The sequence below is a fragment of the Harpia harpyja genome, chromosome 1 (assembly GCF_026419915.1).
Source record: "Harpia harpyja isolate bHarHar1 chromosome 1, bHarHar1 primary haplotype, whole genome shotgun sequence".
NCBI classification, from domain to species: domain Eukaryota; kingdom Metazoa; phylum Chordata; class Aves; order Accipitriformes; family Accipitridae; genus Harpia; species Harpia harpyja.
The window spans coordinates 18,148,782-18,220,870 of NC_068940.1; positions in this window are offsets into that span (position 1 = coordinate 18,148,782).

Below are 72,089 nucleotides of genomic sequence, written 5' to 3' on the forward strand. Positions count from 1 at the left end.
AAATAGCTAATGTTTGAATGAAAAGCAGCTCCATATCTTTTAAAGAACTTGCTGATTCATGTTGTGAGCACACATCTTCAGTGTTAATGTTCCTGTAGATGCTTGTTGAACAGTGAGAATTGTCCATTGCTCATTTATTACAAAGCCCACATTTCTGTTGAGGAAGAAAATTAGACAAATAGAGGAATTTTTGTCTTACTGCTAGAGAAGGCAGAAATAAAACGTAGATTTTTTTAGAGAAATACATTGGAAATCTTACAGGAGGAACTGGATCTTTTACAATTTCATCAGTATTTCTAGACCAAAAAAAATAATCTGGATAAATTATTCAAAGGAAATGCTCGAGCTTTTTTTTTTTTTTTTATTTAAATTGCCCAGCCCTAAGTTAATATCATTTGTGTATCCATATCACAGAGCATTTTTTCTATAGTTTTGGTAGTTCCCTCCTTCCTTACAAAGTGACACAGAATATTAGTTTTGCTTTAGAAGTTAGAGCAGTTAACACTGATCTGGAAGTACATTGCTATATTCCTCTTGAATTAGCAGATTGAAAGCTGAATGAAGATGTATCTAATAGAAGTATTGACAGGGCTTTTTTCTTCTCACAGCACTCTTTCTACAATTTGGCTGGAGTAGAAGTGTTTGCCAAAGAAGGGAGTTCTGATCAGTATATTGAAAATACATAGATAAATTGGGTATATTGTGAGTTCTTGCAAATTAAATGACCTCCTTGCATTTTTCACTTACTGACTTCTGTCAACAACTCATCACTTCTCTTGCTGACCTGGACTTTTTGGCATATGTCAGACCAGTGGAGTACAGCTGTGTCTTTCTGGATGGTGAATACTTGAAAGAGTACCTGATGAGACTGAGCTTTGATACACTCAATATATCAAAATTTTCATATTAGAGACATTCAGTAAATTAGATGTGGAAATGGAGAAGGAACCAGCAAAGAAATCTGAATGCACAGATCAGATTTTCACGTGCACATGAATTAAATGATTTTACAGTATGCCTTTTTTAAAAAAAGATCAAACCAGCTAATACTATATTGTAACTCTTCTCCAGTTGTTTCTGTGTCCCAGAGGATAGTAATAATTGGCTAACATCACATTCTGATCCTCTTAACCCTTTTTTGCCTAACAAATATAACAGGTACCTTGGGAAATTATTGTTTCCATTCCTAGTCACTTTGGTATTCTTTGCATTCTAATACCGTTAGGGCTTCAGATTGTCTGCACCATATGTGTTTGATAAACTCCTCAACTTTTGATTAAATCAAAACAGAATGCTACACCTTCTCTGGACTATTTATAATTTCCTGTTGAAAGAAAAAGTACCTCCTGAATAAACAATAGGCAAGGTTTTGCGCAGCTGAAATCAATACTTTGTTCAGAATTGGATTCAGATGGAACAAAGTTCTCTGCACAGCACTGTCCTGGTTTCAGCTGGGATAGAGTTAACTGTCTTCCTAGTAGCTGGTACAGTGCTATGTTTTGAGTTCAGAGCGAAGAATGTTGATAACACTGATGTTTTCAGTTGTTGCTCAGTAGTGTTTAGACTAATGTCAAGGATTTTTCAGCTTCTCATGCCCAGCCAGTGAGAAAGCTGGAGGGGCACAAGAAGTTGGCACAGGACACAGCCAGGGCACCTGACCCAAACTGGCCAATGGTGTATTCCATACCATGTGACGTCCCATCCAGTATAGGAATGGGGAAGTGGGGGGCAGGGATTCGCCGCTCGGGGACTGGCTGGGTGTCGGTCGGCGGGTGGTGAGCAATTGCACTGCGCATCATTTGTACATTCCAATCCTTTCATTATTGCTGTTGTCATTTTATTAGTGTTATCATTATCATTATTAGTTTCTTCTTTTCTGTTCTATTAAACCGTTCTTATCTCAACCCACGGGTTTTGCTTCTTTTCCCGATTTTCTCCCCCATCCCACTGGGTGGGGGGGAGTGAGTGAGCGGCTGCGTGGTGTTTAGTTGCTGGCTGGGGTTAAACCACGACAAGCACTTGAAAAATATTTGAACATAAAAGATGCAAAATTTCCAGATATAAATAAATAGATGTGGCAAACAAAATCTAATGGAAATACTAAATGGAGCTTGATTCTGTTTTTCATTGGATAGTATGTTGAAGCTATTCACACAGAGAAAACTATTCACAGCATTGTATTAATGTACATTCATTGATGGATGAATAGATCTAACAATTTGTACTCTTTGAGTAGGCGATAAAGCAGTAATTCAGCATCTTGAGGAAAATGCAGCAAAATGTCATTTGCAGTGGAAAAATGTTATTTTAATGAAATGTTTATCTAGTCCTTTTTATGGTGCAGATTTTGGCCCAAAACACAGACTGCTTAGTGATCAGAATAGTTTAATGAATATGTAACGCATCCTTTTGACACATATTCTTTCTATAAAGGGGCAGCTAGGCTGACCATTTCCATCTACATTGTACATGTGGGAAGTTAGATGAGAAAAATTTCACTTTTTGCATCTGAAATTCTTACAGGCGTACCCAAGACTGTGTTATGTAGCAAAGAAGGCAGGCGCAATGTATAGGCTAAATGCTGGCCACAGTATCCAGGGATTCTTCTGTGGGTTAGTAAGCAGGCAAGTAAGCAGTGGGTGATTGCTGAAGACAGTCCTACTGGAATATATGTAGCTCAGTCCCTACAGCCACGATAGCTGGGACAATTCAAAAGGAATATAGTCAGTGTCAGGAACTGAGTTTGTGTTTTGTGTTCTGGTGACTACTGGAGGAGCCCTTGTTTGGCAGAATAAAACAACAGCACCAGTGGTTTTGGTGTTTATACAAAGTGTTTATGGCCACAGCTGCAGTTTTGTTCCATATTAGAACTAAGTTGAAAGATACTGATAATTAGTTTTAGCTGTCACCATATTAAGATCAATAGGTTTTTCAGGGTATTAATAAAGTAAGTCTCTGAATTCTGTATCTTGGTCCTGACGGTACCACCAGCCCTGACTGTCCCTGCCCAGTGCCCACAGCTCCCCCCCACCTGCCCACAGCCCAGGACCCCATGTCAGCCCTCAGGGCCATCAGCCCCTGCCCCAGCAATGCCACAGCAGGGCCAGTCTCCAGCTCCCCACAGCCCTGTCCTGCCTGGCCATGGGCTCCCCAAGCTGGGTTGTCCTGGAGGCCCATGTCCTGGCCTGGTCTCGACCTGTCCCCGTCCCCAGGGAGGTGCCCGATGCCCGGGGCTGGGGCTGCCCCAGTGCCCCCAGCTGCCCTGCTCCTGGCTGGGGTGGTGGGACGGGCTCTGGCTGCCAGGCCCTGCCCTGACCAAGCCAGTGGAGCCCCTGATGCTCATGGCCCCAGGGAGCTGCTGGGCCCCACAGTGCCCTGATGGGATTTCAGTGTCTGTCCACATGCAAATCAACTCGCCATCATTTCTGCCAGCCCCCACAAAGTCTCAATATCCTGTGCTCTCATTTCAGTAATTTCTCACATCAGATATACACCTGTTTGTTTCGCCCCCCCCCATCTTGCTCAAACTATAATGTACACCTGAAGCTTTTAAAAACAAGTGACAAGGGAATGAAAATAAATGCCTTCTTGTCAAATGAGATCCACAATGCCACGTTAGTTTATCTTTCTTAAGGCAATGCATCTAATTGCTGAGCAGTCAGTAAAACATTATTTAAGAATTGTCCTAAGTAATTAAATTAGGCTACTCCAGTTTGTTTAAACACACATTAATCTTTCATAGTGACATCAAATTTGCAAACACCTTAGGGAAAAATTCTGCAGTAAATCATTTGTAAATGTAATAAACATTTAACCTGTAAAATAATAGACAAGATAGAATACTTCAAAGCAGTTCTAGTTGACTGCTTTTCTTTCTTGATTAAAAAAAGGAAATCAGAGCTGATTAATAATTTCATTGTATCATTCATGCACAAAGCCTACTGTATTGTATTTGATTGATGGGAAAAGGGGCAATCTGTATATGTTTTAAACATAAAAAGTTTTTTAAAAGTTCACATTTTAAAAGTTCAAATTATCCTCATGTTATATTCGGTAAAGGGCATAGAAGCTGCCTTGTTTTCCTACTCCAATTTAAAACTGGAAGTGGGAGAAACTTAATTATGATTGAAATAACGGTTATTGGCAAAAGTATATCGACGATAAGCTATAATGCAAGAAATACTACTTTTTGGTGCCATGGCCTGAGACTAGACTTAGAGACATGACCAGTGTTGGAAGGTAATTTCGCAATATCACTTCTAATCTTTGTGTTCAGCCCGAGTTAACCTTGCATGCAGTTTCCTCTCAGTGTGAGGCAAGCAGTGGTATTAGAAAGTTACACAGCAAGTCTCTGCCACTCCTGTTGAAACTTGGCACGGTGGGCTGTACAGTGTGTGAGCTTTCTCCTCCAAGTAGCTTAGCCACAGCCCTTCTTGGAGGAATCAGTAGTAGCTGTGACTGTTCTGTCAGTTGGTGCTCATCATCTCACTGAATTAGATAACACTGTGAGCAAGAGCATCAAAGTGTACCAGAAACTGAAAATGCTACACTGTGTTCTAGAATGAGGTAAGTGGGAAATATATGCTATGGGCATGACCATACACTAAAACGATGTTCACAGTTTGTATCTGTTTGGTCTTCTGTGAACAACCCTATGGAAATCCCTTTTTGTATGCAAGTACTTCATATGAATCCATCTATATTTGTTTCTGTAAATCAAACACACTGTTTTGTCATGTACGTTTTTTGTCACTTACTTGCAGAAGTGATGGTGTGAGAAAGTAAGCCCACAAATAACTGTACCTGTATGCAAACTGAATAGCAGATGTGTACTACAATATCACCTGAGTTTTTTGTTGATCAGGGCATACTCCACATACTCTGCCACCAGCCTAGATGACATTATATCATCCTTTTAACATATGCGAAGATTTCTTCTTTATAAATACCAGGGTGCAATCAGGGCACAAACATGATCTGGAAATGAGAAGAGCTTTTGTGTCCTGCAAGTCTCTGACTGACTACAGTAGCAGACAGTTTGGACAAGCAGAAGTATATTTGTAGCACAAATGCTCATGCTAAGAAACTGATGGCCATGTTGTAGCTGTCTACTATAGAGTGCAAAATCAGATGCTGAGGATCTGCCATGCATGCTATACACATTTCAGACACTTTCTTTGTTTGATTTTATTTTTTCAAGCTTCAAACCAGTTCTAGACTGGTTCCATTAAGAGGCATTAAATGCGCTTTTCAAACACTTTCTGGCTTAAAGCTATCCCTAGAGTGAACCAAAGCCTAGTAAATGGGAATTATCAGAAACTTTGATTCAGAAGCAGTCATGATTTGAACAGCTGTGTTCATGTAGATATATTTGCAGTGAGCGAGTTAGTAATACACAACTGGAAATTAGATTAACATCCCATGAAGAAAATTTCCTTTAAAATTAGGCAATACAATCAGAAGGAGACAATAGAGCTCCTCTTATTGATTTTCAGGTGTATAAAAGTTCAGTATCTAGTTTACATTAAATGTTGAGGCTTCCCATACAGGTAACAGGAACAGAGATCAGTATGGTGAATAAAAAAGGTTGGATGTATCATCGTTGCCTTAGAATGGGTGAAACAATATTTTGGATGTAGCAAACTTCTTTCATTGGCATTAGAGAAGTCTAGAACAATGACAAGATGCCTAGTTTTTAGGCAGCTCAAAGAAGATGGTGCGAGCCCCAATTCTAGTAACATCTTTTAAGAAACAGTGTGAGCTTTAAGTTCTTACTGCTTTTCGGTGATTTTATACTGAAGGTTATATGTATAAAAAAAAAAGTCTGTAGTTTGCAAACAGTGTTGGCAATTTCTGATTTTCAGAAGAAATCATGCCCTTTTGAACTTTGAGGAAAATGGATGAATCAGCCAGTAGTTCAGTTGCTCAGCTGACATGCTAGAGATGTTTGAATGTATTACCATAGTTTCACAAATAACTGAGAGCTAAACTGAGCTTATGGGTAAAGTGCTGTTATTAAACGTTCACACAGAAGTGTTTTGGCACTTTGGATCAGATGGAGGGCCAATTGTGTCAGGTTTCATACAAAATTAATAAAAAACAATAACTCTATAAAAAAAAAGTATAAAGAAAGCCTTTGTCAAAGGAGACTTCCTGGGGCACAGTTTTCCACTTACAACAATGTATAGAGGATTCTGAAGCAGTAGTTCATTTCCTATTGAGCAGAGTTTCTCATTTCAAATGACTGTTAATCAGTCATAGAGGGAACACAGTGCTAGATTTCTGTAGGACTCCTCAAACCAGGTTATTGCACCCATGCTTAAGAATTCAATGATTAATCTTTTCTGCTTCCTTCTGACAAAAACTTTATCAAAACTGGTGTGTCAGAATGTTTCAGCTTCAGCAAAACAGCATTTTTTCCTGTCTGACCGGCTCTATTTATCACATTCATGTCAATGCTAAATTTGCTGATGAAAAATCCAATTTGAACTAGTGTGAAGTTTTCTGAAAAGGCCTGTCCAGAATTTGTAACTTAAGAAAAGCTTTGCTATCTGTAATCCTTCCCATTAGCAAGCAAAACCTGTTTCAGAGATCGGGGAGACTCCAACACTACTCATGGGACTATCTACTCATATGTCCCGTGGGTATCTGTAGTGAGACATTCCCAACATTACTTCAAGATTGAGAGCATGCAAAGAATTTGCAAGAAACAGAAGTAATTCCAAGGGAGCAGTACTGCACCACAAGGGAAGACCAGGAAATATCCTGTATTAGGAACTCTCTTTTGGATGCATAAAGAATTTGCAGGAGGATGCTTATGAGGTTCTTTTTGGCAGTGCTTGTATGTTACTGTATTTTAGGTGTTTTGCTAAGCATCGGCCCTTTCACCTGGCATAAAGAGTTCAGAGCAAGCATAAGAATCCCCTGCTTGCTTTTTATATTCATTTCTAGACTCTGTTGATTGTATTAAAGTCAATAATAGAGCTCCTAGATCAAGATCTGAGTATTTTACTTTCCTATGAATTTTGCTTGAACATAGAATCCAATAAAGGACTCTGCTTTTTTTATATTAGAAGCCATAAGAAAAATTGTTTGCCCAATTAGAAAGAACAGAGAGAAAATGTTCATTTTCATAAATATAACACAATGTTTATTACTCGATGAAACAACATTTTCACTACCATAATAATGCATTTTATACAATTTTATTATCATAAGCATAACAATTTAAGGGAGAGGAAAGCGATTTTCTTCAGCATGGGTCCCACGTGGTCTTGCACTAACATACAATACAATTATATGTCTCAGATGAGGACTTGATAATAATTGTGACAGATGGACGATGGCCTGGTAATAAATGACTATTTCATAACCAAAGTGCATAAGGGAAATTTTGTTCAACTTTAGGAAAAAAAAAATCATCCCAGCCAGATGGTTTAACTTCAAGAGCAATGAGTGGACAGGCTCATAATGAATGTATGCTTTATAAGTTAGTTTCCCTGAGAACAACTCAGCTGTTCAATAATCTTTCCTAATATGCCGAGATTTAATAATCAGGCTATTTGTGGAGTGTGCTTGAGTCTGTTCTTTTGCCTTCATCTGTCTTCCTTTTGCTCCAAAAAAGTAGTAAAAGAAGTTGTGTCTATATCTTTGTTAAAATGTCACTACAGCTCTGTAGCTGATCTACAAGCATGCTGTCTAACTTAATTTGGTTTATGGGCAATGTAGGTCTAGTTACTTTAAGTAAAATTTCTGTATGAAATTCTTTCTTCCTCTTTAATCTTACAGAATATACTTTTGAATGGCTGTATCAAACAGTTCATCCCTAAGGAGAAAGGTTCACTGGAGAAAAGGCCTAAAGATTTAATGGTATATTAGTCTGTTAGCTTTGGGATATGGTTCCCTCAGGTGAGAGTTCAGATCCTTTGAGTCTTTTTGAGTTACTGCTAACAAAAAGTAAATTATTACAGTATCACCTGTACTGCAATGCTATTAAACCTTTTTGACAAGGCATCTGAGGGATTTCATAATACTGCTGTTGAGGGCAAGAGTCTCTTTTTCTGCCCTTATTAATATCCATCTTGCAATGGTTAAGGGGGCAGAGCCTCTGCTTGGGTCAAGCATTGTTCCCTGGAAGAGGCTATATCAAAACCAACACTGAGCATGCTTGGACTTCATTGTGATTTCAAGTGCTGCTGCCTTCAGACAACCTTCTCTTTGTCTGTTACTCTCCTGAGATCCACAGGAGCTCTGTTCTGGCATTTTCCTGGGAGGCAGGAGCACCACAGGCTGTGTGGGGCTAAAATGCAGTCTGCTTCCAACCTTTTCCCCTCCCCAGAAGAGAGGCCAAGCAAGTATCAGTGTTATTGCTGCTGTTTTGGACACAGGTTATGGATACTGGAGCATGACAAAGTAAACTGGAGATGAGAAAGACTAAGTTCAAATGCGCTGGACTGTGCAGAGCAAGACACAGCGCTAGTATTGCTATAAAGTATGCAGCAATGTGGTGGTATCAGCACTTAATATTGATGTCACAGGCATCTAAATTTACAGTGTTATAATGACATAGGTATATTAGCTATTACCAGTGCCATGATGAGATATACCTTTGAAACTGTTAATTTAATCTCTTGGGCTTCTGTTTTATTTGCTCTAGTTCAATTATTTGCTCTTTTAATAGTTAGATCTCCAGCTACACTGCTTGCAATTAGCTCACAAAATCCTGTCTTTCTGACAATTAGATTGTACCATTTTGGTTGCTTACAATAAGGGACAATGAATTTACAAGAAGTACAGGCAGCTTAATGAGCATATCACTACTATATCTCTGGTAGAGATACATTTTACTCTTCATCCTTGTGTGCAGCAAGATATTTGAGCTAGTAACTAAGTATTCTTTTTGGGACACAGTGCACCCTTGTAATCTTGGAATTATCCCTGGTTCTCTCTGCTATTCCATTCAATCTACATGTGAGCTATGCAAGAAGCTTTCCCACTAGCTCCCTAAAAAGCTGTACAAAATTACCCTCACCATCATATATGGCTAGACATAGCAGGGCTGACCCTAGTATCTTATTTCTGGGGAACTGTCTCCTAACTTTTGAAAATCCTTTTCTTTTGTTTTACAGCTGGTAAATCAACAATAGCAAAACAACAAAACAATCCTTCTACCCCAAAAAGCCAACCTTGCAACACCTGAGCAAATGTCAATATTCTGACATTTAGAGTTTATGCTTTTTTTTTTTTCTTTCTAATCTATTGCAGGATTTTCATTTTGTTGCTGAAATTGGACACATAGATAATTATAGCTGTTGGTAGCTCATTAACAGCTCTGCCTTTAAATCAAAACATTTAAATAATGAGTTGGTCTAATTTGATTTCCCTGTTGACTGTCAACAATTGCTTTTCTTCCCTCTCTTAATGAATGATTCTGTTCTTTAATTGGGAAACTAGTTCCTGGGCTAGTCCAAGAGGTAAATCTTTCATAATTGCATATAGTTATGCACTTTTCTTTAGATTTATCATAAATCATTATTTTATGGTATCTTAATTCTTTGTTCCACTGCAAGCATTATGGAACTGAAATTTCTGTCTATACTTATATATTTCCATGGATGTGTGTTCCATATGTTTACTGTGAAATTTATTCCAAATAGAGATAGGGAGGCCTATAGCAACCTTTTAAAACCATACCTGAGGTGAAACATAATAATTAGTTTGCAATATATAGGGGTCACAGCAGGGTTTAATAATCTTTATTTCAGCTGGATACGTAAACTGTATTTTCACAAGCACTGTATTTTTTAAGCTCATCTGAAATCTCTCAAGACCTCTTTTTCTTTGTGAAATATGAAGACGTCCTTTGATACTTATTAGTAAAGTGAGTGAAAAGATGGAGCGACAACTTAGCAGCCCTGCATGTTTAGGTGTTTCAGAATGTTGTGGTACAAATATTTTGAGTTTACCTGTTCTGACTGAGGCTGCCAGAAATATAGACCATGCTCCAGTAAATCTTGCTGCAAGAGTTAGAGATGTTGTGGTTCCCCGTTGTCTGGTCTGCCTCACTTCAAAAAATTATTATGTGTGTCACAGAAGGGGCAAAAAGTTGTGCCTGAGCCATTTCAAGTTGTCTTTTCAGTGTCTAAACTGAAGCCATAGATGATCGTGAGTTTGAACTAAAACAGTAGGCATAGCAGTGGGTAAGATACGATTACCCTTCTGCTGCCTTTGCTAGAAGAGCTGCTACTAGTGATGTGTGGGCAAGCTATAGCTATAGCAGGGAGTGTTGGTGCTTGTCTACCACCGCCAGAACTGATCTCTATTGTTAAGTTCTGCCAAGATGGCAAAGCTGTGGGGAAAGAAAGCATATGCTCTACTTAATGCAACTATGCCTTCAAAACTCTTGGTGTCAGTGCAGCTTTACTGCACTTTAATGCAGAGTGCTTCTGTCGGTTTAATGGTTTGTGCTGTTTCAGGAAGGTGGTATAGTTGAGCTGGCAGGACAACTGGAAGCACGTATTTTCTTTCCACTAGGAGGAACTCCACTGAGAGACCTCTTATAGTCTCCAGTGTAGTCATGTATACTTTCAAGAGGCTGTGGTATGTTCTTCTGTCTGTACGTATCAGAAATGGGATTTATACCAAAATTAAAATTAAAAAGTCAAATGTAAAAGTCCTTGTATTATTTGACAGCAACCTACTCATTTGAGAGAAATCACAGCAGCAAGGAGTAAAATGGAAAAAATATGTAGTCTTTCTCATCTGTTTAGCAGAACTGTGGTTTGGGGAGTTTTGTCTATAGGTGAAATAACTGGTTGAAGGCACCCATTAATGATCTCTATTATGACAATATCTGTTTCTCTATCTATTTCTTAGAGTTGCCTCCTGCCAGTACGAGTTAACAGGTTGACACTTAAATTATTCTCTATGAGAAAGAAGAATAGAGTGAGGAGGAAGACAAGTAATGTAAATGTGGGAAATAAGGAACCGCATGCATCCCTGAGTTGGGATATGGAGAAATGCAGAGGAAAAGGTTGGAGAGATGTGGAACTGAAGAGAGGTCTCATACTACTTCACTGTAGTATGTGAAGGATGGGGGGAGAAACGAAACATGCCACCAACAGAACTGATGTGTATAGTGGCGCTTAGATACACATTCATGACTGGCAATAAAATGGTGGAAGGCACACTAAACTCTTTGTAGAAGACTCCTTGTGATACAGATCCCTGAGAGTAAGGGCCAACAAATCATGATGCAGTGGTTTTTAGCATCAATGTAAGAAGAATTACAAAGACTTTACAAGAAAATAACAACAAAAAACCCCACCTTAATATAATGGTCGGGAAGGGCTTTCAGGAAAATGCTTTGTAACTGAATAAAAGGGAAAGTAAGAGAACAAGTTTTGTTGATGAGCTACCTTTGGATTTGCTTAGACCTGGAGATAGGTTGTAAAAAGACAGCAGGAATCCCACACAGGATATTCTTAATGAAGCACTAGAAACATTTTTTCCAATTTTCTACCAGTGCTAAATGCAACTCGAAGTGATAGGTCTTTCAGGCTTCTCTGGTTCATGCAAAAGAAATACAGTGATAGTTTTACGCTTTGTGCTACCCATTGCCATTCGATGGGTATGCCCAGGCTGTGTAACTTCCAGTGATCCTCACTGGAGCTGCCAAAAATGCGATCATCAAGCCCACCTGCAGCATATAGTGTTGGACAAGCAAAACCTGTGTGAGTTAGAGATAGAATCATAGAATCATTTAGATGCTTTCCTCTGCTATTTCTCTTTGGTTCTTCATCAACTACAGTTCTGCTGAATTTAGTATACAGCTTTAACTACCATGGCTGATATAATTGAAAAATGTCTAATAGTATCAAATTCTTAAAGTGGTTTGCTGTATTTGTGCAGAGTCCTTTATCTTTTTACACTATTTCAGGAAACTTTGGAGGGTGGTTAAATACATGCTATCATATTCCCCTCAGAGACAGCAGAAGCTTTTATTTACATTTCTCAATTCTTAGTGCTTTTGATGGGAGGGAAGGGTTATTTTTCAGTAGCAGCTACTGTAAACCCTTTTGAGACATCAGTTCTTTAACAAGGCATGGGTTCTAACAGGATCTAATGAATAAAGCATTTTGCACTGTTTCCCATGACATGCTGTAGAAGCACATCTGCTGTAGCTTTTGCAGAATTACCTTTTCATAGGTTAGATAAGCAAAACCAGTCAAATGTTACTGGCACATTAAGTTTCACTCCACTATTTCTCTCAAAAACTATGAAGTCTAAACTCTTTGTACATTTCATTAGTTTTATTAACACTGAAAGGTGCAGTGAAATAACTTTGGACAGTATGATCGGGCAGATACAAGTTGGTGCAGAATTGTTTCCAAATGTTCAGTGCTCAGGCTAAAGGGCACTTAACAAAAGCACAATACCTGGAGAATGCAAATGGTCAGAGTATTTTTATTGTTCATATACTATAGTGTTTGCCTTTTTCTGAAAATTCTATATGCAAATACTGAATCGCACTCAGTTAGGTTTGGCCTGGTTTGTACTATGAGTCCTAAATTCTTACTAAAGGGTCTGGTGGAGAGGAAAATGATTATTCCTTATACTTAACTTGTGCAAGATCAAATAAAAGTCAAAAAGGAGGACCTATGTTCTATGGCATGTTCTCCTTCACAAAGGTACAGTTGTTTCACATGAAAAGTAAGAGAGCAAATATTGCTGCCCATGTAATCTGACTTCTGTGCACAAAGCACAATGCCTGAGTGTGATATGAGTAAGCTTTTATAGGGCTAAAAAAAAGGAGAATATAGAGATATAGAAAGACAGAGATACTGTTGTGTCCAGAACCTGACATCCCATCTAAGTATGAGAAAAACTAAGCAGAATTGTTTATGCCTACTGGAGGGTGAAAAAGAGTGAGAGAGACAAAATCTTTAAAAACAAAATAATAATTTGTTCCTCTGTCACGATTAGCAAATAAATATTTCTCTGCTATTAGACTGACCTTTATAATTGTTAACTTCTAATGTAGCTCTTCATTTAGGGATAGTCATTAGAGTGAGAATTAAACATTTTTTTAAAAAAATCAACCCCCAAAAGAAATTATTACCTTTGAGCTCTTTGAGTTCTTTTTATAAGCATGAAATAACAAGGGGGGAAATGTCTGTCCTTCCACAGCTGTTACAGGAAAGATTTTATATTTAACACAGTACTTGTCTTTGTATAGTTACTTCTACTAACGTTCCAGGATAGAGACATAATGGAATTGATACTAAAAGTAAAGTGGGGTGAGAGCAGGGTGAGACAGGAGAGAGTTTTTTCAGATGAACTTGGCTTAGTTCGGAGGGGTGGAGAGTTTTAAATGCTGAGCCCCTTAAAATTCAGTGGACTTGTAAATATTTGTGCAACTCAAAGTCTTGTGCAGAAAATTGCTTGTATCTAATGAGGTCCAGAATGAGTAAAATAAGAGAGGGGCTTCAGGCAATAGCCTGCTAAGAAATAAATGTAGTCTGGTAAATTAATATATTGAGACTGCAGCCTAAAGTCATGCCTGAAAAAAATGCAACCTTTACTTCAACTTTCCTTTCTCTTTGCTCTTTATTATGTTATTTACTGTCATTTGCTGTCTGGACATAGTCCTGTAGGTGGCCTTGCTTGAACAGGTATGTTGGACAAGATGACCTCCAGAGGTCCCTTCCAACCTCAACCGCTCTGTAATTCTGTGCTTTAACCCAATGTCCAATAAAATTTGCCCATGATTACCATTTGTCACCAGAACTCTCCTAGCATAGGTTCAGGTGATGATTAGTCGAGGCTTGTGGTACTCAAAGACATTTTCTGTCTTCTTTTCTCCTTCCAGAGGTGGCTGTTTTCTGCTCTGGGTGGGGTTCTGGAGTTTTCTGCCTCTATTTATTATTTGTTCTCCTCTCTCAATCAGACCAGTTGCCTTGTGTAATAAGTAAGGAAGTGTCAGTCAGTCTGAATACAGTTCACTGAAATGGGTCTTTAGCTTTTTTTTTTACTCCTGTCCTACTTATCTGTATTTTTTCATTGGTTCTTTTTTTATTTTATTTTTAATTTCCTTTCTTTATTCATTTTATATTCTCATCTGTGACTCAGACATTAGAAGACATTGACAATCTTGCTCAGCCTTACTTTGCACATCTCATTTGTTCTGTCCCAACTATTCCAGAGATTTGACATTCACTACTATCTTGCTATTATATCTCTAACTATTGAGGCAAGAGCAGGAGTCTTGGCAGCTGTGCTTGCTGAAAGCAAGCTGAAATAAGAACATGGAGCTGAAAGAGGGAATGGTTGATATGTGAAGAGGTAAGTTTCAGTAGGCCTATTTGTCCAAATTCTAACAACATACAGCGGTCTTGACCTTTGTCTGATTTAATGGAGGGTAAGACTGCTATTTTCCCATCAGGTACTTGCATTGTGATTGAACTCTTCAAACCTGACCTGAAGTTTTAGCCATACAGCATTCATTAATTTTAGTAGGAGTTAACTCCCATAAACTCATCGTATCTCTTTGGCGTTAAATTTTGTCCTCAGTTACATCCATTTAGTGTCACTGTCAAGTTCCTAAAGTATTGTCAAGAAGAAAGAATTGTGTATCCAAGGCCAGATTTTTGTTTAAAGACTGACTCTAGCTGACAAGGGTCCTTAACTGCAAGTGAACTGGTAGTGTACGGTGTAATATCTTTGATTTACTGACAGGGGTAAATTTGCTTAACTGAAAACAGAGATCCAAGTTAAAGTATTTGTGTGTAGTTGCTGTTTAAGACAAGAAAATATATATTAACATACGTTGTTCTTTCTTTTCTGATACAAAGCAGAGGGATCATTTTCCAAAGCAAAAAAAACAATGTACAAACCTGTCTATGCATCACTGTAACAATGTTGCTGTGACTAGGATTTAATTCAGATGCTTTCTAGAGACCTTGCATTTATCTTAACTGTTTAATTTTTCCTAGATGCTTAAGGAAAACAAATTAATGTATAAAAGGATACCATCAAGAAAGAAAGTCTTGATTTGAATTCAATTAAATGTCAGCTTGTCATATATTAAGTAGCACTGTGGGAGGACTGCTTTGTTGTGTAATTAAAATGGCTCGTTGTTAAGAAGAAATATTTACAGAGTTATTGAAATATTAGCTGGGATTTAAACGTGTTTATAAACTGGTCTCTTGATACCTTCTCAAAGTTATTTCCTCCAGCAACTGTATTAATTCCTACAATTTTCATTTAGATTGCTAAAATCAGTATTTTCACAGAAATGTGGATCATCCTGGCCTAAATAAAAATGCGTTTACTTAGTCCAGTTTCAAAATTGGGTTTTCATCTGGCGTTTTATCTATAACATCAGTAACAAAACCACACAGCTTTTCAAACCTTTGGGATATTGGAAACCAGTAAGAATCTCTGGAGTCATCCAAAGTGTTGCCCCAAAATCTGTCTGTAACTAAGACGTGTAACTAGAAAGAGAAATGGAACAAACTCTTAAATCTGTCTGCCACATAAAAGCATACTTATTTGCTCAATTTCTGTGAGCAAATGCAGATACAGACTTCAGTCTTGGGAAAAATAGATGTGGCAAAAAGCAAAACAGACCAGAATGTGTCAGGTCTATTTCCAGTTGTATGCAAGATGACAGTGAGGTCCTGGATGGAGCTTCTGCATATCACAGGAAATACGTTAATATAAAAAGTCATAATCAGTATCACAAGCATGGATAAATGTATCTAATACATGTATAGGAAATATAGACCTTACAATGTTTAAGAAAAGATGTCTAACAAAACCAGGAAATTTGTTCCACTAGACTTTCTGTTGGCAAGCCACCATTATTTCTATTTTCTCAGGCTATATTCTGAGATCATATCCATACCTTAACATTTGACTCTACTTGTTCTTGCAGAAGAAAATCCCTTCACTTAGGTGTGAACATGGCCATGTTATCTTTGCGGAAAATAACTGTTGCGATATTTTTTCTGGCACTGAATGCTGAGTGTGATACTTAGCGCACTGTGGAAGTGCTTCAATGCTTGAGACCGTGTTACTCTTAGACATTACCAAAGGAATTAGGAAATACGTGTAATTAATTTTCAGCTTCTTAAACAAATGCCCTAGTTCATCAGAAAAGACATGTAAGCTTTGTACCTTGATTTGCGCTATGTTGCTTAGAGATATTGTAAAATGTGTCAGGAAAGAAAAGTCCTTGAATTTCTTCTGCTTCAGTTGCAAGTCTATTAATAGAATGGGCAGAGAATTGTAATGCTTCATTGCTTTTGGCTGATGGAGGGGAATACAAGGACCTTCCTACTTTCAAAGTGGCTTTGAAATAGTATTACAAGCAACAAGGCATCAGAGGAGTTCAGCACTCTAAAGTAAAAACGATATTTAAAAAAAATAGGAAAATGCAATTTTCTCCTTACTTTATCAGCAGGAAACTCAGATAACGGTGCTCTGTCACTTCCCTCCTCATCTTCTGCAGCTTTAAATGAATGGAGTCATAAAGATATACTAATAAACATTAAATTTAATAGTAACAGCTTTCCAGTAATCGTCTGATTAAAGTGGACACTGCATGACCCTGTAGAATAATTATGATCAGTTACTAGCCTAGTGACTAGGAATAAACAGCTGATTATATGATTACACAAAGCTTCAAAAATTTCATAGCAGCTGAATCCCCAGTCTATCTGAAATGTTTGGCCTGACCTTGTGTGAGATATTATACAGTGCCATTCCTGTGGGCTGCTAAGGTCCTGCGGTTTTCCATTAAGCTAAATGAGAAAGTCTTGACCATCACAATTTGCACCACTGGGTCCATTATCTTTTGCCCTACAGGTGATTTGCTGTATGCTTTATTACAGAAGACAGAATAGTTGAGAGGGTATTGTCCTGCAGACAGCAATGTCAAAGCTTATCCATTTACGGGTACAATGATACTTTCCAAGTTACACAGTAGAGAGTGTTGTATGACTCCCATTAATTTTGGTAGAAAGTACATAATTTAATATTAAAAAATGAATCTGAAAAGGAGTTAGAATTATTTTATTGATGAAACAAAGCTTAAAGATGCATACGGACATTTTTAGCTGCTTTAACACAATGTCTCTGACCCTAAAAGAAGAAAGCAGGTCTGTTATATAGTCACATAGCTAAAATACACTGGCATGTGCTGGCAGACTAAAATGTTCATGCAAATAGCCAGTATATTAAAATGGCTGCATCTGTATAGAATTCCTCAGAGCAGATCTAAACAGCATTTCAACCGGCATACTTATTTCTTTTCTTCTGACAGGTACTAAGCATCTCAGTATTCACTGATGAACTGCTACCCCGTGAAAAATGTTGACATGTGACTAACCTCCTGTAGCTCTCTTTGACTTAATTCTGTGCATTTGTGTAGCAGCGGCAGGGCTGATACCAGGCAAGGTGAGGAATGTCTGTTAGTTCATCTCCTCAATAGCCAGCAGGGGAAGCTGCTGCATTGGTTTTCAGTGTGACTCACAACTATAAATGCTGGTTATTTTTAAATCCACGGATGAAAAGGTGGAGTTATCTTAAAATGAGAGACACAATATGTATGTTTGCATGAAGGAGTTTTTGTCAGACTATGCTTGGGATGACTAAACTACTCCAGTGAGAAAGCAGGGAATGAGTGGTGCATGATGGAACAAACAGGTGCTATTTAGTGTCTAAGTTTAGTATGTCCTATATATTTACTTAGACTACTAAATACAAGAGACTTCAAAAGCTGGCTTAATATAGATTCAGTGATTTAAGCAATTATTTGGTGACTGTAGTCCTTGCTCTATCTGCATAAGAAAAGTGTTTCTGTAGAAAAGATACTGGACTGGAACAAGCCCGGGTTCTGTTCTCAGGCTCATCATGACAAGTGTCAGAAAGTCATTTGGGCTTCATTCAAAATATTTTTCTTAAGCACATGCTTATGCGCTCCACAGAATTTGGCTTTTAATCCATCTGATGTTTAGTCTTTTGTCTTTAAACAACAACACAATACTTTGCCCTTCCCATCTTTTTCCTCATATTAAAACCAGGTATGTTTTGATGGCCAAAAAGTTATAGTCATCCAACTGGCCTGAAATAAAAACAAAGTCTTAGCACATACTTTATCCTTAAAACATTATTGGGACCTTATGAGACTTCCAAGTTACAAGGACAAATACCATGAAATTGATTATTAAAGAGAGCTGGAGACAAAGGAATTTTTGCCAAATTTGTCAGCTGAATTTGAACTAACTGTGTATATGATCCTAAAACCAATACTTTAACTAGTAGTACATCTTTTCTTCTCAGTTTCTACCAGGACAGGATTTGTATGAGTATTATCACACTGGTAAACTGGCAGTATTCCCTTCATGCCTTATTAATAATAGATGTGTCAGTGTGGTAGAAAAGAGGTTTTAATTGGGCATGTATAGAAGCTCTGCAATTAGAAAGACCATGGTCTAGTATGAACCTTGCCTTGAGGTTATATTAATGACCCATGAAGAAAGTTTTCTCCTGAAATCTAATACTCTTGTTTTTGTCCAAGGTAATGATACAGTCCTAATTCTAATTTAATTCTAATTCTAACCTTTCTATTGGCATAAAAGTCCCTCAGTAGGAACCTGCAAGATTGCTAGACAGCTGAATGAAATTTATTTCATCTACAGGAAATTTACTAGTTTAGGACTGACTCTTTCCTGTCTTTAGTTTCAAACAAATGGATTTTGTTCTTCAAATGGATGTTTGTTTTGAAGGTGCTTATAGATGTATAGTGGGGATTTACTTGTGATTCTGCCCATACTAATGCATTTGTTTAGCAAGTAACAAATTACCATGTACTCAGAGGTTATGATGCCTATGACCATAAATGGCAAATGACTATACATACTTACAAGTTCAGTTCTACCCTGGTAGCAACTGAGGTAATGGCCACAATTTATCCCTTAAGGTGACAGAATCAGTTGGTAACTTACGAGTAGTAAAGGGAAATTCCTACCCCATGTGCAATTATTTTCATGTTACAAGCCCTTATAAGAATAAAGATGATCTGTATTACTCTTTTATCTTCAAGGAGATTAAAATTTACTTTAGAAATTAATTCAACGTATATTTCAGATCTAATAAAGGCTGCATACTTACATTTCCAGAGGAGTCAAGACAACCAGAAGTACTGCTGTAGAAAGCTTAAACATGTAATTTGTCTGTTGGAGAAAGCTTTACCAGGAAGGCTGAAAAACAAACCAGTAAACGTTGAACTGGTACAGATTAAGAGAGTCTACTTGGCACAATTTATTGCATCTGTTAGCTTCTAAGCTGTTTGCTCTCGTTCAAATAGCTAATGCAATGCTGGAAGTAGGGAATTACTAGATGCAGGATGGTGGCAGGGATTTCCCCCCAAGAAAATATGGATACCATTGGTGGAACACTGTGTTATGGGGTAGACTAAATGTCCAGGCTTCACAATTAAAAGCAGCTTTAGAGGAACCATAGTTGTGGGGAAAGTACCTTTATGCAAACTATTTAAGAGAGTCAGCCTCTTTAATACAGAGAAATGATGAAGATCTATGTCTTGATTACAGCCCATAAGCACCTCTAATGGAGGAAAGAGTTTTGACAGCTTATGTCTCCAAATTTAGCAAGCTGTAGCACAAAAGAACTAAACCTGCCATACAAACCTTGATACATTCAGGGTACAATGTTTTAAACTATGTATGCACCCACAAGATAGCACAGTTCCCAGCTCCAACTTGTCCTGTGAACTTCTCAGAATTTTTCTCCCAGTCATTTTTGGTTTTGACAGTAGTGTTATAGATTGGTAGAGCCTAATGTATTTTATACAGAAAATCAGAGAAGTATAGTAATTCATTCTTTCTGTTCTTAAGAGTCTCTAAACATAACAGTATGACTAGCAAAAATACTAGCATTAGCCAAATGATGTTTAGAAAAAGTCCCGTCAATAATTCCCTACAAATATTCCTATTTCCCCATTCTACAACAAAAACTGGTATTCCTTTTCTATCTGCCATATTATAAAATTGCTAATTTCCAGTCTCCCTTCCAGTATTCGTCAACTTTCTATCACCTTTCTTGTGAACTATCTGTCCAACACTTTCAATACACATATGGATGTGTTGGCTCACTATCTTGGATGGTTTCAGAAAAACAACCAGAAGTATTGCTTTGAATTCACTCCTTTTTAACTTCCATCTTATACCATATTTTATTTATAACTACTGTTTGCACTCCAAAGCCAACTACTTATATCCATCTCATATTGCTTACAGGAATATATTAGCCTTTCTTATTTTACCCCAGCATTCATCTGTTTCCTCCATGTGCTTCTTGCTACATCTTTTGTAACTGAAATATCTCCAGCATATAGAAATGTTGAAGTACTCAGGTACCCATTATACTTAGAAAAAAAATGGTTTTCACATAACCTTACATAATTCTTATCCTTTTAATTTATTTTTTTTTACATTTTACTTTTTTTCTAAGTAGTTGAAGCCACTGCTTGTTTTAGAGGAATGCTGAAGGTGGTTTCTAAAACATCATATATGTAGTCAAATTAGGTTAAGTATGCAACCTTTCTTCATATTCTTCAGCAGTTCTCTTCCTACCTTCTGACTTTTTTGACAGGAAGATTTTATTAGAAGAAAATTTTAAACTCCTTTTAAATAAATGGTGAATGGTTCTATTTACAGAGCAAATGTTTAGCCAAAGGCTGAAAGCTTTAAGCAATAAGAAGTTTTCCTTTGGAGCGGGAACACCAAATGTCTCACAGGCAGGAAAAAAATTGTTTAATTTCAGGTAGGATAGTGCTCAGAGGAACTTGAACCTTTCTGCTAAGTTTGAGTATTTCATACCTACAGGTTTCTTTAAAGAGCCTCAAATTCTCACCATTTGACTAACATAATTGATCCCAGCTATGCCTCTGGAATTAGTTCCTATAGACTTGATTTGGATGAATCACATGACTAGAAGCAGGACTGCACCCAAAGTCAGTAAATACCGGATGGTAAAATAGACAAATACGTTTGCCAACAGCTCCCTAGGCTAAATCTCTGCATCAACAGCTGGAAGAGGGTATTCGATATGGTTAGTGTCTTTTTCTGTGTGGATACCAACTGTTACTGGACATTTGCTATGTTTACTGAATACTGGGAAGAACCTTGATGCATATGAGGCTTTATATATATTTTTTAGCTTTTCATACGTGGCAGATGTTGGCTGAAAACAATTAGGCATAAAGCAAGTAGATTAAAAACTTCTTCAATAAATTATAATATAATTTATTGAGAAAATTTACCTTAGACATCTTCTCAGAATAATTATGAAACAATTACCTAATAATGAAGCTTCCAAGCTTTTTCTAACAGATGGTCAAAAGCTGAAATATATTGGATCATAGATAATCAGCAAATTTAATATGCAGGATAAATGCAGCAATCTATCATCCTGCTGTAACCCACTGTACTATAATGTACTTGTTATAACTGCAAGATCAGAGGAACATTCAAGGGTCTCTAATCTAATATAGAGGTGATACAGGGGTTCAGACAGCATTTCAGAAAGTTGTCTAAGCTTGTAGCTTTACAGCAGCTACATTTTTGACTTACCATACACTTAGTTATGTCACCTTAAAACAGTCTTAAGACAACTTCAGGACTCATTATGTTTCACATCCAATTACTGTAGGAGTACAAATTACTTGCTCTATGTTGTCATTCTAGACAATGATAGCTTCTTCTTGTTTTATGTGAATTTTATATTAATTCCTTTACAAAATGCTAAATAAAAAGTAGGAGTATGTATTATGTATTAGCCAAATAAAATATATAATGCCGTATAGGTGTATGTGGTGGGTTGACCCTGGTTGGACTCCAGGTGCCCACCAAAGCCACTCCTTAGCTGGACAGGGGAGAGAAAATATAACAAAAGGCTCACAGGTTGAGATAAGGACAGGGAGAGATCACTCACCAGTTACCGTCACGGGCAAAACAGGCTTGACTTGGGGAAAATGCATTCAATTTGTAACCTATCAAAATCAGAGTAGGATAATGACAAATAAAAACTAAATCTTAAAACACCTTCCCTGCACCCCTCCCTTCTTCCTGGGCTCAACTTCACTCCCAATTTTCTCTACTTCCTCCCCCCAATCGGCACAGGGGGATGGGGAATGGGGTTTGCAGTCAGTTCGTCCCATGTTGTCTCTGCCACTCCTTCGTCTTTGGGGGAGGACTCTCCACACTCTTCCCCTGTTCCACCGTGGGGTCCCTTCCATGGGCTGCAGTTCTCCATGAACTGCTCCAGCATGGGTCCTTCCCATGGGCTGCAGTCCTTCAGGAACAGACTGCTCCAGTGTGGGTCCTCCATGGGGTCACAAGTCCTGCCAGAAAACCTGCTCCAGCGTGGGCTCCTCTGTCCACAGGGCCACAGGTCCTGCCAGAAGCCTGCTCCAGCGCGGGCTTCCCACAGGGTCACAGCCTCCTTTGGGCACATCCCTCTGCTCTGGCGTGGGGTCCTCCCTGCACTGCAGGTGAATATCTGCTCCACCATGGACCTCCCTGGGCTGCAGGGGGACAGCCTGCCTCACCATGGTCTTCCCCACGGGCTCCATGGGAATCTCTGCTCCGGTGCCTGGAGCACCTCCTTCCCCTCTTTCTTCACTGACCTGGGGGTCTGCAGGGTTGTTTCTCTCACATATGCTCACTCCTCTCTTCTGACTGCTGCAGGTGGTGTGCAGGTTTTTCCCCCCCTTCTTAAATACATTCTCCCAGAGGTGCTACCACCGTCGCTGATGGGCTCGGCCTTGGCCAGCAGCGGGTCCATCGTGGAGCCAGATGGCATTGGCTCTATTGGACACAGGGGAAGCTTCTAGCAGCTTCTCACAGAAGCCACCCCTGTAGCCCGCCTGCTACCAAAACTTTGCCACACAAACCCAATACAGGGTATAACAAAGTCATTTTCAGAGTCAACTACTGATCACCTCATACAAATGAGGAGTTCTTGTGCCTTCAGTATGTCTCATGAAAGAACAGGGCATTGCAGAAATGTTTATCTAGAATAGTTACAAATAGTAACTACCTATAAATAAGAATACTTGAGCCAACATCTGTTTCATTTTATAGTCCTAGTGTATACCAAGCTGAAGTTAATGTGGTAGTTTGATTCTTTTACCTTCTGTATGCTAGCGTCTTGATTTGATATAGTTTATACTTGTTACGACTAACAAGCGGTTTGAATTTCCATGTCTGATTCTGCACTTCAAAGCTGATAGTAGTAGTGTGTGAGTGAAGACAGCAATACATTACAACTTAATGAGCAACTGTTCTTACTCTGAATCATGCTAAGAACCACAGAAGGCAGAAGGTAATATGAAGAAAGAGGAAAAACAAAATTAAAAGTAAACAGCTTTTAATTCAGTATCAGTAACATTTCTGAGAGAAATTTAAAAGTACCTTTTTGTTAATTTGAGTTTTATCTTTATGTTTTGGCCATTTTAAATAGATTAGGTTTTCCCAGCTCAGCTATACAGTTTAAGAGTACCTACACAGTGTCATCCAGAAAACCTGAATAGCTTAGTCAAGTGAGCTGACTTGATATTGCTAGAAGGTATGCCATATATTTCAATGGCAGTTTCTGATGCAGAACTGAAACAATCACAACTTTTACAGACAAATTTAAAAGCATTTAAAACCAAACTTAGAAATTCAGTTGAGGTTATAGTTTCAGCACTAAGCTATTAAATATTACAAAAGATCCAATCAAATCAAATCTTGGCCTTACTGTGACAGGATCACATATGGTTGTATTATGGGATCTTCATGAGCAATGGGGACTAATTCTACCTATGAATAAAGTAGAAACAGTGCATACAGGACAACATAACAGTCTATGTAAATCAAGCCTACGTAAAGATGATCTACCATTTCCTAAAGTTTACTTTCATGTAGAACATAGAAATCTCAGCATGATCCTTGATGCATCTTCTGCATATACCAATAAACCTTCAAGCCTACACTTGAGGATCCTCTAAATCAGAAATCAGAATAATACATTACTTAGCAGGAAGAGTAGAGTCAACTTTGCAGGGTGAACATATAGTAGTGTCTATCTGTATTCAGAAAATACTGGGGCTTGATCCCCTTGAACAGGGCAGCAGAGGAGGAAATAAGCAATCTGACTGAGTAGTTGGACGGCAGCACTACTAACTACTATCTTCTGGTTAAGAGCTGCACATAGGAAGTATAAATAGATCAGGACTAAAATCCAATGTTCAGTCGTGGTATGATAAAAGATAAAAATTGTAAATACTTACATTGATTTATTATCAATAAAAATATATTAACAGTTAATTGTGATTTATTAATATTCTAATCATGTAATATTTATAGAATATAAAATTGCACACATCAAAATCTGTCATTTACTGATGGGAATGTAAGTAGTTTTATGCCTTCTGCATTATGCAAGGTGCTATTCTACTCCAGCTGTACAGTCAGATAGTAAAGCCAAAAGGATATTTTAGATTTTTAATTTCCATATTTATTAAAAAAGTGACTCTTAGTAAATCCTTGATTTTATTTTCTTGGTAAATTACACTTATTTCCTATATGGTATTATAATAATTTCTAGCAGGCATTACATCATTGTATTTGAAGGCTTTCTTTATAATATCTTAGGTCTATGAAAAACAGATTCAGAAGTCACACTTCCTGAATGTATTTTTCCATGTATATGTAATGAACAATCAGTGAATAAGATGTTTTATGCACAGAATTATAGATGGCTTCAGAAAGGAGAAGCCACAGTCAAAATAATGATGTGGGTGTCTTAAACAGGACATAGGTTGGCTTTAAGCATGTACATCCAAAAAGCCATCTAAAAAAAGTCCCTTTTACTATATCCCTGCAAGTATCCAAAATTCGAAGGCATGTTATTTTCACCTTTTGTATATTCTCTGGAAGCTAGCAATTTTCTTTGCTTGCCCTGAACTGCCTTGATGTGAGCAATGAGATGCCTTTTCTGATGTTGAACTCCAGGAACCAGGTGGAATGAAGCCTAAGTCTCCTGAGAGCACCTAGTGAATGCATTCAAAGCATAACTAGCACAAGCTATTCAGATAGGGCTCCCTGAAAATGCCATTAGAGCATCTTTATTTTTTCAAGTGAAGGTAGTACATAAGTTCTGTAATGGAGAAATCATGTGGTTCAGGAGGTGTATGAATGGTCTACCTTGCAGTTCAGTAACTAGGACAACTAGTAGATGAGTCCTGGTTTCCCAGGACTATTGTTGCTTTAGCCTGGTAATGCTTTAATAGAAAATGATCATCTGTACATAGGTGAGTATCCCAACCATAATGATACAGAATTACTTTGCTCTCTATCTTTCTGATAGCATAAATATTGCCTTTCTTTCTTAATACTGGCCTAGAAAAGAGAACAATCAATAACATACTTCTGGTGTGTCAGCTGTGTCAGCTTCATGAGCTTCCTTTCACCTCTTCAGAAGGCAAAGATGTATACAGAGAGTGCTGCTTTTCTATCTAAATCCTCAGGCATGAAAGTGTGTGTTCTTAATTTTGAGATGGTGTGTCACTGCTTTTGTATAAGAGCACTACCATCTACACAGCTGCAGGATTGTTTCATGTTACTCCCTCACTTGAGTGATACAGTTGAAAAATATAGTCCAGCTTTTCCGTACACTTTCTGACAGTTTTAAACATGCTGGAGAAACACTGTTGAAGGACCTCTATTCTATATTCTGATGAATGTCACCACTTCAGGCTAATCAGAGCTTTGGAGCTCTTCTTTCCTTGCTCAGCACCCCACAAGGCAGCTAGCTTTTGGCACAGCACTCCTTGCATCCCACAACCTTGCAGCGCCTCTGACAGCTCCTCTTGTAACCACCCCACACTGTATCCCATTCAGCTGCCGGTCACTTCTCTCCTCTGTAATCTGTCAGCACAAAGCGATCCCACGCACAGGTTAGCAATGACCAGTCCTGGGCCTGATCACTTTTTTCACAGTCAGAAATCCATCTGCATCTTGGGCAGAGACCTAAGCCATGCTGGGGCAAAGTCTTCCTACTGGTCATGTAAAGTTTTCCACAGATGTCCTCTTACAGCCATGTGTCAAGGACAAATCCTGATTGCAACCAGTCTGGCACAGTTGGGTAGGATCCAGATGTGCATTTTCATCCTGGAGGTGGGAGGTCTCATGAGTCTGAAGACAGCAGGGGCAGGAGGAGACGCGGGTGAGAGGATTTCAGGAGAGGAAATGTCAGGCCTTCGCCCCCACCACAGGCACACAAACACACCCGGAGGTGCTGCCCTGCGTGCAGAGCAGCAGGCCATGGAGCCAGGAGTGACGCAGCATCCCTGTAGGAGCAGGGAGGGACAGAGGAACCGGCCGAGGAGCAGTCACACGTGCCTCAGGAGATGCTGGGAGCCCCCTGCCCCTGCCGGGGTGCTGGTGCCGGTGCCCACACTGAGGCCTACAGTCCTGTAGGCCCCCCGCAGCAGGAGTTCCCTGATCCCCAGGGACAGCAGCCACCCCCGAGACTGCAAGGACTTGTCCATGGTGCCCGGAGGGAGGGTGTCAGGGCAGCTCCTGGGCTGGCTTCATGCAGGGCCTGTGTGAGGGTTTGCCACCCAGGGATGGGCCTAGCACAGCAGTAACGTCCGGGGAGCACCCAGCCCTGCATGGACCCCCGGCCTCCCTGGTGCCCTCCTCACCCTGTGGCCCCCAGCCCTGATACCACCACTGGCTCCCCATTGCCCTTGTATTAATGACTCTTGATTCATTGTCCATGCGGTAGCAGAGAAATGCCAGTCCCACGTACCACCTTTGCTCCCCATTCCCAGCACCCAGAGCACAGGACCAGGTGCCTTCCTGGTAGGGGTTCAGTGGTGGGCGAGGTGTCTCTCCTCCCTCTGCAGCACCAGCAGCACCAGCAGCGTGCCAGGAGTCCTTCTGCCCTGGGAGTAAGACCTGCCCAAAGGGATGGGCGTGCTCAGGAAGGGTCGAAGTGGCTTCAGTTAGAGAAACGGTCAATAAGAGTGGTAGACTGCCAAGAAGTTTTTACATAAACAGAGACATCCTCAGCTGAGGTCACCTAGCCTAGCTCCTGCACGGTCAATGGAAAGAGGTATTCTGGCTTGCGTCAAATACGGATGATTGGATACTGCTTCAAAATACCGTGTACAATGGAAATAATCTCACCTTGTGGGAAAACGTTAGAAAGGAACCTTACAAGGCCAGTGTAGGTTACGTTTGAACAGGGACCTGAGAAGATACAGTGTTTTGTTAGTATCAGCTTATCTAAACTAAATCTAACTGCTTGATGGTCCTCCCCATCACTAGATTTCTAAGCAGCAGCAGCACTGAAATTTTCTTGAGTGCTGGTAGTCTGTGGTTGGCCTTGCCTTCGGACTTCTAGGAGCGAGCACCACGATTGCTCATATCCTTGAGCAGTAAAGTTTCACTCCTGTATTGATTTGTATGTATTCTGCTGGGGCATTGTGATGGAAGTGAAAAGATGTGGGGGTAAAACATGCTAACCTGGAGGTTCCAACCTCCAGATGTCATTGCACTGGTATGTTCAAATCTATCAAATAACAAAATGAGACCTGTAGAGATTAATTACTAAATGGCAGCAGCGGCAAAAAATCGTGCCGCTGGTTTGTGTTTCTTACATAGGTTATAACAACATACAGTTGTTCAGAGGCTTGCCATGGCCTCAGTGTTTTCACTCCTCCTCTTCCCTGTACATCATTACTCCTGTAAGAATGATGAATATAGTACAGATGATTTAATGCTATTACTTACTTCTTAACTGAGGGAAAAAAAAAAAGAAAAAGATTTACATAGATAATGAAGTTCAGTTATTCAGTTAAACCTAGCTGTAGCAGCAGAGGCAAATGAACTGAGTGGCAGGAACTGCTGCTGCTTGAGAAGAAATCTGGAGGAAAGAGGATGAGCATGATGGGTTGAGCACTGCAGAAGCAAGCTTGGTGCACCTATTGTAGGCAGGGTTTGAGAAGAGGAGGGAAGAATGATGTCTGTATGTAGCAAAGGTTGACAGTTTGTATGAACTGGTGGAATAATATCTGAGGAATGTCAATGAAAATAGAATTTAAATTCGAGAATAAATTCCATATTCAGGTACATACTCATTTGTGCATGGAAGAGCAAGTGTTAAGTGTTCAGTTAACACTGGAGGAGGTACTTAGGTTACTGCAAGGCATGTGAAAACAGGCCTTTTGTTGCATAAGTAGTCACTTCTCCAAGTCAAGTAACATTGTGAAACTATTGTAAAATGTAAAACACCTTCCTCTGTATGTGTATGGAGAGATAAAGTATACGTGCTTTACCTGATAATCTAGAAAGTGTAAGACACATATTCTCATTATTATAAGTGTTTGGTTTTTTTTTTAAACAATTCTAAATTTTGTACTGAACATTTTTTTGTACTGAAATTCCAAAATATTCTGGTTCATGATAGTTTAAATGCTTCAGGTTGCCTTTTGTACTATGCTGCTGAAAACATGTTTATGTAGCTCAAAGATCAAGTCAGGACTTTAATAATTGCATATTTCATATTAATGAAAATATTATATTTAATACACATATAGGTACGTCAGAATACAACATTTAGATACTTTCAGTAAAACATTTCTTTTTTGCCCCTTCCACAAAACCTTTCAATACTGTGGAAATCACGTTATTTCCACAAAATAGTACCTTGCAGACATTTCTTTGTCTGCTCCTACAACTTCTGATCCTTCATAGTTCAAGAATAAATAGTTACTTGTAATCCTTTTTCATAATATGCAATATGAAATTGTGCAGAAGTCTTAAACTTCTTGTAAGAATGATCTCAAGAGTCAGCATTCATTAATAAATACTCCTTCATAATGTACCATATATTGACATTGAACGCAGAAAAATCAAAAGGTTCTCTTTATCTCTCAGTCAAAATGCCTCTGTGAACTGCTGTAGGTACTAATATCCTTCTATGCATCCTTAAATAACTGTGAATATAAAAAGCCATAGCCTAGTCCTCTAGGTAATTTGCAGAACATAGTAAAGGGGACTTCAACAGCAGCCGTACGTCAAATCATAGTGCTTAGGAAATGTCTTCCTGATGTTTTTTAATAAAAAAGGATGCATTCAGGTGTTTATTTTGTTTAATATAAAGCTTTAAAAATAGTGATACTGGAATCTTAAAGTTTCTGTTAAATTATTTAGACGAATCCCTTTGAGTTCAGAAGTAGATTTGCAAGACACATCAAAAAGTACCGTTAAAAAACTACAAAATACCCCCTCAAAAGTGAAATTCATTCCACTGCTTCGCAACATAATTTTATTTTATTTTTTGTGTTTTGTGTTTTTTATGGATCTTTGCTTGAAGCAAGTGGGAACCATCATTAGCTGATTAAGATTCTAAGGCTCAAATATTATTGACCTTTTCTTTTTTGCAGTATTGGTTGGCAAGCATAAAAAAGTTGTCTTCTCCTCATCTACTTGGGGCTCTCCAGGGCGTGACTTCTAATTGCATTCTCAGAAATCATCACCCCTAGTAATTTGAATATAGGGCACATACCATTATTTCCTCCTTGCATGGCGTTTGCTGAGCTAGCAAGCAGAAAGAGACAGAACTAGGAAGGCTTGTGAATGAATACTAATTGCACAGGGACACGTCTTTGTACTTACTCTCTCTACGGGTGTACACAGGGGAGGAAAACTGCATTTGGTATTCCTGATATTTTTAGACATGCAACCTTTTCTTAAACAAAGCAACCACCTCCCATCCTGTAAAAAAACCCTCAAACTATACATCAAAACCAAAGTAGAGACACAGATGGATGTTCTTCTCCCTTTACAGATCACCTTTGAAGAACCACTTTCATTCTGACTACTTCATTTGCATTTTTTATAAAACAATATTAAAATCAAGTGTTATATTACTCGTGAAAGCTCAGTAGCACACAGCTCAGACTGCTGTTTAGACACTGCATTATCTCTGAGGCAAGCAGGCTGTTCCTACTTAAGAGATTGTCTAACTTGTTGCAGAATCGCCTGTAAATGTGTAGTAAACCCATGGAGCTTCAATCATTTTCTTATCTGTTCTATTGCCCGCAGGAGAGTCATTACTGCAGTATTTACAGCTGTCACAATAGTTAATATGATCTAGGCATAGCTACTTGTTTACTCATTGATGTGATGTGACAGTTTAATAATAACCATCATAATCAGGGGTATAGAAGACCAGAAATATTTTTTACTCCTATGGAGATGCTGTTTTCATCTTTTACTAAAGGTGTTGTATCCAGTCCTTTAAATTATTGCACTTCACTGGAAGCATTATAGGATATTTTTAGCTTTATCAGCAACTTCAAAACACACTGCTTTGTCTGTTTCCCCAAAGAGGAAGAAAAAAATGGCAAAGATTTTATTTTTGCAGATGAAATGAGGTATTGAATGGTAAAAAGTAAAAATTAAAGTTCTCCCAAAAGGTGAAAAACAAATAAAATCATGTGTTAAATCGTAGAACAAGAAAGAAAAAGATTCATGACACAAGCATTTACTGTGACAAAAAAGCAGAACAGTTTCCAGCATACTCAAATGCACTCATTTACTGCTACATTTACTTAGCATTTTGTCTGTTTTCTATCAGGTTCAGAATAAATGGATGATTTTTAGCTGCAGTCTGAAATGAAGACGCTTTGGTGGCCAAAGGACAAGGTTCCCATGGGTACAGATTTGGATATTTTGTAGGACTGATCCCAGACCTCCTCACCGCGCCTGCCTTTTAATCATATACAACACTCAGGAGATGAGAAAATGTTAGACAGTCAGACAGTCCTTCATTTCTCTTTCATAGCACGGTGAAGCAAGAAACTCTTGAATGGTAACAGAGCAGACCATTGCATTTGTTAAGCTCTTAATCTTAGTGTCAACCAAAGCCTCACCAGATGAAATGAAGTTTGTCTCTTGCAGTTGTGTGAACATTTGTACTGTAGAAGCTCACTTGAGATACTGCAGTTGGATCTTATGTCTATCCGTGACTGGCACATTAAAAAGCCAGAAATAAAGCCCTTGTGTGGCTACTCAGTGTGAATGAATTGACAGATCCATCCAGGAAAGAATTAAACTGAAGACTTTAAATGAAAAGGCAATGAATTTATAACAGGATTATATAGCACCTTGAATCAAGTTTGTACAATGCTGAGCTGAGAATTCAAAGAAAAACAAGAGAGGGCACAAAATATTGGCATTTATAATTGGCTAACGAGACTTCAGCGACACAGGAATTTTGCGGCAGCAGCAGATTCTCACATAGTTAGAAAGACTGAAGAGGATTTTAGCTCCTGTGCTTCACCAGTTAGCTTTACTAAAAGACAAGTCCCCATGTGGCAAGTTACATCTAGTTTGTTCTGCTCCTCAAAACTTGCAGATATTTTTAGCCAGAGTATTTTTTTTGGCTGTTCATGCCCATCAAGTCTGGCCTAAAGTTTGTGATAGTTTTAGACCAGTAGGATAAAGGCTGTTATCAGCTGATCAACAAGCTGTAGTGGAAAGCTCTCAGAAGTTTCCTAAACCGGGGGATTTTCAAACCCAGAATGTTTACCTCCTTGCACTTACTCTATTTTAAAAGTGGGGCTTCTTTCATAATGGTAGGGATAGATGAAATAAAATGTTCTTCATAGAATTTTGTGTATAAACCAAATCTCAGATGATGCAATTACCGAGTTCAATGGGAAAATATAGCAAAAGGAGACAGAAATTAAGAAGTACAAGTTAGGAAGGACAAAAGCACTTTCAGCCAGGGTATGAAATGAGATGTTGATGAGGCAAAAAGAGAGAGGAAGGCTGTCATTTCAGGTATAAGGTACACATTGCTCCAATTAAAAAAGAAAAAAAAGTCACATTTTATTGCACAAGCTTTCAACCAGAAGTGTTTACCCTTCAGCTGTCATCTCAACTGACTATTCACATACTGTACTGGGCTATAAAGTCAGCTCTGTAATGCTACAGAACATGTTACCTTGGGGAAATACTCTCGTTGGTTGTTTCACACAAATACTGCATACAAAAAGCTTTTCATTGTAATGTTTAATGTAGTAATTATTGGATTTTCTATTGTAAATATACATATAGCTATCAAGTAATTGACCCTCTGCTTTTGGAAATGTCACTGTCATGCCAGTCAAAAGCGTGGTTTGGAAAATAGTAGTAGTTGCATCCCTGGAAAGTAATCCTTGCAAAAGAAATTACATTTAGGAACAGGCATTTAATCTTTAGTTCGCATTCATCCATAAACATCCTGAAGAAGATCCATCTTTACGACTTTTTACTAGCTCTCACAGCAGGCGTCTTTGACACGTCATTTTCCACAGTCTGGGATGCATCACAGGGTTCTTTTCAAACTTTATGTTGCCTATGGGCAGTTGCATTTGCTCAGATTGAGAGGTGTTTGGAAGAAGGAGGAGGGATTGAACATCTTGGGCTTTGCAGAACAATCTCCTGTGTCCCAAAAGTGTCTGCTATCCCAGAGGTAAATCTGTCTTTTCTCCTTTAACAGCCTGGGCCACAGGCAAAACCAGTGTCACCACCACACTCTCCAAACTGATCTCTACCTTTATTAGTGCTTCCTAGACCACCCTCTTCTCCTCTAACAAGTCACATAATGGTTGTTTCATACAGCAATTTTAGAGCGGATATCCCATGTTTTCCTCCACCATGAGTCCAGGTTGATCCCTTTCACCATTTTACCTTCATTTGCCCCCTGCCTCAAGCAACCATGGTCTTACTCCTCACCCTTTCTTAGACTATCAATCAGCTTCTTTCACAAGATGCTTTTTGTCATGAGGAGATTCCTGGTCTGGGCAGCAGCTGCAGATCTAACTCTCTCATTACAATAAGTTGGAAGTAATCAAACCTGGTAAATGGAAACATATGCTATTACATTCTGAAAATGCATGTCATTCAAAATGCTGGAGTAACCGCACCACCATACATTTTTTTGAAAGGTGAGGAGAGAGTACAGGTATTACTATAACTAACTTAAAGCTGTGGCCGGTTAATTGTTTCTCATTTTTTTCTACGTCTGTTCCCATGCTCCCAATTTTTCATAGAATTTGTGATGATTTGGCCACTTGAAAAAAAGAGTGTCTCAAAACCTGGGCATAGGGAGTGCATAAATGTTCTGTTCAGTTCTGGGAGGAACATTTAGCCAAAGAAGTTAAGGCTGTGTTTAGAAATTATTAAATCTGTCACTTTAAACTGTACCTACACTCACTTTGACACTGATAAGAAAACTCCTGCTGCCTAAGTGTTTTAAAGGAAATTATTCTCTTGAGTAATGTCAGACCCACTGCTTTAAATGCTGCTTCCCACTGCAGTGTTAATGAAAAGTCTGCCAGGGTTATAAAAAAAAATCTATGTAATTCCTTTTCCTATGGACATACATATCTTGAAATCTACCTGTATTTGCAGTTACCATATTAAAAATAGTAAGTGATGCTTTTCTTTCACTAACAACTGCATCAAACTTGTATCTGGTGGCACACCAGCAAATAAGCTTCAGTGAAACCAGTGGCATGTTTCTGACGATTCAGTGACATGAGATTGAGCTTCAGTAATTTTATTCTGTCAGGCCTAAATGTTTAACAATTTTCACAGAAATCAATCAAGTCTGTTTCTTTTTAGCTTGTTCTTTCTTCCTCTCTCACTGGTGTAAATTGGGAACAATCCTCTCTGAATTCAGCAGAGTTATAATAGTCTAAGGAGAGAATAAGACCACTTCTGTGCTAGCTTTGCTCTCTGACAACAGCCTTAAAATAAGCAGGCAGAGAATAAAAAAAAAAAAAACAACCACCCTAAACAATACTGACAAGGTATGATAGAGGCAGCCAAACTACTGAAAGTCAGAAACCCTGCCAGTCAGTGTGATGACAACTATGACTATTTTTTTTTTCCTTTGGCCCCATACACATTCATTTTATTATGACCTCAGGTTACAGTTCTTGTCTAACATTATATAGTACCCAGAGGTATTCACAGGCCTGTTCTATATCCCCTTCACATATGTGATTCTCACTGAGTTATTTGGGGAATTACTTTTTAGAATTTTGGTGGATTATGACTACTAATTTTGAAAAATAACAATTTGGCACTCATGTTTTTGTAAATAAGTTAATATTAGGAGATAATACTAAATTTTCCTTGTAATTCTTGGTATGGTGTCTCCTTCTTTATTTTTAATACGGTTACTGTACCGTGGGCACTTCTTCATATGCATGGCAGATGCATAATGTGTTTTGCCATGTGATAGCGAAATGGAGTAGGTGACCTTTCAGGGTACCTATTTTTCATGGTTCCCTATTTGAAACAAAGGGAGCTTTTTGGTATATGCAATGTTCTTGCATCCTGTCTTCACTGTGTCTGCTTTAAGATGAGGTAATGTAGATACGATAGGAATTTAAGAAGAAATTAATAAATATGTGTATTGCAGATCTTTTGTAGAAAAGATTGGGAATGTTGCAATGTGTAGGTATTACTTGTTTCTGTGTAGTATAGCTGAATTTTAATTGGTCTCATTTCTCCTCTTCAAAAGCAGATATATGGGATCTTCGATTACACCTTTTACATTTTCTAATTTCTTTTATAACTTGACAGTGCAAGTGCTTTAATTCATTAATTAAAGTATATTTTTTATTAAATTTTTGTGTCTTGTAAGAAGTTTTTCATTGTTAATCTTAGTTAAATGGATTTATTAAATGCTCCTTTGGAGAATATGCATCCTCTCCAGGTTCCGCTCTTCCTCAGTGCATTAGAAATTGAGTCGGTCATTTAAATTACCTAGTGTACTGAAAAGAAAGAACTTTCCCAGAAAACTGATGGAGTGCATAAGCCACTTGCCTATAAAGTACAGTTTAGTCTTCTTTTTGCTACAAGTGTCACTTTTTCTACTATAAAAAGATAGTCATGGCTATCTGATTCTGATATACTGCTTAGTTATATGTAACCAGAATTCGATCCACTTTTAACTGAAATCTGCTCTATTTTGCCAATCTTCTGTGCTGCTGCAGGCAAAGGAAGGAACATAAAGATAACCCCTCCGTGTTGTTTTTTCAAGTTCCTGACTTTTCTCTAGGTTTTAAACTTCAGTGTGAAATTTGCTGCACAACATCTTTTCAGCCAAATGTCAGTGTCAGTGAGCTCAGAAATATTCAGAAACATTTTTGGTGCAATGACCTTTTGCTAATTCCAGGTGGTCATTCCAAAGAAACTAACTTAGATTCTTGGCCTTGTGCACTCCAGTGCCTAGTATTTTTCTGCGGGGCCGACCAGCTCTTCACTTTCAGCCGCTTCACTTTTTTTGTTGTTCACAGAAAATCTAAAAGGAAATAATTCTCACTGAGCAGCTGACAGTATCAAGAAGTTTCAACTTTGTTGAAAATCATAGCTTAAAAAATCCAGATCAGTCCAATGGCTGGTCTGTTCTTGTGCTATGCTTTTAATAGCAATCATTAACAGATGCTTACATGTAGGTGTGTAGCTGCTTATAGTGATCCTAATCATAGCACTGTCACAGGTGGTGAGAGCCTTGCTGCATCTCTGGAGGGATCAGATCCATGTTCCGAATCACAGACAGTGATATCTTACTTGTTGGTTCTTCATGAACTTCAAAAGGTCTATTTTTTTTCTAGCCCTGTAATAGGAAAGCTTTTGGATATTTTTTTAAGGGATGTTGGATATTTTTTTAAGGGATGGGAAAAAAGAAGATTGTTTCCCACATCACTTCAGGTCAAAGGAATCCTGTTCCATGGGCTGCTGTGGAGCCAGGGACATAAGGATTTCAGGGACTGTGCTGCAAAAGCAGCATCCTAGAAATACTTGAGCTGCTAATCTTCAATTTGTAGTTAAAAATAGAAAACAAGATAAGGAAAACTTTATTCAAGTGCCATTGAATGAGATGTAGTCTGGTGAATGTTCTGTCTGCTATTCAGGGCTTTTTTTTTTTTTAAATGTGTTTAGTTATTTAATAGTAGTTATTGGTAACTGTAGTTTTTAATAACTGTTTAGTTATTAAGTAGTTAGTGTATTAACATATACTCCTGCCATACCTACTTTGTAGAGATATTTAAAATAAATCAACCAAATATATGTCAGCTATAACTTTTAACTTTAGAAGTGAAATAAAAAGAAGTTCACTATGAGGACTAAATGAAAATGTAATTTTCAAGTGAAAAAAATTGCAAGTTTTTGTTAGCGTGAGTGTTAAAATTCCAGTATTGTGAGATAAGAATGGATGGCATTAAAAGATTAAATAATTAAAAATTATTTTTAGATCAAACCCCATAATTTTTAAATGAATTTTTAAAACTATTTTTAATCTTTAAGCCTCATAGTTTCAGATTTTTCTGAGAAATCTTGAGAGAGAAATTTTTAAGTAAAGTTTCATACATGTGTAAGAATCTGAGATTTTAAAATGCACTAAATTCAAAAGATTTAGAATGAAATATCCGGTGGTGGCAACAATGTTGTTTCAGGCTCTTAGCAACATCTCCTACGCTTGTATAACTATCTCATGCCTTAGGACTTTTCATGCCATAAGCAGAGATTGTTAGTGAGTTTTGGATTTAAAAACTTGAATCTTTAAGGTAAAAAGCAATTAAAAGAAGGTGTTTGTGACACAGTACTCTCTCTCTCCAACATGCAATTCACCGAAAAGTTTTTTCATTGACTTTTTGGGGTCTATATCATGAAAGCACGAACTTCTGTGAACTTCCAGAAAACAGCAAAAAAGCCTGAGGAACCCAGAGCACTGCATCTGTTGAGTTTCTTCATAGCTTGGTTGAAAGGCTATATAAAAGATAAGTTTCCACAGCTGCAGAACAGGCAGACCTTGCAAGGCTTCTGTGATCCTTGATCTGGAGAAGTGCATGTATTTATAAGGATACTAGATTAAGTGAGATTTATGGGTTCAGGGAGACATACTCCTGGTTTGGTGGTCAGGCTTCAAGGGCTGTAGTCCAGCTATGATGCCTCTCAGGTTTTTGGTCTCTCAAATCTGATTTTTTTTTCTCTATTCTTGAAAAACTCTGAAAAGTAGCAGAAAATTCAGAACTGTCAAAGTTTTTGACCAATTCTGCTTCAATTACTGTTAAGATTTTTTTTTTTCCCTCTAGTGATCAAAGGACTGTTGTTTTCAAACTATACAAAATAAAGAACAGGTGATGCAAATTCCCCTGTGACTCTTGAGCTCACTGCACTCAGATTAATCCTAGAATTAGAAGCCCAGGAGATAAATTTTAGGTGACAGGATACAGGATCAGGATACAGGTCTGTGCTCCAGACCTGTGCAAAATGGCCATATTAGTCTGGGTTAGTACAAGTTTGGGACATTGTGCTTCATTTTGCTGAATATTTTAGTCTCTGTAGTTCAGTAATCAAATTTTAATTCTATGAATACTCAAAAAATACTGAAAGCTTGAGAAATAATATCTTAATAGCTGAATTTGTTTAAAAACTTTTATTACATATTATAGAAACATGTTGCATCATGGTTTTACATCAAAGGATAATAATTAAAGATACAAAGAACTCTAGTTAAGTCTTGAAACCAATACATCACATGCCATTTCTTGACTTCTAATATAACCCTGCTTGGTTAGCTGTTCAGATATCTCCTTACATTTCCCATCAGTGGGGGGAAATATTCAAATATTCCTTATAATAGCTAGAACTGTATAGTAGATGTTACAACAGCACAGAATAAAACTGTCTTTCCAGATTACTCGCTCTCTGTCCTAGCTTTAGGCTGTTTTGGTTTAGATCTGAGTTTGCTGTAGCTTCTGAATTTGCTTCCATGATCCATATGTCAAAGACAATGTGTACCAGAACCTGAAAACAGGGATAGAAATAAGTAACCTGTTCCTATGAAACCAAATCTGATGAAATTTATTTTATGTAGATTAATTTTGTTAGGTAAACCATTCTCAGATTGACAGATTTAGGAGGTTTCGGTGGTGGTGGGTGGGTGGGGTTCACAAGCATTTCAGTCAATAAAAGTGAAGATGCTCCCTATTTCTGTGTAATACCATTATATCTGAGACTAAAATGAGTTATAGTACTTGAAAGCAAGTAGTGAAACTGAGTCATTCTGAGATGACACTGCTTAGCACCTTTGTTGTTCCCTTCTAAAAGCACTAACCAACTTTTATCTTAGTTTTATATTAGCATTTCTATGTTTAACATTAATTTCTCTGTTTTACATAGAAGGAAAGATATAATCTAGATACATTTTAAGAGACTGTCTTCATCCTGTTGGCTTTTTATGTATTCTTGGTTTACAAGTAATCAGTTTATCACTGCTCTGAACAGTGACGGATCATGCCAGATCATCAGTGTACAAATGAGTTTAAAAGAGATTATTTCAAAACTGTCAGGTTGGATATTTAATTCAGAAAAATGACAATGGGAGCTGCAGAGAACAGTAACAGCCTTATCACAGAGTGACCAGTTGTGAAGCTGCTCTAACATTTCAAAGTAATAGCAAATCACGGGATTAATTTATAATCACAGACAAAATTTATGGGAGTTTACAGAAGCTTACATCAGATCAGGCAGATAGATTGAATTTACTTTTTATTTATGACATATATATATAAATTCTCTGTATAAAATATTCTATTTATCTCAGAGAAATGAGTGTACTAGACTAAAGCTATATATGTCTATCCATGGGCACAACATATTATGTGTGTGCAAATAATTCCAATTTCAGATGTACAAGTCAACACTGCTAATACAACATCCTGTCACTTCAGTAAAATGGTTTCAACTAGCAAAGCTACATTTTCAACAATTAGAAGGATGCTTCCAAGACACATAGGGTTTGTGCTCATGCCTTTTAGTAACCAAATGAAGACCTGAAGTTAGCAGACTCTAGAATTCTTCTACAGTCCAGAGGACCACCTCCATTTTGGGAATAGAAGGACCACCAGAAGTTTAGGTGGGATGAATTGCCAGTTGGAGTTCTTTATTTCTTGAATGACTTGTAGAAGCAGGCTAAGATAACTAGGCTCCTAACTTGGGCATCTTATTTAAAGGTGCCTAGAGTTCAGCTTGCAGAGCACAGCCACCGGATGCAATAATCTGTGCAGCATTTTGTGCAAAAGGGTGTGCAGAAGGGGCCAGCAGCTCTGCTGGAAACAGCATTGCTGGGCTGCACAATGCAGTGATGTGCCATAGCATGGTCCCCAGCACCAACTGGATCAACTTTCCCTGTAACATCAGAGGCCTTGGCTCAAACTGAGCTCCTGAGTGAACTTTGCAGGTCTGGGGCTGCAGTGATGCCTGGGGCAGCAGGAGATGGTCTCGTATGCAGGAGGTGTGTGTTGTGCAGGATATGTGTCACCAAGTAATGGAGATGAAGGGGGAAGTCAGCAGGCTTTGCAGGAGGAAGGCAAGTGACACAAGTGGGAGACTCTGCTGCAGGGGATGGAGGCCCCCATCTGCTGACCTGACTGACTTGTTGTCTAGGGAGGTTTGCTGCTTCCCAGGGCATTGAATCTGGCATGTTGTGAAAAGACTGCTGAGGCTTGTCTGGCCCTCAGACTACTATGCCCTGCTGCTCTTCCATGTGGGTACCAACAAAACTACCAGGGGAGACCTGGAACACATCAAACATGGCTACGGGGCAGCAGTGGTGAGGGTGAAGGGCATGGCAGCCCTGGTGGACTTCTTGATCCTGGCAATGATGGTGAAGAGCTTGAGGAAAAATGGATGGATGCTGTGGGTTAGCAACTCTTTGCACAGCTGGTGTCAACAGCAGAGGTTTGTTTTTTATGACATGGAAATGTCTTTGAGGGTTGAGGACTGCTAGGAAGAGACAGGATCTACCTGTCTAGGCAGGGAAGAAGAATTTCTGCTAACTGGCAGGCCAGCCCAGTGAGGAGAACTTCAAATAAGGAACAGTGGAGGAGGGAGAGGATGACCTGCAGTCAAGTGAGAAAGTGGTGAACTAAGTTGACAAGCAGAGTGTGCAGTGAGATGTGGAGAAGACAGACCTCATAACCAATGAAACAAGACTGAAGGGGCCCCACTTCAAGTGTTTCAGGCTTTCACAGCAAAGAAAGCCAACAGCATCCTGGGCTACATTAGGAAGAACATCGCCAGCGAGCAGAGGGCCATGATCTTGCTCATCTGCTTAAGCCTGGTGAGACACATCTGGAGTGCTGGGTCCAGGCCTGGACCCTTAAGTACAAGACAGGTACGGATTTCTGGACTGAATTCAGAGAAGGGCTACAAACATGATTAAGGGTCCGGAGCATTTGACAAATGATGGGAGGCTGAGAGAGCTGGGACTGTTCAGCCTGGAGAAGAGGCGGCTATGGGGGATGTTACCAATGTGTACAAATACCTGATGGGGGGAGTAGGGAAAATGCAGCCAGATTCTTCTCAGTGGTGCCCAGTGACAGGAGAAGAGGCAATGGGAACAAAATGAAATACAAGAAATTAAAAAACTTTTTTTTTTTTTTTATGGTGAGGGTGTTCAAACACTGGAACAGGTTGCCCAGAGAGGTTGTGGAGTTTCTGTCCTCAGAGATGTTCAAAACCTGGCTGGACGTGGTCCTGAACAACCTTTTCTAGTTGGCCATATTTTGAGCATGGAGGTTGGACTAGATGATCTTCAGTGGTGCCTTCCAACCTCAACAGTTATTTTGTGAATGCCCAAAGTTTAACGGGATAGATTTGAGCCTCTGACAAAAAGATGTTAAAAGGAGGTAAGAGACCACAGTATATACTTTCTTTCACAAACTTACCAAACATCATCTTAAAAAATACATAATTTGAGGGTTTTTTTCATACTATCAATATATAAGGAAAGTACAGAAACTATTCTAGATAGCACCTGCTGGAATTTTCTCAAAAAGCATTTTTAAATGAAAAAAAAAAATTAAGTCAAAACGTCTTGCTGAATGGTCTTCTGTTTTTATGGACTTTTAAAGAAAACAAAGAGATTGCTCTGACATATAACTAACACAGATTTCTGACAGAAACTTCGCTAGTTTCTAGCTAATTCATGGTGGGATTTGCAGTTCCCACACTTTTGAATCCCATAGCTACAGCATAATGTTGCACATCTCTTGTGCAAGAAACTTGATGATTTGGATTCCTTTCATAGATGGACTCCTTTCAGAGATGAGAGGGATACAGGTTAGTAGTCCTGAAACCCAGAGTCCTAGACCTCAAGTCCCAAACTGGGAATTCCTGTGGCTCCAGAGAGACCTCTCTGGGCTGTCCTTTGGAAGAAAAGACATATAAGAAAAGTCTCAAGCACTATTTTCCTGAGGAAGTTTATCATGTCTTTTGAAATACAGGTATTTTATTTAAGACTAATTAATGTTAGCTTTGCAAAAAATGCCTTTTTTCATTGTTGTTAAATGATAAAGACGTCGTCATTTACCACATCTCACATAAATAACAGATTTATTTACTTACCAAATTGTATTTATTGAATAGTCTAGCTGTATAACACAGATAAGGTCTATGTAGTGGTGTTGTTTCTAGGTGGCTATCATTCAGTATATAAAAAGAATTAAACTGTAGTCCATTCCTGCTCAAAAACATCTTCAAGGGGAGGAGAATCCAAAATGAAGGTGTGTTCTATTGACATCTATTAAAGTAAAGATAAATTAAAGGACCATTGGAAAAGCTGACAGTATTCTTATGTTATGTATGTTGCTATATTTTGTTGAGAAGCTTATAATGAAGCAGAGAAAAAATGATAAGAATATGACTCTTGGCCAACTAACTATAAATTAAACTTTCCTGGAGTAAATGGTCATGTTAACCTATAGTAATAGTTTTGCCATTGGGAAGAAGAAATTAAAGAACAGAAGAAATTTAATAAATTTGAAGAAGAAATTTGAAGAACCAAGGAATTTAAGAAATTAATGTACAGAGGAAAACAGAGGTGTTTGGCTGCCAAAGCTAACAGAAAATCTGTTAAAAATTCTCTAATATATAGAAGATTGTGTCAGCTCTGAAGTACCATGTTCCATTCAAGTAGAGAACTGAATTAACAGGAACTGTTACCGAAGCTACACATATAACTTTCTATCTTTGAATCACTTTGTTCAGATAGCTGGAGCCCAGCCTTGGGGAGAGGCAAGGCTGCAGTTTGGGTGTGGAGCAGAGAATGCTGAGGAAGGACTCGAAAGTGGAGCAGGCACAATGTGCGCCGCAGGCTGAGCAGCAGCTGAAACCTAGCCTTGCTGCTAGGGACTTAAAAATCCCTGTTATATGAAGTGTAGCTAGAGGAAGAGTGAAGCTCCTACCTGACCAAGAAATTACCTTGGTTATAAAAAACAGAACTGTGATATAATTGAAGTCATACTTCAGGAATTAGGAATTGGATGGTACTGTTTTCCATTTGGTTGTCTATCTTCTTTTCTCCTTTAGTAAAATGCTATTAGGTAAGCTGATTAGTATTTATGAATAGAGTAAATTAGTTCACGAAGTACCAGCAGGTTTAGCTTAAGTTTTCCTCAGCTTCTGGGTGAAGATTAAAACCACTGTTTTGTCAGCAGACTTTTATTTTAAACTTAGGCCAAGTTGCTGCCAATCTAGATCTGAGAGGTGAGTAATATATTTGGATCTTCTGCAAATTGCTAAGCTCTTTAGTTCCCATTAAAACTGCTGAAGAATCCTGCTCCCTTTAGAGATTTTGGAACAATGAATAGATTTGCAGAGAAATCTTATGAACAGGACCTAGTTACCTAACTTCTACCAAAATGAATGGGAGGTAAGAGTTTTTTAAAATCTCCCTGATGTTTATTTGTGGTTTTAGGCATATAAATTCCTAGCAGAATTTGTCTTACAGAATGTTAAAAAAATCATTTAAAAACTCCAAAGATGTACTTTTCTTCTGACAAATAACCAAATAACCAGAAAAGGTCCTTGAAGTAAGTTGAGGAAATCTCCCCAACAACTGAAATTATCTGTATACCTGTCCTGGTTTCAGCTGGGATATAGTTAACTGTCTTCCTAGTAGCTGGTACAGTGCTATGTTTTGAGTTCAGTATGCAAAGAATGTTGATAACACTGATGTTTTCAGTTGTTGCTCAGTAGTGTTTAGACTAATGTCGAGGATTTTTCAGCTTCTCATGCCCAGCCAGCGAGAAAGCTGGAGGGGCACAAGAAGTTGGCCCAGGACACAGCCAGGGCACCTGGCCCAAACTGGCCAACGGTGTATTCCATACCATGTGACGTCCCATCTAGTATAGGAACTGGGAAGTGGGGGCGGGGAATCGCGGCTCGGGGACTGGCTGGGTGTCGGTCGGCGGGTGGTGAGCAATTGCATTGTGCATCATTTGTACATTCCAATCCTTTCATTATTACTGTTGTCATTTTATTAGTGTTATCATTATCATTATTAGTTTCTTCTTTTCTGTTCTATTAAACTGTTCTTATCTCAACCCACAGGTTTTGCTTCTTTTCCCGATTTTCTCCCCCACCCCACTGAGTGGGGTGGAGTGAGTGAGCGGCTGCGTGGTGTTTAGTTGCTGGCTGGGGTTAAACCACGACAATATCCCTAAAAAGATGCAAATAGAAATTTATCCAATGTTATGACAAGTAATAAAGAAGGGAAAAATAAGGTGGGGGGGGGGGAGAGAAAGTGTTCATTGCAAAATTAGTAATTTTTCATTGAGAGAGTCTACCTGCAGTCTTGCCTGGGATTACTGTTGAATTAAAAACTCAGAACAGGGTAAGTTTGAACCCTTTAGTATGCAAATACTCTCCTGGGGCAATTGCACCCCAACATGTTATGTCTTTTCAATGCAATGGGTAACTGGTTTAATTTAGTTAACAGGCTGATGCTTTAGGCATACTGCTCCACTGGTTTGCACATGATTCCAGCTTTAATACTTTCCTAAAGTTTAAATTAGAATTTTGACTGCTCCTGAACTTTTGAAATTACTTTATCTGATATATAATTCCAGTAGCTCAATGCCAGTAAAAATGCTAATTATTACTTAAGTCCAAATGTAAGTTGAGTTTGTGAAATGCAATAAAGTCAGATTTTCTAAGTATTTTTATAATGTCCTTTTGCAAATGTCATAAAATTTTAAGATACTAATAATTCTACTACTTGACAGCATTATGAATTATGAACAAAGCATATTCTCCTTTCATTCCCTTTTGAAGGGTGTTTTTAATGCAAGTAATAAGCAAAAGTTTCAAGTTCTTAAAATACAGTTTCCTTGGTCAAACTGGCTTTAATAAAATCAAGGCAAGTCCGCCCTGAGCTTCCACAGAGTCATACATTGGACATAAATGAGAAAAAATAAATTGACAGAGAAAGAGAGGATGAAAGTACAAAGAGTAGATATTTTTAATTAATGACAATTCTACTATTGCTGTAGTTTGCAAGAAACAAGCAAAAAAGGGAATAAAAAAGCAGATGATCTAAACGTGATTCATAGTGGTTTTGTGGTTAGCTTTTTTTAAATTTTGTAACAAAACAGTCTACCAAACACCTGAACCATGACAGCGATAGTATTAATGCTTTCTGATGGCTATAGTCACCTATTTATCTCAATTACACCTGTTCTGGGCTGGACAGGAGCTCACATTGGTGTATTTCTGTGTGCACTTTTCTAGTTTTCTCAAAAAGTAAACTAACATGCAAAGCACTGAACAAGCTTTATGCTTCACAGAGAATGCTAATAAGCAGTAGTGAAGAGGTTGGCATTTTTCTGTCTGGTCCAAGAACAGTGGGAATGTCTATCTTAGATCTCAGGCCAATATTGACTACATTTTAAAATACATTTGTATGCCTTTTATTTCTGTCTGAAAACCTAGTTGAGTTTAAGTTGTGCATCTGACCAAATTTATTCAAGTATTCCTCATCTTCTTCCACACTAAAAAAGCATTGTAATTTCAAGTGTTTCTAAGTTACCTGGCTTAGATTGGCAACTACTCATTCTGTCTCTTTCTGGGACTTAGGATATACTGTCAGATTCAGTGTAAAGCAAAGCCTTTCCTTGGGATGAGGCACTCAGCAATCTCTCTGACCTCCCAGAACACAAAAGCCTCCGGTCTTCCCTTCTCTCTACAGTAATTTATTACCACCTTCCTCACCATCCCAGCAACACCTTTTGGGTACTCCGGACTTCTTCTTTAATTCTGAGGTAACATGGCAGAAAGCAAGGAACAAAAACTTAGCAAAAGAAACTTTTCATCACTTACCTGTTTCACTTTAATCTCTTGAGAGTTAGCCAACTGACTGACCTTTCCTATCTCTCATTCAATCTTCTCAGCATTTCGCTTCAGACGGAAGTCTCATGTTTGCTTCCCTATGTGATATAGCCTTCTGCTGTACTGACGTGCGGAAAACAGACTTCACAATCAGTAAGATTGTAAAGTAGGTATGTTCATTCAGTGCTGGGCAGCACGGGGGGGTAGTCCCACCAAAGTCGTGCGTGCCTGAATCGGCAGTTCGCTTCAAGTTTATACAGTCAAGTGTTACATATACATAGAGTTTCACAATACGCCTATACATATGCATGACCTATTCCTGCTTTATATTAAAATTAGCTTCAAGAAGTCATTTCCACAGTCTCCTCTCAACTGCGCTTGCGCAGTGCCTCCTTATGGTGGTCTTCTGGTGGTTGCAGAGATGAAGATAGACGACTCCGTCACCACTAGTAACCTCTTTTCTTGCGCAGGCTCAGTGGTTTCTTGGCATTCACCCAAGCCGCAAGACCAGTCTTGGCTGGTTCTTGGGACCAGCTCCTGCTTCTTATCAGGAACTGTCTCTGCCTCATTGGCCGGTTCTTGGGGCCAGTTCTTCTTATCAAGGACTGTCTCTGCCTCAGCTAATTTCAACAATGTAAGCGCTAAACTTCATCTTTCACCCCCTTTATTATATCTACTGAGATTCTTTTGACTCCCCTTGTCTCAGTACCATCCTGCAACCCAAGCCATGAACCAAAACTTTATTGCACAAGGTGCTCTAAAAACATTGATCTAAAAGATGATTTCTAACCCTCAAAAACAGATAAGGAGCTAAACAGCTAACAGACTTTTGTAGACTCTTTACTTGTTTTTGGATGCTTTGTAGGAGCATATATTTTCTACTTTGAAGATGATAAGTGAAACCTTTTACTTGAAATGGGGCCCAAAAAGATATTCAGGGAAGAAGAATGAAAGGAAGCGATAACTGAGAAACTGTAAAAGGAGCAGCCTTTTGACTGAAATAGCTTGAACTAATTACAGACAAAAAAATCAGACTACTTTAGAAAACAGCCTGGTTACAAAATTAGACTAAAAATTTGATCTAAACTTCCCAAAGACATGCAACAAGTTAGTGATACCCATTTTCCATTTAACATTAAAGCAGTCTTGTTTTAGTGATTTGATAATAAAAGCATGACTGATGTGATGTTCCTCATATTCACTCCAAGGTTTCCACCTGAAGGAGTGATGATACCCTTAATGTTCTGCATGTTAACATCTAAAACTTGGGTAAGACTTAAGAAAGAAATGATCAGTTTGTGGTTTTCAGAACTTACTTTCTGTAAAATCCTTAATATTGTATTTTATTTTGTATTTCTATTGTGTGGTCATTTGCTGTATTATATAATTAATATTTTCAGAAACCTTTGAAAGTTATTTCTTTGGAGAACTTGGCTTCTTTGGATAAATTCCTTGAGCTCCTGATATGCAATTCATGTCAATAAATCAGCAATGTGCTGCTTCTGTATGATGGCAACTTTCAAGAGCTGTGTCCTAATGTTCTCCCTGCCCTGGATGATTTGAGTCTCTCCCTGTTATTTTTGGGGGCTTTGAAGAAGGCAAAACATCTGTGGTGCCATGTGACTGGGTTTGTAGTCAAGAGAAGTTGCTGAGGCACTAGATTGGTTGGCGTTTTCCCAGTGAATAGTGTAGAAGGGGTTATCAACAATAAGTGTGCAATGTAAGTCTGCATTGTTTACATTTAAATATGTTTTCAGCATGAAGTTCAAAATGGATGGGTTACGAAAAAATGAAGTTCCCAGTGTGATACAGGCTGATCATAATCTGTCACAACAATTAATGGCAGTCAGATGCAAAGACAGTCTGAATTAGTCAACTTCCAGGAGAATTCCTGAAAGAGGAAAAATTAAATCAATGGCTGGCAATACTCAGAATAGGCTGTAACAATGAAGAGTAAATTATCTTGACACCAGTAATGTGAAGCTTAGAGGGAGATGAATTAGCAGTAAATGAGTAATTAAAATATTTCTTTTCATGTTTAAAGTGTTATTAAATTTGTTTGTTGTTTTGATACAGAATGGGGTTGTTGACATATCTCTTATGAAAAATTAGTCATAAATATTATAGCTTTCAGTTCAAGAGTGGTATGAATTTGATTGTTAACCTTCCTTTCAGATTTACTCATAAATGCTCTTTAAAATATTTTCTTCGATTAGCATCTTTCAGGGCCACTGGGATTAAGCTTAGGTCAAGCAAGAGATTTGGGTTTTTTATTTGGTTATCATGAGAGCTGCTTAGTTTCTGATAATTTGTAGTAGATCTAACACAGTTTCATAATACCTCAGCCTGTGACAACGTAAATTGAAAGTTATCATTTAATGACCCGATAGATGCACCATAATATCAGTTCCTATTTTCATGCCTGGAAGAACAAACAGATATCTTTCTACTTTATTTTTGAATACCTAAGATGTTTATGAACTCCAGCAGACTATGTATGCCCCAGCTAATATTGTTTTAATATCATAAAGCTGCCCTGGAGTGAAAATATCCATTTCTGTGGCAGCTTACTGGAAAATTCTAGTCAAAACCAATTATCTATGGTTATTTTCAAGCTTGTAGATCATTCATTATTAATGGATGAGTTAATTAAATTAATTTCAGTGAAAATGTTGAGACGGAGCGATTCCTGTTGAGGTGATATGCCAAGATATGCCAGGAGATGTCTGCTTCTTCATTAATTTTGTCTTGATTAAGGTTAGGTGAATCCCTCTGAGAGTCTCTTAGCAAGCTTTAGTCCTTTAGGTGAGAATCAATTTCTACTAAACGCAGTCTTGTGTGTAGCGGTGATTTGTTTTTCTCTTAGCTCAAACAAGAAATTGAGAGTTACATTAAGCCTTCCTATATACTGACTGCTTTTAATTTCTTAAGCATGAAGATTAAAGCTGCCTCCTTGTGCAAAACATATCAGGAGCTGCTGCCCTTGTGTTTTCTGGTGAGTAGAATAGATCTTATGACCTTGAATTAGGTTTGACCACTGGATGCATATTTTAGGTTTTCAGTAGGTTCTGTTTCAAGAACAGATAAGTGGAAGCAATGCAAATTTTTATTAACAGGAGGGGAATTCCCCTGAGCTCCAGCTGCTCCAGGCCGTCAGGAAGGTCTGAGCAGTGCTGTGCAGCTATCTCATGATACCTATTAGAGAGCTTTCACCATTTAAATTTCTCAGCTTGCCTTGTACAGCTAGACAACATGACCTAATTATTTTTTCATATGTGTCTCCGTTCACCAGGAAAGACACACTGACAGCAATTTAATTAGATATTGAAATACTTTTCGTTAGTGACCAGAACTGGAGATGTGCATGGTGGCAGAGATTTCCTGCCCTCCTTGGTTTTTTTTGTTTTGGTTTGGGTTTTTTTTAGTGAATGAAGCTTTTCTTAGAGCATGCTGGAAGTCTGACTGTCTGCCTGACAGAACTTAAGACTACATGGTCTTGTGGTGGTATGGTCCTGACAGTCAATACAAGGAGATTTAACTCTTGTTTGGCAATAGAGGGGCTTGAGGAAGTTCCTTCTTTTCTGAGCTTTCTCCAGCATACAGCCTGCTGGAGAAATATGGCCAAATAGGCCATACACTAAGATCAGTTTTGGTAGTATAATTCCTTTGTATCACCGAATCACAGCATGGTTGACTTCGGAAGGGACCTCTGGAGGTCATCTTGTCCAACCTCCCCCCCCCCCCCCGCCCCCGCTCAAGCAGGGCCACCTGAAGCTGTTTGCCCAGGACCATGTCCAGACAACTTTTGAATATCTCCAGGGAGGGACACTCCACAACCTCTCTTGGCAGCCTGTGCCAGTGCTTAGTCACCCTCTCAGTAAAAAATTGTTTCTTGATGTTCAGGAGGAACTTTGTGTGTTTCAGTTTGTGCCCATTGCCTCTGGTCCTGTCACTGAGCACCACTGAGTAGAGCCTGGCCCCGTCTTCTTTGCAGCCTCCCTTCAGGTATTTGTACACATTGATGAGATCCTCTCTGAGCCTTCTCTTCTCCAGGCTGAGCGTTCCCAGCTCAGGAGAGATGCTTCAGGCCCTTCATCATCTTTGTGGCCTTTCACTGGATTCTCTCCAGTATGTCCATGTCTCTCTTGAACTGGGGAGTCCAGACCTGGACACAGGACTCCAGCTGTGGCTTCACCAGTGCTGGTAATGAAAACTATTTTTGTTTAATCAATAGCGACATGGAAATGATAGTGAATGAATTTGCATGTGGCCGGACACTAAAACCCTGTCAGGGCACCAGGGGGGCCAGTGGCCCCACCAGATGGGTCATGGCAGGGCCTGGCAGCCAGGACCCGTCCCACCACCCCAGCTGGGAGCAGGGCAGCCGGGGGGGCACTGGGGCAGCCCCAGCCCCAGGCATTGGGCACCTCCCTGGGGATGGGAATGGGCTGAGGCCAGGCTCCTGGGATGTGGGCCCATGGGTGGGCAAGGCTCAGTGAGGCCCACGGCCGGGCAGGGCAGGGCTGTGGGGAGCTGGAGACCAGCCCTGCTGTGGCATTGCCAGGGCAGGGGCTGGCAGCCCCAGGGACCTGACGTGGGGTCTTGGGCCGTGGGCAGTGTCGGGGGAGCCCTGGGCCTGGGCAGGGACAGTCGGGGCTAACAGTGCTCTCAGGGACATGACAAATTCTGGGAGTTGATTTCGTCTTTACACTCAGTTTGATTTTATAGGACTTTGAGATTGGCACTTTTATCTAAGAACAGTACAGTGTGTTGACAGAAAGTATTATATTCCACAGTTCTGTGTTTATTATGTAAATATGCTTTTTTTTTTTTTTTTAAGGAAAAGCTGTCAGTAATGTCTAAAATTGCCCCAAATAGCACTGTTAATCCTATTTTTCTTGTGTATGTTTGCCATATTTAACTGTTTGGCATGGAGCTGTTTGGATAAGGTAGGCTTGCCAGGGTGAGATTTGATCTCTCATAAAGAGAAAAGTGAAGAATAGGAGAGGCTCTGTGCAGAAATTAATCTTGCACATATCTTATAAAAAACTTTTATACCTAGAAACAAGGACATAGAATGTAGTCATCTTGGTGTCAACTTTGACTTTTTTCCGATCTTTTCCAAATAAAAAGACAATAAAATTTGTTTAATATGTCAGCCTATGAAAACCTGCTGAACACAAGCAGTTAAAGCTGGTAATCAAGAATTTTGAGGTTTAAATCTGCATTGGACAGACGCTTTGACTGAAGATGTGAGCAGGATTTATAGGAAACAGGCTGGTGGCTGGTGATGACTGCTTATCACATGACAGAAGTGAAAGTGATAAGGTGGTGTTATAGGAATTAGGGCAGAGGCAGTGTTGCTTTCTCCCTGCTGTCCTCAGAAAGTGCTGTAAGGACAAGGAGGGGAAACAGGGTACCTAGAGCTGAGAGGGGAGAGGCACTTGAAACAACAGAGGAGACTAAGGAGCCAGGGAGTGAGATAGTTCAGGAAAATGGATCTGGGAGAGATCTGCACTGATGGGAGAAATACTAGGACTTTATGAAGGCAAGGATTCATTTTAAAATGGGCATAAATCGGTGCTGTTGCTGAAAAAAATCATCTCACCCTACTTCCATCATTGGCTGCTAGTCTTCACACACTCTTCCTGCTCTCCAGTCCATTAATTTGCCAAAACCACACTTCATTTTAACCCAGCACAAGACACAGTGGGAGTGGAAATGAGAGCCAGGGAGAAGGAAAGAGGTGTTAAGATTGCTGCTTCTGATGCTGCATGGCTTCCATCTACTTATTGTGGTAATGAAACTACAGCCTGGGAGGAGCTGGGAGAAGAGAGTGAGTGAGTGGAATAACAATGGGTATGAGATGCTGGAAGGAAAAAAATGAGAAGTAAATGGGAGGTAAAGGCTAGAGCCAAGGACAGGCTGGAGCAAAGGGGTACTGAAGAAGGCATAAAAAGTGCTAACTCAGTGCCTCAGCATTTCTTTGATATCATAAATAGTGTAATAGTTACTGGAAAATGCTTCCAGTTTCCATGTGCTATGCAACTCATGTAAACTGTGAGACTCTTTCATTATGATCAACTACCCTGTTTCCTTAGGGGATTAAGTTCTGAGTATCTGAAAGTTCTTAGCTTCCTGATGATTAATTCTTCTTGAGAGTCAATATAATTGGAAACATGTCAGAAACATTTAAGCCAAGATTTTTAAAAATAAATATCTTATTTTAAAAAAAAAAATTAAAAGAATATCAATGTTTAAAAGTCAGGCATCTAAATTGGGAAGTGATTTTTCCAGATTAATAATCTGATTAAAACTTGCACGTGAAGTGCAAACATAATGTCAAATTAAGAGTTTTTGTTGTTCCTGACTGACTGTGCAGGATAGACAGTGTACGTAGAAGCAGCACCTACTCTGTTTTCTTCTTGCTCAGGTTTTACTCCTGCATTAGTCCACATTGTTCAGACTGAGCGCTCAGTAATGAAGTATTAATTTCCTCCTGTGGTTTTCTGATGTATTTAGCTGTTGACTATCAAATGCTTTGGATGGATTAATTTGTTTTTACTTTATAGAGGGGAAACAACAGCCAGATTAAATTCAGAAGCTGATTTGGGAGTCTCTATTGCATATACACAAATATGATGAATTAAAGGATTATCTGTGACAATATAGTTCTGGCACTTGCTACTTTTTCCATTGTTTGGAAAACAACATTCTGTAAAAGTATATATTTTGCACAAGATCTCCTTGGGCTCTTTATGCTCTTTTTATGTCATTGCTAAAAACAGAGGAGAAATGTGAAGTAATTTTGTACTTTAGAAACCTAGAAAGTGTCTGTGGGAGCTATTCATCTGTTTAACAGCACACTACAGCAGACGTCATAGAATTAAGTGAACTCTTCTAATTGTATTAGCCTTTGTCACAGTTTGTAGATGTGGAATTTCACTGCAGTTTTAAATGGCGTGATGTATCTCTGTGTTCACTTTGAATTACATATAGATGAGCTCTTTTCACATAACTGTGAAATCAGGAAGTAGTACATAATGTCATAGTATTAATTCACTGAGGAGGCGGACTTCACATCTGCTTTTGAATACTGTTGCCACGTGCTCAATTAATATGGAAGGGTTGTAAACATGGAAGCTAACCATGAAATGGAAGGCATATAAATGTGTCAGGTTTTGAGATCTTCATTGTGAGAACACGTGCTGCTGCTTTAAATTGCAGTCAAAATCTCTGCAATTAAGGTATGACATGCTTTTCTGGTAATGAAGTTTTCCAAATTATTTTAGAAGCATATGATTCTCCTAAAGAATCGCATGATTATTTGAGCCTACTACTTAGATCCTGAAGTATCATGCTTGAATTACAGGCTGTTAATTTCACTTTAATTAGAAAATCACCTTAATGTCCAGGTCCGGTTTTAATGACAAGGAGCCTTCAAAGCTTCCATCCATTTGGTTTTACTTATTCAGTAGTTAGATGCACTTAGTTTTAAAGCTTATTAATCCATTATCATTTAGGGACAGCAATATTAATCAGTTAAAAGTCTACTGTATATATTAAAAGCATTTGCTCATTCAGATTGTTTAGTGTTTTTATTAAAATCTATTTAAAACTGATTAATAGGAATTTATGTATGAATTTGTTCATGTGAATGTAGATAACATTTAATGAAAGTAAAGCTCCCAAACATTTAACTTAGATAAGGAGTCACTTAATGAGCTTCTTATAAAACCCAAGCTACTTAGCATAAATAATCACATTATGATTTATTGCACTTTTGCATAGTTAAGGAAGCAACTCACAAGTGATTAATTTATGTTCTTAACTTTAATTTCTTTGCAAAGTAAATATTTTCACATTTAAAAAAATCAGTATATTCTTCATTGATTGTAATTATTTTTCATAATGCAGTCACAAACTCCAACCAGTCTTCTATCTTGGCCTTTAAAATAAATTACTTCAATAGATAAAAACAGGTAACTGCATTGGAATAATGGATGTTATGAAAAGAAAAATAGAAACAGTCACATCCATTTAGAGAAGCTATGCTAGTACCCGCAGCACAAAACCAAGAAATTTGCCCAAGTAATTTGCTCTCATGGGTATGTGATACATTAATAGCCAGCTTAAAACATCTGAAAGACATCCATCTCCTACAGAAAACCATGCTTGCGGTAGAGGAAAGTGCTTCTTCATTGCATTCTCCTACCTATAGCAACTTCATATTTCATAGAGGCATCTTATGTAAACTGGAAAGCTTAATACGAATTCTTCCCTAGATATTTCACAGAGTCACAGAATGGTTGCTGAGTTTGGAAGGCACCTCTGGAGATTATCCAGTCCAATCCCCCTGCTCAGAGTAGGGCCAACTAGGGAATAGATTGTTCAGGACCATGTTCTGTCGTGTTTTTAGCATCTCCAAGGATGGAGTCTACAAACCTCTCTGGACAACCTGTTCCAGTGTTTGACCACTCTCATAGTAAAAACATTTTCTTGTGTTTAGAGGGAATTTTCTGTATTTCAGTTTGTGTCCATTACCTCTTGCTCTTTCACTAGGCATCACGGAGAAGAGCCTGTTTTCTTTGCTCCCCCCCCAAGTTGATATAAATGCATTAATGAGATGCCCTCGAACCTTTTCTTCTCGAGGCTAAAGAGTTCCAGCTCTCTTAGCCTTTCCTCATGTATTAGATGCTCAGATCCTTTTAACATCTTCATGGTCCTTCACTGCACCTGTTTTGGTATGTCAACACTCAAAAGAAGCACCTAGAGGGCTTGCCATTGTCTATGCTTTGTGCCAAATCAGTCAATATTGTACAGGCATTTTGTGTTTCTTCATTTTCAACCATTTGAGTCTGAAGTAGCTTATTGAATTTTTAAAAGCTTAGGTTTTGTTGCATGTGATGTTTTCAGAAGGCACAAGTTACCAAAATGAACTTTAAATCTTCATAAGCAACTTTATTTTGGTATTATTTTTATTTAAAAGATTATTAGTGGTTTTAAATACCTCAAAATCAATCTATGTCAATGAAGCATTTAGTTTATATAGTGTAATTTATAACTGTGTTATCACAGATTCATACCTCTGTAGGTACTGACTTGACCTGGAAAACATGTAAGTCCCACCACTGTTTTAAATCACCTATCATCTTCTACTAGAGACAGTGAAAGAGTGAAATAGACTGATATGATGGGAAACAACTACAATGTTAAAAACTGTGATAACAACAATCCTACACTGTCAAAGAGCTGTAATTGACCTTTTAATGCCTCTCCTTTCACCAAATGTGCTTGCTATGTCCAATGTTACTTTTACTTAAACTATTCAGTAGTTGAAGGCATACCTCTAGTGAGTTAAATTCCAGACCCCCAAATATTAATATATGACAAGGATCATCAACTTTAGCTCAATTTAATTTCAAAACCCAAAGTGTGCATTGAAATTTCAATGAATATTTCTAGTGCTAATTACTCAATTTCTATATTTAAAAGGGAACTGGCACCTCATAAATATCACATTGTGCTATTATCTCCATATGTGCCTGTTGCCTCCAAATATAGAAAATCAGCAATTGGCACTAGAAATATTCATTAAACTTTGAAGGTAGATAAATAACAAGTAGGAATGCCATTTATTTATTATAATTTACAAAGCAAAGAACATCTAACTGCTTCTCATTTGATTAATGTGCCCCATACCACCAGATAAACTAAATACTTAATCTGACTGAACTACCACTAGATAAAATGCGTACTAGTTAGTAAGACAATACACTAAATGGCTTGTCAGTTTTGGCATGGCACAACACCTTGTTAAGTTTTGATTAGCCTCACCTCTAATGTCAGGATTGCAAAATGGCCTTAGAGGTACCTTTTTTCCCCACATCTAGGACTGGGTTTTTTTCCAAATAGAAAACAAAACCACAAAGTACACCAGGGGTATACTTTGTGTCAGGAATGTTGTTTCTTCCTATTTTTTTTTGAGAAGCTGTCAAATCTTCAAATCAGTGAGCCACCTGTATTGAGAGCTGAGTCAGACTGGAAGGTACAAAACTGAGAAAATTGGCTTCATTATACAACATAATCTCTCCAAAACACATTCTTATGATAATATCTGTGCCATGAATAATCTAGCTCGTTTCTCTTTGCACATACTAACTGTTGCTCATTTGGCGCGGCACTGCTTGCTATGTAGAGCAGATGATATGAAAAATTTTCAAAATCTGTCCAGATCTCAGTCTTAAGTATAAAGACGATTGAGTACAAAGTTGTAATTTTCTCCAACAGTATTCATGTCTCCCTTTACAGCAAAGCTCAGGGCAGGTGAAAAATCAAACCAGCATGTGTAAAATATGTAAGCTAGGGAATCTTAGGGTTAATAAGCTGCCTTTCCTACTCTTTACCCTTTCTTTGTCAGTGCTTTGATGTATGACTTGGTTGTCTTTCCACGTAGCCTCGACTATTAGTGATACATTTGAAATATAAAATTGTTTTTCCCCAAGCAATTCATTTTCCTTTAAGCATACACTCAACAGAAAACATTAAAAAGAAGTATTGATCTTATAGGTTCTTGGAAATTAATTATTTTTTTAATGAAAATAGAGATAAAGAAACATTTAGAAAATCCTATTGTAACCTTAGACTGATTTTCATACTGTCTTAAGGTTTGTTTTCTTTTTTGCCAGTGTTAGGGCTTAACATGGAGATATTCATGTGTTTCTAAGGAGATCATTCCAATTTAGATTAGTTTCATATCTCATATAAGCCAGTATATTTAAGTGATACATGGCTGCTTCATTTACACTAGACCTGATTTTTTTTCTGTGTGTGTGTGTAAAATGATTGTGTGTGTTGTAAAATTATTATAGCAGGTACCACAGGAGAAAGGTTGCACATTTTCATCTTTAAAAAAAAATAAATCTTTTAGGATTAAGAGGATCTTTCAGATAATAGGCTTATCTGTGCTGAACACAAATGATACTTATGGCTGGAAGCATAGAAAAAGATGTTACCCATTGATTATTATAACAAACTTCGTTACCCAAATGAGCCTGATTGCAAGTGTCTGTAATGGTAAAACAGACTAGAGATTGGGAGGAATGGGAATTGAACCAATGTGCTTTTGTGATAGGTGATACTGTTGTGTGAAACTTTGGCTACATTAGTTAGGTTTTTAGGCAATATTGTCTGCCATCTTACACCAGGAAAATCTCTAATATTTTACTGAATATTTTGTTGTCCCTCATTCTGTGCAAGAATCCATTTGGGGACAGTTGCTTTGAGAATGTTTGTAATTTTCTGCAAAACCAAAGTAAAGCAACATCAGCATTCACTCTGTGATTTTATCCAGCTAATTTGTGTGTAAAAAAAATATGGAAAATGAGGGTATATTTTCATGACTCACGAATGATTTGAGGTACCTAACTCTGCCTCAAGATTTTGAAACAGATAGCCTGGTTATCTCCCAGTTTGGGAGGCAGTCAGTGTGCTCCAAAGACCAAAAAAAGACCCTCAGTGGCACAGAGAGATTCGCCAAAGGGAAATCCATGACTATCACTTATTACATAGGAGGGAAGAGAAATGATTTGCCAATAGCAAGGGAGAACACAACACCTGGGACTGGACGCCCAAAGAGAATAGAGATCAGGATGGTTTGAATAGGCCACAGCAGCAGCTCAAGCTTAATTTTTATATAATGCTTAAGAATAATGCAAGCTTTGCTACAGATGTCTCTGTTAAATTTATCTGTGTTTTATTTGTAATTGACTTTTGCTTTCTGAAGTGCTACTTTATGGCACATATCTGATAAAGCATAATACTTTCATAAAGCAAACATTTCCATACAATGATTTTATTTCTATGACTTATCAACCTTGTACATGCATGCTTAATATTCTCAACAGATATTCTCACCTCAGCTTTTGAGAATGTGTAATGTGCTTAGCATTTTAAAGTAGGATAAGTAGAAAAACTTATAAAATGGAGGAAATTTAAAGCAGGTAGTGACAATAAACACAGTTATGCTGGCTGAATTAAGAGTGGAGTCTACTCCTAAAGGAATATTGAATATGCTTTCAGAAGCTTTGGAGTGTGTAATGACATATGGACTTGTAATGTACTGCAGCACTGTCCTTAAAATAAGGGTAAACCTTGATATAACTTAACATTGCAACTTGAAAGGGAGTAAATACTTAGAAGCGTTGTACAACTTTCACCCTTAATGTACTTCATGCTGTTGGCATTAGAGTATTTTATTGTGCATCAGATAAGACTGCCCCTTGACTTTGCTTTAAATTTATTGTCTTTTTTTAATGCACTGCTGAAGGTGAATAGATGTCAAGAATGATACATTAGCTAATGTCTAAATATATTCATATCGAGAATTTGAAGGACAGTTAGTTAAATGCAGCTGGACGGCAGGAAAATAAATGACAGAGTTCTCAGAGTGTCACTTAGAATTTCATGGTTGTCAGTCATCAGAATAAATTCCAGTGTGCCTATAATGGGGACTCTAATTATATACATAAGAGGAAAGCTGGTTTTCTATTTTGGCTCTTAAATTAAAAAAAAAAAAAGTCTTTCAGTATTAACTCTTCTTATAACATTTTTATATATTTAGGAGTCATCTGTACCAAGCTTATCGTATCTGAGTGCTTTAAGTATGAATGCTTGTATTTAAAATACTGCTTCAAGGCCACTATATATTTTAATTATTAATTGATGTATTGTCTGGTAAATACATGATGAATTAGACTTGTTTAGTCATGATTCTGTAAGAAGATTAAATTAAATCTTTTCATTTTCAATTGCTTACCAGTAAACATGGTTATATTATTACTGGCAGTTACCAGATATTACTTCTACTCTAGGTGCAATGTTAATCGCATTAGATCTCACAGATGGTTGCAGTCCTACAGACTGGGTGTATTGAAGTTCCTGAGAAGAAGTCAGAGGATTCAGCAATAGTTATTAACCTAAATGTCTCTAGCTGAAGTGACTTAATAGGTGATGAAGTGCTGGCTATAAAATATTATACAGCCTTATCTCTCTTTCTGGTGATTACTACCCTTGTCAGGATCTACTCGCCTCCACTGTGCCCCATTCCATAAAGACCATAACCTGTACTGGCTGTAAGTGCTGGCAGGGAGGCTCTGCAGGGGCGGCGGCCGCTCCTGTGAGGAGAGAGGCGGGGCTGCCCCAGGCCGGACCCAGCCGGTTCCCGCCGGTTCCCGCCGGCTCCAGCGGCCCCACCGCTGGGCACAGCTGAGCCCCTCAGCCTCGGGGAAAGCCTGGGGAAGAAAGGGCAAAAGGGCTGAGGGAAACGGTGGGAGAAACAGCCCTGCCAGCCCCGAGGGGAGAGCGGGAGGAGGGCAGGAGGTGCTCCAGGCCCCCCTCCCCGGCAGAGATGGCCCTGCGGCCCCGGGAGAGACCCCCCCCCCGGTGGGGCAGGGGTTTCCCTGCAGCCCCGGGGAAGGCCCCAGGCTGGAGCAGGGAACAGCCTGAGGAGGTAGGAGCAGCAGCGGGGAGCCGCCATGGGCTGGCCGCAGGCACCCGTTCCCTGTCCCCCTGCGCCTCTCAGGGGAGGGGAGACAGAGAAGTCAGGAATGGAGGAATGGAGTTGAGCCCAGGAAGAAGGGGAGGGTGGGGAGATGTTTTAGTTCTTGTCTTTTTTTTCTCACTATCCAACTGTATTTTAATTGGCAATAAATTAATGTTTCCCCACGTCAAGTCTGTTTTGCCTGCAATGGTAACTGGTACGTGACCTCCCTGTATTTACCTTGACCATCAATGAGCTTTTCCATCCTACTTAACTCACTGAGCACAGAAACTAAACCATTTTCAGTGCTGGGGTCCTTGAAAGTTTCCTCTAATGCAAAACCTTGACTACACTGCCTATTTCAGGGCTGTGAGAACCTGCAAATTCAGCTGTCAGTGCTTCACTACGCAACAGTACTCACACAGGTATTGTTGGTGAAGTGCGATATGATGCAGTCGCAAGCCGTTAATCTGCTCTTGTGGCCAGTGGTCAAACTGCTGGTGTCACGTTAGGATGGCCAGGTATTTCTTGTGCCAGTATTTCTTGTATCAATACCTGCACTGCTCCTCTTCCCTTTTCTGCCATGTTCTGTAGAGAAAGCAGGAAATAAAATGGCCACTCCTAGCATCAATACTTACATGATTTATGTGGAACTGTGGAAGGCTTGAAAGTAGGTGGGTTTTGGGCATATGCTATTTAACAGTACACCCTGATGTAGCTGCAGGCACAAGTGACTGTCAGATTTTTTCACTGACATTCTCAGCAGTATGGTCAGGTCAGAAATGTAGGGGCTTCCTTAATCTAAGACTGGTCTGACTGTAACACTGTTTTTCTATGCATTAATCACCATATGTTAATTTTAGTAGGTGTTGACAACCTTGTGGTGGTATGAATTTTTAAGAATTTGACAGGATGTAAGTTGTCTAATCCCAGGGTGGGGAAGTAATTTGGGGCCTATCCCTGACTGGCAATGAAACAGTATTATAAACGAGGAGGTGGTATATCATTTTGTGGCATAGTGTTTTTTGTAGAAAGATTTTATGTGCAAATGCAAAGGAGGAGAAAGATGTTGTGTGAGGGAATGGTGAAAAATGTTTCTGAAGGCCAGTACTTCTTCAGGAAAACGTATGTGCTTATTATTTCAGCTGCCTGAAGGGGGTGCTGTGGAAATGCACAGCCTTTACAAGTCCGGAGACCCTGAACAGTCAGGTTAATAGAAAGCCTGTAACCTTTTACTGGTGTTGAAAAAATCAACTGTACTGGGCTACATCCCTTAGCACACACAATGCCCTCTTTCTACTCAATGGCTTATGACTTAACTGCCTTGGTTTTTTGCAGTGCTCTTGATGGTTGTGACTATGTACACAGACACAATTGAGTTACTGTTCTTAGAGGGCAATGTCAATAAAGATATTTAGACCTATACAAAAATTGTATAATAATGCTATTTTGAATTCTACAGCTTCTTTCTAGCACAACAAATTTATAACAGGAAGTTCTTTAGCAATATTAATGTAGAACTCTTGAAAAAATATTTTAAGCCTTAATTAGAGCTTTGAAAAATGACATCTTTAAGTTAAATATGCTTAGCTTTCATCTTCTTGCAGAAACATTCAGCTCTGAAGTAATTTGGTTGATTTACAGTGCACATTTTAATAGCAAACCTATTATCATGTCAATCAGGACTTTCCATGTTTTCTTTTCTTTTAAGCAAATAAACCACTCCAAATTAGGTCTACTTAAAATATTTGCAATGAAAGGTGTGATAAAAACTTGAACAACTGCAGTTAGTACTAAAAGGCTTATTTTAAAGCTTTCCAGAGTTACTGTTCCAAAAAACTGTACTTCATCTGAACAATTCTGAGGTCATATGGAATACAGCGTTGAACTATTTCTTCCCCGTAAAATTAAAAGACAAAGCAAAAACCTGATGTTTTTACTTCATTGACATTAGAGTCAACACTCATTCCCAACTGTGGGGGTTTTTTTATACTATGCTGTCAAAGTTAGCACACAAATATTAATGATTCTATCAGTCTGATAAAATGCAGAAAATTGTACTACTATACTATTGACAGTAGTACCTTTTTTCAGGATTGTTTCACTATTTTTTACAACTAACTTTGCCTGGTACACCCAAGGTAAACTCATGTCTCCCTTTCTGAGCTAAGAGAAGGCACAGAGGTGTTCCTCAGCACAATTCATTAAAAGATCATGTCCTAACCATGTGTTGAACTTGATTTTGAAAGACAGTGGGCAGTCTAACTTGGGTCTAGCCAAGAGTTTAGGCAGATGATTAAGACAATAGATTTGCTCATTTTTCAAATATGTGTTTACATTCTGTGCTGCTTTGGGTTCCAGCAACTGGAAAACTTTCAAAACTTTACAGTAGCTAACTCTTTAATATTCTGTGCTCAAGGTAACACTTTGTTGCCAAGCAATTTGTTTTGATTTTTAAATACAAGAGTCACCATGTGCTTTTGAAACACTGCTTTTATATTCAAGTGGTGAAAAAAAAATATGTTGAAAGTTAATGGGTATCTTGAATATGCTTTTAAATCTTAATTTTCCTCATCTGTGCCCCTTGGGCTCACCATGACTTTGGCAAACAGTTCTGTTTTGCATTTTGTTTTGTTTGCTACAGTGAACTTTTAGGAGAATGCGTGGCTGATGGAAGAATGCAAACTGGTAGATGCCAGTTCATTGCAGATGCAAAACATTTTACAAAATGTAAACTCCTATGATGATCTGATCTTGTTTTCTAATTGCAAGGAGCAATTTTAGCAGAAGCAAAATGTGCTCCATCTGGCTTAAAGAAAAAAAACCCAACATAGTAAGGCTTAATATAAACACATGCGTAATTCTGCTCACACAGATTATCATTCTAACTTTTCTATCACTGACAGTGGTCAGTGGTAGATGCTTAAGGAAAGAGGAGACAGGGCAATTGCATAGTAATGGTTTCCCAGGTCCCAGCTGTGCAGATGCAAGCACTTTCTGATTTCAGAACTTCCTAATGTCATATCCCTGTTGCTGTTTTAATATCATTAGTAATTTTCTTTCCCTCACTGAATGTATCTAATTGTTTGGGTTGAAACTCCCAATGGTTTCAAAATGTTATGGCTCAAAGGCATGGTCAGAGAATTTACATAATAAGCACACACACTTGCTTTGTCTAAGTATGTCAGCCTAGGAGTTTTCCTGGATTATTAGGGACAAAGATTTAAAATACCCCCACCCCACCCCCCAATTTTATCCAGAGAAAAACATCTTATTTGTTCAACACTGTAATTTAGAGCTAAGAATCAAACAGCTGGTGCATAATATGCTTGTTATAATTTGAATTTCTTTTACCTGACAAGATTTTGGGGGGGGGGAGGAGAAACTTAGCTATTCTTTCCTATATAGTCTCAGTGGAATCCAGAGCAAAATGGAAATGGGGACATTTAGCTGTAAGATTTTTGCATACAAAATAAATGGCAAAGTTTTAAGGGCACATGCATTTGAATACTATAATCAAAATGTCATTTAATGCAAATTCCAAAAGTAGTATCAACACAGAATTATAAATTTGACAGTGAAGTGCCTTTCATGAATAAATAGTTAAAGAAAGGTTAGTATATTGCTGTCTCTATCATGCTTCTGTTTGGTCTTCAAAGTTCCTGCTATTTCAATTTGGTAAAAAGCAGGTAGTGGTGTAATTTTTTATCTTTTTTTAAACTATAGGACACCGGTTTTCAGATTTCTGCAGATATCCCAACATATCACTGTCCTCTTAAAATGGAGAAATAACCATGCATGTAAAAATAGGCAGTCAAAAAATTACACTTGGCCATTTAAAGAATATTCAGTCAAATCACTTTAAGTGGGAAGTGAAAGGGGTTTTATTTTTAAGCTTGATAAAGTGTATATTTTAAGATTGGAAAAGCAAAGTAGACCCATCTTAATTTCTGGTAATGCATTCACTGGAAAAGGGCAACATTCTAAGATATATTTCTATGTTCCATCTGTGCTGAATTTTCCTCACTGGATAAAAGATAAAAATAAATGAATCATAGAATCATTTAGGTTGGAAAAGACCTTTAAGATCATCGAGTCCAACCATTAACCTAGCACTGCCAAGTCCACCACTAAACCATGTCCCTAAGCACCACTTCTACATGTCTTTTAAATACCTCCGGGGATGGTGACTCAACCACTTCCCCAGGCAGCCTGTTCCAATGCTTGATAAGCCTTTTGGTGAAGAAATTTTTCCTAATATCCAGTCTAAACCTCCTCTGGCACAACTGGAGGCCATTTCCTCTTGCCCTATCGCTTGTTACTTGGGAGAAGAGACTGACACCCACCTTGCTATAACCTTCTTTCAGGTAGTTGTAGGGAGCGATAAGGTCTCCCCTCAGCCTCCTTTTCTCCAAGATAAACAACCCCAGTTCCCTCAGCTGCTCCTCTTTGTTCTCTAGACCATTCACCAGCTTCGTTACCCTTCTTTGGACACACTCCAGCACCTCGATGTCTTTCTCATAGTGAGGGGCCCAAAACTGAACACAGTATTCGAGGTGCAGCCTCACCAGCGCTGAGTACAGGGGGGCAATCCCTTCCCTGCTCCTGCTGGCCACACTATTTCTGATACAAGCCAGGATGCTGTTGGCCTTCTTGGCCACCTGGACACACTGTCTGCTTATATTCAGCTGGCTGTCAACAAACACCCCCAGGTCCTTTTCCACTATCAGGCAGCTTTCCAGTCACTCTTCCCCAAGCCTGTAGCATTGCATGGGGTTGTTGTGACCCAAGTGCAGGACCCGGCACTTGACCTTGTTAAACCTCATACAATTGGCTTTGGCCCATCGATCCAGCCTGTCCAGATCCCTCTGTAGAGCCTTCCTACTCTCAAGCAGATCAACACTCCTGCCCAGCTTCGTGTCATCTGCAAACTCACTGAGGGTGTCCTTGATCCCCTCATCTGGATCATGAATAAAGATATTAAACAGAACTGGTCCCAGTACTGAGCCCTGGGGAACACCACTTGTGACCGGCCACCAACTGGATTTAACTCCATTCACCACAACTCTTTGGGCCCAGCCATCCAGCCAGTTTTTTACCCAGCAAAGAGTACACCCATCCAAGCCATGAGCAGCCAGTTTCTCCAGGAGAATGCTGTGGGAAACACTGTCAAAGGCTTTACTAAAGTCCAGGTAGACAACAGCCACAGCCTTTCCCTCATCCACTGAGTGGGTCACCTTGCCATAGAAGGAGATCAGGTTAGTCAAGCAGGACCTGCCTTTCATAAACCCATGTTGACTGAGCCTGGTCACCTGGTTGTTCTGTACATGCCACATGATGGCATGCAAGATGATCTGCTCCGTAACCCTCCACAGCACCAAGGTCAGACTGACAGGCCTATAGTTCCTTGGATCCTCCTTCTGGCCCTTCTTGTAGATGGGTGTCACATTTGCTAACCTGCAGTCAACTGGGACCTCCCCAGTTAGCTGGGACTGCTGATAAATGATTGGAAGTGGGTTGGTAAGCACTTCCACCAGCTCCCTCAGTACCTTTGGGTGGATCCCATCCAGCCCCATAGACTTGTGTGTGTCTAAGTGGTGTAGCAGGTCACTAACCATTTCCCCTTGGATCATGGGGACTTCATTCTGCTCCCCATCCCTGTTTTCCAGCTCAGGGGGCTGGATACCCAGAGAACAACTGGTCTTACTATTAAAGACTGAGGCAAAGGCGGCATTAAGTACCTCAGCCTTTTCCTCAACCTTTGTCACTGTGTTTCCCCCCTCATCCAATAAAGGGTGAGGATTCTCCTTACCCCTCCATTTGTTGCTAATGTGTTTATAGAAACATCTTTTATTGTCTTTTATGGCCAGATTAAGTTCTGGTTGGGCTTTGGCCCTTCTAATTTTCTGCCTGCATGACTTCACAGCATCCTTGTCATCCCCCTGAGTTGCCTGCCCCTTCTTCCAAAGGTCATAAACTCTCTTGGTTTTTCCTGAGTTCCAGCCAAAGCTCTCTGTTCAGCCAGGCCAGTCTTCTTCCCTGCTGGCTCATCTTCTGGCACACGGGGATGGCCTGCTCCTGTGCCATTAAGATTTCCTTCTTGAAGAATGTCCAGCCTTCCTGGACCTGTTTGCCCTTCAGGACTGCTTCCCAAGGGACTCTGTCAACCAGGCTCCTAAACAGGCCAAAGTCTTCCCTCCGGAAGTCCAAGGTGGCAGTTCTGTTAACCTTCCTCCTTCTCTGAGAATCGAAAACTCTATCATTTCATGATTGCTGTGCCCAAGACGGCCTCCAACCATCACATCACCCACAAGTCCTCTGTTCCCAAACAAGAGGTCCAATGGGGCCTCTTCCCTAGTTGTGTCTCTCACCAGCTGTGTCAGGAAGTTGTCTTCCACACACTCCAGGAACCTCCTAGACTGTTTCCTCTCTGCTGTCTTGTATTTCCAGCAGACATCTGGTAAGTTGAGCCCATGAGAACAAGGGCTAGCGATGGTGAGACTTCTCCCAGCTGCTTGGAGAATATTTCATCTGCCTCTTCATCCTAGTTGGGTGGTCTATAACAGACTCCCACCATAGTATCTGCCTTGTTGGCCTTCCCCCGATTCTTACCCATAAACACTCAACCCTATCATCACCATCATTAAGCTCTAGAGAATTAAAACACTCCCTAACATACAGGGCTACCCCACCGCCTCTCCTGCCTTGCGTATCCCTGCTGAAGAGTTTATAGCCATCCATTGCAGCATTCCAGTTGCGTGAGTCATCCCACCATGTTTCTGTGATGGCAACTATATCATTTTTTTCCTACTGCACAATGGCTTCCAGTTCCTCCTGTTTGTTGCCCATGCTGCGTGCATTGGTGTAGATGCACTTCAGTTGGACTATTGATCCTGCCACCTTTTTGGAGGGAGAAGCCCCAATTCCTATGTGACTGTTCTCAGGCACTTCTGTGGTTTCTAACACATCAACAACCCTTGCGTCTCTGCTGCTGCGTGGATCTCCATCCCCTACCTCCACTGAGATGGCTAGGGTCCTGTGTGTACAGGGACATTTCAAATGTGCTCCAGTGTACTCAGCACATGAAGGACCTCACTAGCACACCACCCCTCAAACATTGGCACGCCGCCCCCAAGCTTATCTCTAGTGAGCCTGGTTTTATCCCTTTCCCCCTTCAAATTTAGTTTAAAGCTCTTTCAATGAGCCCTGCTAACTCCTGTGCAAAGATCCTTTTCCCCCTTTGAGACAGGTGTACCCCATCTGTTGCCAGGAGGGCTGGTGTCACATAGACAATTGCATGATCAAACCCCAAAATTCTGCTGGTGACACCAGTCATGGAGCCAGGTATTGATCTGCTGGCTCTTCCTGTTTCTTCCCTCATCATTCCCTGCAACTGGAAGGACAGAGAACACTACTTGTGCTTCTGATCCCTTAACCAGTCATCCCAAGGCCCTGAAGTCTCTCTTGATTGCCTTTGGACTTCTTGTTGCAACTTCATCACTGCCTACCTAAAAAATCAATAAAGGATAATAATCTGAGGGATGTACCAGAGTAGGAAGTTTTGTCTTCACATCTTTAACCCGAGCCCCAGGGAGGCAGCAGGTTTCACTAATAAGTGGGTCCGGTCTGCATATTGGGCCTTCTGTTCCCTTCAGAAGGGAGTCTCCTATGTCAATGACCTGCCTTTTTTCCTTACGGAAGCAGTCTTGACACAGGGCATAGACCAACTTAAGCTCGGAGACACCTCCAAGCTAGATGAACCACCATCCTCGTTACTGTTCAGTTCCACTTGCAGAGCCTCATACCTGTCATACAAGGGCACCGAGGAAAGTGGGGCAGTCACAGAGGAGACACGCACTGCTGCGCCGGGCAGGAACTTGTTACCATTGCCTCTTATCCCTTAAGTCACTGTGTTCAGCCAGGCGGAGAGAGGATAGTGAATCCTCCATATCACGAGTCCTGTCTGCCTGCTGGGCCTGTCCCAGGGAAGGCAGGGTGCGGATCCAGCAGTCTGTCTCTCTCTCAGAGTCCCTGATATGTCTCAACCCACTCAGCTCCTCCCGGAGCTCTGTCACTCAGCAGAGGAGTTCCTCTCCCCGGGCCTGCAGTTCCCACAGGGGTGCTCCCTGCTACCGCCCAGTGCTGGTGTGAGAGCAGGGCACAGCCTGCAGCCCGACACCTGCGTGGCAGCGTGTTCCCGCTGGAGCTCTGTCTGGGCAGCTGTGTCAGTTTTGGCTGGTGCAGAGCTTAGAGAAGCCATGGCTTTCTGACGGGTGGAAACCATTGCTCCCCGCTTCAGCTGGCAGGGCTTCAGCCCCCCTCCTGCATGCCATGCCATGCCACGCCACGCCACGCCCTGTTCGCGGACGCTCCCCAGGGGCCTCTTTTATAGGTTGGGGGGGGCCTTGCCCGCCATCGCTCCCAGCCTCGCCCAGGCCCCGCCCAGCGGTGTGGCAGGAGGTGGGTTCTCACAGTGGGTCTCTCGGCCCCCCAGAGGTTGCCCCGGTTGGGGACCCCCCCGTGCACCGCGCTGGAGTGCTCCGCTGAGGATCCTGCTGGCACTGGAGCTGCTCGCATCAGGGGAGCTTTTACTGAAAGTCCACTTGATGGTAGTACTGGTATTTACTTAACTTTGAGTTAAGTTCAGGTAGCCAAGAGCAGTTACATGTGGGTAATCTCTGCAGCCTTTTACCCCTCCCCTTTCTGTGGTACGAGTGCGGTCAGTGGGTGTGTGTGGGTCATGCAAAACAGCCCGAGGGGGCATTTGGTCTAAAACCGATAACACTTATTTAAGAATAACATTTGCTTAAGATGATCATCAGCCCCCTGAAACGCTATCCAGGGAACTGCCAGAGACCTTTTGGGAAAAAAGGAGTCAGCTTGAAGAGCAGTATAAAAGAAGCAGGATAATTTGTAACGGGAGAGGAGATAGAAGAGATTGGCAGAGCTGCAGTCAGTGCCTGGTTTGACACTGCTGGCAGCTGCCCCATGGGCATCGCCATCTGTGCGTGGGGCTGATGGCACAGCCTCCCCGTGGGGCACCGGGAGCAGCCTGCACCCAGCTGGGGCAGGGAGCAGGGGGTGCGGCAAGCAAGGACCTGCACCTCAGGGGGTGGGGGGGGCACTCGTGGGGTGCCCCCTCACCAGCTTCTGCATCACCAGGTGGTAGGAAGCAGCAAAGGTACACACAGAGCTGGAGCGTCCAAATCTGCCACAGGACAGGCGTGCAGCTGGGGAACCCCCACTGTTCCCCAGTATAAGGGGGTGTGCTGGTAGGCCACACCACCGGGTGGAGGCTGTACGCATGGAACTGTGTGGGACTAGAACTACTTAGGGTGAGCTATAGGTGGGTGTTGAGACATTTTCACTCTAAACCAATGACACAAAGATCAAAACAGATAAGAATTTGCTGCTGTGTAGATGTGGGTTTAGATGTAAGTAATGTATGTATGCAAGAGCTGGATAGTGCTGAAACCTTTATAATCACAAAGCATTCGTTACTGTTGTAGAGGCAGTGATGAGATTTTTAACCCTGTTGAATATATAGCCTTCTGGACTTTAAATCTGCTACACGGCTGTCTGTGAGAATCTGGACTTGACAAACTAGGTGCTTACTGAGTAAGGAAGGCAAATTAGCTCAGCTGCTACCTCTTATAAATATGCAGTTTGTTTATTTACAACTTAGCAGGAGGTAGTAACAATACATCACTTCTCAGAGAGGTGGGTAATCTTTAGTCAGCAATTGTGAACTGTAGACTCTAGCATTAGAGCCTTACAAGTACTATTGTTCCAGGAAGGGTGTTTCAGTGTCCCTGGTTGAGTTGACTGACTTGTAGTAAACTTATGGGTAAAAGAACAGAGCCAAAACACCTAGAACATACAAATCATGATTTCAATTATGTATTTAATGTAGTACATTATTTTTGTAATCTACATGACACAATGCATAAAAGAATAATCAGAAGGAAGTAAATAAACAGGAACAATAGAAAATTAAATGGTAAGGTTTTGCATGGGCAAATCGTGATAGTATGCAATATGAATGAGACTTACAAATAAGTGGTAGCAGTAAATTAAGGAATGTTGGGAAGGTGAGAATGAATTTTACTGTACATATGCTGAAAAAACCCCTTTGTATTATATAATGTGAAATATGCTTAAAAATACCTTTAAAGTTGACTTTAACTGGAGTCAAAGACTAATCTCACTAAATTTTCAGTTAGGTCCAACATATTGATAGTATATTTATGTAAAAGAAAAACAAGCCTAAAGATCAGAACTTCCACAGGTGTTTCTAACTAACCACTGTTTGAGCTAACTGCTTTGTTAAATGCTTTCCACATTAAAATATATGGGCTTCTTCTTGACTTTTTCTCACCCATCACTCTGTATTTCTTATGATCTGTACAATTATTCTTTTTTCCTTTGTTCCAGTATACTCCCTTTAAATGCTTTCAAGCATATAACACTTTTTCTGTTATACTTCAAAGACGACAATCCTTGATTGGCCAACATCCAGCATGGACTAAGGTCATGGAAAACTTCCCATTTGCTTCGGTCGATGCTACTGTGAGTCTTGCACCACAACGAGTAAGTCTCAAAATTTCAAGTTCTGATTTTTTTGTTGATTTTGGGGACTGTGCTCCTTCCATCATAACTTTATGATGTTGTTTGTGTGTGTGTGCGTGCATGTGTCTCTAACTTTTTAATACTGAACAGTATTTGCTTCATACTAGTTTATATGATTCATCTGTGTTGTCACCTTTTTCTAAGAGAACATGTCCTAAGTGGTCCTGCTTCTACCCAGAAACAAACATTTCAAATATTCAGAATTTGTTGGGTTTTACAAGAAACATGCTTGATTTTTTTTATTGGCAACTCATTGTTTTTCTGTTAATATGATGATGCAGTCTACTTTTATATCTTGGAGTATACATTTGCCTTGCAAAAGATCTGATAGCTGGTTGTTGAATCAGTATTTTTTCTGGTTGAACTAGGAATGCTAACACCCAAACATGCATGGCTGCAGGCCCAGGAATGCTTTAATTTCTGCTCTTTTTAACATTCCATAGCAACAAGCTAAACATTTTTAAAACACTGGTGAGGGAAGACGAGGGAAGTATTTGAGGGTGTTATGTCTCTAAAAGAATATAAAATGAATTATTGAGAGAATCTTGGTGTTGGAGGCATAGAAAGCCAGAGAGAAGGTGAATGTCGAGGTTCTGTCCTTTCACCAGTCCTGGCAATTGAGCAGTTTGTAAAGCATGCCAATGTCATAATTAAGTGCCATGCAGTGGAGTCTTTGGTGTCTTTCAGATTAACTGGTAAGTGCTTGAAAAAGGTGAGGAAAATGAAATTTTGTAATTTCTGTAGTAGTCTGTGTCTTAGAACAAGCCCAGGTCGCTCGGGAATACAGAGTTTGCAGGAAAGCTAATGGCAAGGGCCAACTAACTTGAGTGATCTTCCCATCACACTATAAAGCACAGTCAGTGTCAAAGACTGAGGTAAACAGTGAAAGTAATATCATTTACCAACCTGTCCTTTCTTCCCCGTAAAGAGCAAAACAACAGAGGGCCTTATGATTCTAGGAGGGAAGGTAGAATAACTGACAAAATACTTTTGACAAAATCTATAAAATTAAGTAAATGATTTCAAAATAACTTTACATATTTCTGTAGATCACACTATGTAAGAAATACCCAGACCTCTTCTCTTTACAAAACCAAAACCCGTGAAATATATACATTCTAAGAGTTATTTTTATGTATTTCAATTTGGGGAAAAAAAACCCCAAACAAATGTAAAATTGTTATATATTCAGCTGTGAGATGCTGTCCCAGGAGGTTTCAAGCTTCACGAAGAGATTGAAGCATTTTGAATAAGTCTGAATATCTTAAAAATAATTAAGTTTATATCTTTGTATTTATTTACAGCTTTTCATTTTCACTTCATTAGCTTAAAAAGGAAACAAAAACCTGAAAAGTGAGAATTTTGTTGTCCATCCTTGTGTAAATGTAGCCTGCTCATGGCTTCTCTACTTAAGTATAATAAACCGCACTTCTGTTTGAAGATGAATGTGGTATCTCTAGTTAATGAATGACATTACATTAATTCAGAAAATAGAAAGCAGTGTTTTTCTACCAATGGCGTATATTTCTCTGGAGACAAGATACAGGAAATATGCTTTGACAGTGATGAGAATATGGAATCCACCTTTATTGTAACACATATTCAGCTTGGCCACTCAGTTCTCATCTTGCCATATTCTTATCTTGTTTTGCTTTTGTTGAACACTTCCAACTTCTCCAGTTTGTAGGAGAATGTGATTTTACTTTCATGCAGCTAGACAGATGTATGGATTGTCCAGCTCATAGTTCACAAACGAGTTTCACCATGTCTAGTGCACACAGGCGACTCATGGGGGGTTACAAAAGCGACCCAGCCTTGGATTGCCTTGAGGCCCTGGCTCTCTGCAGAGGTGACTCACGGGGAGCTGTGTAGACAGCTTAGCCCTGGGTTGTCTGATAAACCCTAAACTAAACAGGGTGGTGGCTGTGCCATTCAAAGAACCAAAACCTGAACTGAGCCTTGAAATCCCTTAACAAATAGTGTGCCCTCAGTCTCAGTCCAACCACTGTTCAGTTGCCTGAGGAAGCAAGGTAAAAAAAAAAGAACTGGAGGGTTTCAGCTTCAGTTTCAAATGACAACCTTGGGTATTCAAACAATCACAGACCAGCAAAGGAAAGATAAGGGGAAACTCCACTCAGATGTACATAATCCATTTAGGCATATATCATAATCCACTCAGACATAGTCATACACAGCATTCCACAAGTCAGGGGATAAAAACTCTAAGATTCAGGTTGGAAATGGGGGAGTCACTTCTCCAACTCTACAGTTGGCTTGTGAAGGAGACCCTTCCCCCCCTTGATCGGGACACCGGTCGAGGTAGCTTCCCTGGGATTGAAAGCCCTTACCTGGAAGGGTAAGTGAATATTGTTTATGCTTTAAGTTTGTAAACACGTGTGTGCTTGTGGTTGTCTGTGAATTGCTTGTGGCTGTAATAGGGTACTACTCTTGCCTATAAAAATTGCAATAGTGCATTCCTCCATTGTATCTGTAAAACTTGCAATAGTGGTGTGTTAAGTCTGTAAGTGAAGTTCAAATAAATAATTTGCTTGAACCTTGTGGTTAAGTCTGTGAGTGAAGTTCAAGTCATTTGCTTGAAC